Here is a 72,089-nt window from a genome sequence, read left to right on the forward strand (position 1 = left end):
TATTGTGCACATGTACTGAGTATATGTGGTGTACTGACTGTCAGACACCCCATCACAATTTAAAGGAAATGGAAATGGCAACAGCGTGCACAGACTGTGTTGCTAAAATTCAGAATTGTACACTGTGTCACAGAGGACAGTATAGTGACCTGATTGTCCCAGGGCCATGGACAGAGGCCAATAGGATGGCCATGGGCACACTGCGCAACACAGTAAGTCCACATATGGAGCACAACAGTTTGTCTGCATATAGCTACATCAGTGTTGCATATCACATAACATATACAGTTAGTGCCTCCCATATTGTGCCAGTCCTGGATCGGTTACCTAGCCACAAGGCAACCACACTAAAACCAAAATGCAAGGATGCAACTGTCACTTGCAGGAATGGAGTGAATGTTGTTCTTTCACACGTGGAAAGTAACAGTGCTTTGATTCCTACAGCTCAAAACATGTGGTCCAACTTGTCCAGGACACAAAACTAAGCTAATACACAAAAAGCAGCATAGGTCACACTAAATGTGATGTCACTCCTGGCAAAGTACCCTGCACTGAGTCATCACTGGTTACAGTGGTGTAACATGGCAATGACTGCACATACGTTTACGGCAACACTTTCCTGCCCAAAACATACATTATGCTGGGAAATGCTAAAGATATCCCTAATTGGAATACCTCACACTTGCCAGGCCTACTCAGCATGCCTCATGAAGAATAAAGTAATGGCTAATAGTCTTGAATGAACGATGCATGCAAGTGAAAATTGCATGTGGCATACATATAGTGCCAGACACCAAGAAAGACAGTAGATATCTGTGCACAACTACAACATATGGTGGTTGTTGGCCATGATAGTCTGCCAAATGATGTCATGCAATATGAGCATCTGACCTATTAAAATAGGAAAATACCCCAGACTCCTACACAGTCAATCTTTGAGTCAGATGCCACATACACTGTAGACAGGCTCAAGTAGCCAGTGTATGTCATTTTCTAAATGTGTTTTGCACAAGTAGCACATCCCTCTGGGCTTATTTACAAGACATGTGCATTGCTGGACCAATACTTTTCTTGATGGTCTGGTGGTGCACACTGCAGGGCCATATCTACTAAGCTACATAAAGCCACCCTGAGTGGCTTATCATGGGCTTGTAATATGAACTGAGGCAACGCAGCACAAGGCACTGTGTTGTCGCACACTGTGACAGAGAGGATTGCCATGGGCATTGTGGTAGGTGTAACACCCATGGCATTTCACACATTCCCAGATTTATAAGATTTTGTAAAGTTGGGAATGCGTCAAAAGCCTATGCCTCCCCACAGGAGGCATAAGGGAGGCGCAACAAGGAGAAAAACCTTTATTTCACCTCGTTTTTCTTTTTTCAATGTGTGCGACCTCTTGTGATTGTTTTTGTGTAGGAAGGTGTCAATCTTTCATGCAATGCAGACACCCTTGCACCATGATGCAAGGGTGCCTGCGTTAGTGCATGGCAGCCCAATATGCACCAGTGTGGGGGAGAAGGACAGAAATGTGCCGCATCTTATATATACAGCGCATTCCTGCCCTTTTCTTTTGATGCAGGGCAGCACAGGAAGAAGGCTTGCAGCACTACCCTGCGCCAAAAACTTGTAAATATGCCCCCATGAATCTATACAATATATTATCATGATATTTTAAGAAGAAAACAAATCTGGGTGTGTCACAGCAATATTTTGCCAGTCTGACTGTAGGAACCATGAGCGCAAGGAATCAACATACAACTGCAACATAGTCTGAGTCGAAAAGCATGTCAGTAAAGAGCTATTGAGCAAAAAACAAAAAGAAAAGTGTTACTAATCCACAGGCTAATTCACAAGCAATGAGTCATAAAAACAACACTCTAGTAGGAAAAGTGACGCATTCTGGTAGGAAGTGTTGCTTTTGATGCTTGACTAGGAAATGTGAGGTGTTATAATAAAACATAACTCCCTTGATGTTTGAGCGGGAAAAATGACGCTTTTTCCTAAAACGTGACATTTCCGATGCTTGTGTTAGAAAACATGACGCTTCTTTAAAAAAGTGACACTTCAGTAGGAAAAGTGACGCTTCCATAGAAACGTGACACATCCACCCAGGAAGTGAATTAAGGGCTTGGCCATGCTGCAAACCCGGAAGTGTGAAGTTTCTTTAATTTTTAGTTTAGACCCTTTGGGGGTCATTACGGGTGTGGCTGTCTTAAGACCGCCACACATGTGGTGGCAGCCAGGACCGCTGTGAATGCTGCATTACAACCTTGGAGGTTAGACCACCAGGGGACCACCTGGTGGTAGCAGATATTGTAATCCGCCAGAGCAGCACTGCAAGCAGCACTGCCATGTGGATTACAACCTTGTTCTCTGCCAGCCTTTTCATGGTGGTAACATTGCCATGAAAAGGCTGGTGGAGAACAGGTGCACAGGGCCACGGGGGGGTCCTGCACTGCCCATGCCCCCCCGACCTCCCAGCCCAGCACCAGCACAATGATCACTGTCTGCTGGTGCACCCTGCTGGAAACAGCATTGGAATCGAACCAGAGACAATGCTGTAGTCTGTTTCCAGCTAGGCAGACAGGCTGAAACTCAGGTTTCCGCCCGCTGACCTAGCAGGAAACTCATAATGACTCTGGTGGGGAGGTCGACCCGTAGGCGGCGGCCACCCTGTCAGGAGCTTGGCAGACAGGCTTTCCCATCTGCCAAAGTCAAAATGAGGCCTTTTATCTCTGTGCTGGTTGGTGGAGGTGTTTGGTGTGTGCTCTGTGTAAATGGTGTGCCAGCCTTTTCATGGCGGTAACATTGCCATGAAAAGGCTGGTGGAGGACAGGTGCTGGATGTTACGGGGGGGGCCTGTACTGCCCATGCCCCCCATGACCACCCAGCCCAGCACCATCACAATGATCACTGTCTGCTGGTGCACCCTGCTGGAAACAGCATTGGAATTGAACCAGAGACAATGCTGTAGCCTGTTTCCAGCTAGGCCGATGGTCTGAAACTCAAATTTCCGCCCACTGACCTAGCGGGAAACTCATAATGACTCTGCTGGTTGGTGGAGGTGTTTGGTGTGTGCTCTGTGGAAGTGGTGTGTCATTTGGACCTGTTGTGGTTTCTGCCATCCTTGTTGTCAATATTTACTGTCATGTGTGTTTTGTAACTGTATATTGTCCAGGATGTCCTTTGTATTATTGGGTGTCTGTCCATTTAGGGGTCTTGTAGTTTTTGGGGTAGAGTGAAGGGTTAGTTTGTTGTTTGTTGTGGGTTTAGGGTGGTGTTTTTCTTTTTGGATATGTTGGGTAGTCAGAACCAAAAACATGTCAGAGGAGGAGTTTGGGGGCCTGCTGTGGTTGCTGACCCACTACGTCCCTAAAATGATAGGTACTGGAGGCTGGGTCAGCAAAGGATACCCAACACAGTAGAGGCAACAGTGTTGTGCTACGATTCAGTTCCAGATGGCAAGGATTTTCAATGCACATCGGAGGGTTCAACAACTTAAACATCATTGGGCAGACATCGTCAGCCGAGAGGGGGATCTACTTGATCACTTGGGGATCAAAGTTGGTGAACCTACCGGTAAGTTCCTAATTCCCGAGTTTGTAGCTGTGTGTGTGTTGGAAAAATTTAAAGAATTATGAGTAAATGTACAGTCTTTAGTGTATGGCAGCCCTGCAAGCATTCATGCTGCACAGCCCTGTGTAAAAGAAAAGACCAAGAATGCTCCATATGTCTAGGATATAGCGCATCCATTTCATTTTCAACAGCGCTTGCGCACAAATGGCTGCCTTGTGCCAAGGCAGGTACCCTTGTACCATGTTGCAAAGGTGTCTGCATTGGAGGTATGATTGTATTTTGGTGCAGGAAGGAACACCTTCCTACACAAAAACAATCACTGGAGGTGAGTTCCACATTGAATGTGTGTTGCAGCCTGCAAAACACATAAAATTATGAACAAGGAGGAGAAACATATTATTTGGGCTAGTTGTGCCTCCCTCATGCCTCCCTTGCCTGGGGATGCTTAGGCTTCTGATGAATTCCCAGGTTTACATCATGTTGTAAATTGGGGAATGTCTCAAATGTCATCGGAACACCCATCGTAACGCCCGTGATATGGCTACCTATTGAAGTGTGAGGCAATGCCCCAACATGCACAGCATTGCCTTACTCCATATCTACAAGGCCATGAAAATCTATGCAGGGTGACTTGACATGGTGTTGTAGATATGGCTCTGCTGTGTGCTTCATCTGACTCTCATTTAAAGTGACATTCGTGTGCCACACAGGGGCTTGGAAATAAGCCCATAAATATTTGTCAGGAAGGTACAGGTGTTTATTTTGGTTATGAAGACATGATACGTTATAACTCATATACATAAACATATCATGCCTCAGTGGCCTGTTCACAGTGGCATTACAAATGCAAAAATGGACCATGCTGTGAAGGCTAGGCTCATAGTTGCTTTATGAGAGATCCAGCACTGTTTAGTGAGTATTGTCACCCAGTCTGGTAGGTCTATACTGACTCAAAATTATGGGGGTCAGCTTGTTTGCTTGTTACCAGGGTGCACACTCACAAGTCATCATGCCACAGGTTGGACAGTGTGTTTGGATGTCCTGCAATTTTCCAGAACATATGTGTATTTTGTGAGAAATGTTTATGATTCCTTCATGAGACTGTACAGGGCTGGAATGAAAATTGATAATTTACAGTGCGCTGTTCACATGTAAGGAGCTAAGTGAAGAAGACTAAAAATCACGGATATTTTCTGATTTGTGTATCACTGTGGAAATCACTCATTGACATTGAGAAGGCCCAAACATCATCATGCTATGCAGGGTGTCTTTGGTAAAATTGGTCTGTTCACATCACCATCAAATCAAGGCACCCTTGCACCATGTCGCAAGCTAGGCTGGTCTTGTACCCTGTCCGCACTCTGTGCACCTGATACATGAGGTAAATAGCCATTATTTGGACATTCAAACTTAGCCCTATGCTACATGTCCAATGTACTGGCAATACCAGGCAATGGTGATATTGATGTACTCTGCTACATCTATACACAGTGTAAATGTTCATTGTTCACAGAGCATTGTACCTTTGCTTTTCTTGTCTTTAAGGCGGACCTGACCCCTACATCTGTGCCGAGGTGGCCACCTTTCCCTGGATCCTAATGCTACCAGTGAGTGTCTCCTGATTGTTTATGTGCACTGTAAAGGATGTGTGTTCACGTATGTTGATTTTCATGTGCTGTGTAAGGTGTATCATAAGTCTGCTGAAACAAGCTTTTGCCGATATGTAGATACTCAACAGTAGTCGGACAAATTGGCATGCACAATAGAAAAGGTCACTTTGCATTGTAGTACAATTTCCAATCTAGACAGGCACATATAATGGATGTATAAGAGCCTGAAGTGCTAATGTTGTGCCAGCTATGTTGTTGATGCTTATGGCACATGTACCATCACCTGCCCTAGATATCAACAGATATGCATTAGTTCAAAAGTATTTCACACATAGTATGGACAGTAGATTGCAACATGTTACTCTGAATTTGTGGCATAAATGTTGTATGGAGCAGTAAGATTGATTGAAGGCTTGTCAGACATTCATGCAACTCAAAATGCTATTTGTTCTGAGATACTTACATGTACCAGTGGTTTAGTGTCCAACCAACGTTAGTACTACAGTGGTCCTGGCAGACCATGTGATTAGGCTCAGCATCCACAAACATGATTACTTACTAGCATAGATGTAGCTGCTGTATTTCTGATAAGGCACAGTAAGAATGTGTCATTCATGATTGCAAAAACAGAGTGCAAATCGCATATCCCAAGGACTAACTTGGCTTCATCCCTTAGCACACACATATCATTATATGTTGCAAATATCATCCCTGCATCATGAGTACCTCTGCATCCCTTTGAATACTGCATGTGAGATAGGGTGTTGGAGGATCAATAGCTAAAATTTTATTTTTGTGCAAAGGAAGTTGTTATTGAATTTGAGGTGACCTACAATTTTGAGGGATGACCTTCAATCTACTTGTCTGATTCACAATGCTAATGCTGTTGTCCAGATGGCAATGTAAGATCCATTTTGGGTGGCACCTCTACACAGGTTGTGTTTATTAAAAAATCACTGCAGACAGACTATGTATGAGCCAATGATTGACATGTCAGATGTCTACACATGTCAATGCAGTTACATGTCTAACGCATGCCCTAATATACACTATGCCCCATAACAGACACATCTTCTTACCTTTGTAGCGTTTTGAGGGGTATAAAGCTAATGTGTTTATTTCCACAGGCACGTATGCACACTGTTGTTTGCATGCAGGCCATTTCACATTCCACCTACTGCTGTTGTTACACATACTGGGCCAGATTAGGCACGTTGTGGAGGGAAATACTCAACAGCAAACATTATGGATATCCTGCCTTCTTTCTTACAAACCCATTAAATCTTCTTGAGATAGTATTATTGTGGATGTGATATCCATCATGTTTGTGACTGAATATTTCATACCAGCAAGCTCGAATTCAGGCCCCCCCTATCTCCCAATGGTTTTTAACATTTGAACCTTTTTAGGCTATTATGTTCAAGGTAGAGCAATGACTCCACAGGCACCTTAGGTCTAGATAATGCATAGACACACCCCTCACATGGATTAAGTATTAGTTGAGGTGCATCTAGGCAACTATGCTTACAGATATGTATTGACAGACACTTGGATATGTGAAATAACACATACTAATGTTTGAGTTTCATTATGTGTTCTATGTGAAAGTGTTCCAGGTATATCCATGAGCCAATATTGGAGAAGAGCCCAACAGGTCTGTTGATTTGGAGGTGGCTACCTGCACTCTGGCCCTCATTTGGACTTTGGCTTTCAATTTCCCTGACCGCCAAAGCCCAACCCGCCAGACGACCGCCAGTGCTGGTGGTCAGGAGACCGCCATATTACGAATGCTGGCTGCTTTCTGACATAATTGAGGTAGAAAGCAGCCAGCAGTTGTGCTGACGGTCGGCGCTGCAGATGCGGGTTCCTCACCGGCACTGCCATGCCAGCAGGACTCTGCCCGCCCTATTACAAGACATAATACAGCTTGGCGGAGTCCTGCTGGCGTGGTGGTGGCGAGGGTAGACCACCAGGATCCATACCCTCCCGGATGTCCCCCTCGACTGAGGAGGTAAGTGGGCGTCCGAAGGGGGGCGTGTGGGGGTCTGTGTGTTTGGGTGCATGTTTGCAGAGGGGCGAGGGGGGTGCTGAATGCGTGAGTGTATGTGTGCGTGAATGATGGTGTCTATGTTGATGAATGGGAGTGAGTGGGTGTGTCTGAGTGCATATATGCGTATGCTGAATGGGTGTGTGTGTATGCATGCATGCGTGAAGGGATGTTGGGGCTGTGTGAGTGTGTGGGCGGGTGGGGGGATGTGTGCGGACATGTGTGGAGTGACCGCCACAGAAGGCCTGGCTGTTTGCAGCCTCAAAATCCGGACGGTGGCTGCGGCCTGCTGCTGTAGTGGAGGTGCTAACTGCCGGCCACGTCAGTGCGACCGCACCGGCGAGTCAGGCGGAGTTGTGAAGGCTTGGCGTCTGCCATGGCGGGGCTGGTGGTCTCATGACCGCCAGCCTTGTAATGAGGACCTGAATCTTTGTTAGAACTACCTGGCACAGAGCCAGTCAATGCTGCAATGTGTGTGGGCTTGTGTCTTTCCCATTACCGTGACACTTTGCTGAGGCATGATGTATACTTGCCACACATTACTCATTTCACATAGGTGTTTGGCCCACATGAAATCCTCTTGCAGGGAGTAACTAGATGTATCATGGATACATTTTCACTTGTATAAAACATCATTACCCAGATAATGTGTTCAAAATGACATGTGTATACGTTTTTTAGGGCATGCACAGCTTTTTTATATTTGTACAAGGGCAAACCATTAGCACGTTAGCATTTAAACTTTAGGAGAATGACATCCTTCGTATGACAGTTGTTCATGGTTCGTTACATAGGTGTCTCTTTTTGCTCTGGATATGCCACCTGTGCTGCTAGTATGTGTTCATGCATGTAATTGATGACAACGGGGATTACTTAATCTTATTTTGATACATATGACCTTTTTCTTCAACAGACAACATGACCGAAGAGCAGCCAAAAGCATTTTTGATCAGATTGGAGAGGTACCTCCACATTTGTCATGTGAGCAAAGCCTATTGCAAAATGGGGAAAGATGTTTGAGGACAGCAAGACTGCAGGATCCTACATGTCACCACCATGGGGACAAAAAGAAGTCACAAATGTAGGGAGAGGTGGACCACTCTCCACAGATTTTGAAGTTACCCCTGAACCCTCAGCTGCCACACCATCCTTCCACCACAGGGAGTCCAAGCAACACCATGGCCAAAGTTTGGACCAGCAGGCCAACACTGCAAATGGGGACATTACGGAGAGGCTGGCAGGCCTAGAACTCCAGGTTGCCACAATCCTGCAAAGAATGGGCAAACTGCAAAAATCAGTGGACATGATTTTGGCCCAACTGTAGTGGACTCTGACCTGTTGCCCCTCCCCTGTTTTATTGTTATGTTTTTACATATATTGTTAGCATAGTTTAGTAGAGGGATTAGATTAGTGATAGGTTAGGTATTGTGTAATGATCTTTTTACATTTAATATTTTTTAGTTGTTAGTTTGGCATATGGGTGGTTGGGAGATTGTTTTTTGCTCTCTGTATAAAAAATATAAAAAGAAACACACAAAAAATATCTTTGTTTGGGTTTCAATATTTAGTTAGTTTGTGTATAGGTTATTTAGTGGTTGGGAGATTGATTTTTGTGCTCTGTATAAAAACAATATAAAAAGAAACACAAAAAATATCTTTGTTTGGGTTTCAATATTAAGTTAGTTTGGATATAGGTTTAGTGTATGTTTAATTGATGTCTTATTGTGTATTAAGAGGGGTGGAGGATTGATGTTTAATAGGTTTGATGTGATTTATGTGTAGATATTGATAAGTTGAGGATAGGTAGCTTAGGTTATTTGTAGGTTAAGGTAGGAAAGATTAGTTAGCATAGGTTGGCAAAGCATAGTTAGCTTAGGTTTGTAATGTAGTGTAGGCTTATGTTTTTTAAATATTTTCTTATGAAAGTATTGTCATTGATTAATAACTGCTAATAACTCACAAAACTGCCCCTTTATTCACAGTGTGGCAGTTAAAATATATGCTTTTGTTGGATGATGTGTGTTTCCATGACAGTACAGTATACATGGTTAGCTGGGTGAAGGACCAAAGAACTGTAGGCTGGTAAGTTTGCAATGGAATGACTTAAGGGATCGTCCAACATGATGCAATTATGAGTTACCAAGGATGTGTTGGCTCAGACACTGTTGCTGAAACTTACTCACTCTCCCATGCACCAATTTATTTTCATATTAGGGTCGATTGTGGGCTAGTTTCCATTAATATATTTGCCACCTAGGCAGTCACACAGTTTGGCCTGACCGGTGGCAGATTGTTCTTTGTAGAACCTCATACATGTGACCTTGGGTAACTACCTGCTAGTTCAAATGGACATATGGTTCACATATACCTTTGGCCTTGCCTTGTGTTAATTTTGTAATGGGTCTATTGCACACAATTTCATTTTGTTAATATGTAGAGGACTTTAGGCCAGCACATCCAACATAGTCTACTCCAAGTGATCATTAACAGACATACAACAAGCTTTATGAGGGAAGTGATTTTGTTTACAAGTGGACACCGAAGCAAGCTGCAAGTGGCAGTCCTCTGTTCAACAGCCCTAATATTGTATCAGAGCCATAGGATGTTCTGACAGAGTCCATGGTGGATACATTGCATTGTACATATGTGGGAGAGGAGTGTTTCAGTGGAAAATAAAATGATTAAATTGCCAATATGAAGGTCAGTCACATTGACCATCCAAAATTGGTAGAGGTCAACAGGTGAGTTAGCAAAATGAGAACAGTAGCAGTAGTCAGGTACACTGAAATGGATCAGCATGAGGCAAAGGAGAAACAGGCAATTTGGCACAGAGAGATGTTACCGGTTTGAAGGAGGTGAAGTCCACATCTTCCTCCTTAATGTGTGCGGTGCTTCCTGTGAGGGGGGTGTTGTAGGTGCCGAAGGCAACAGAGGCACACACACATCATGGGCTGAAGATGTGGACCCCATGTCCGCAGCAGCATTTCTCTGTGTCAACATGTGAGGCAGCACTGCACTGAGAAGGGCCTGCTGGTTTGCCAGCACAGCACCTATGTTGTGGTGGTAGGCACCACAGTGGCACATATGTGTCCTGTTTCCGCTCCATGAACTCAAGGATCTTGCAGATGTCCCCCAGCTGTTTGCAACCTTGCTAGTGCTACTTTGGTAGGGCAGTGGTTCATGCCTCTGCCTAATGACACCAGCGATATCAGTCAGGAACTGTTGGAGCGGAGTGTAGATGCCTCGTATAGGGGATGAGGTGTCCTTATTTGGACTGAGGCACCTATGGACTGCCTCTAGGTTGCCCGCCATGATTTCCGTACCCACTCAGACCACATCTAGCATCTTCCTACCGCACAATGCTGAAAATCTACTTGGGGGTCCTTGGAGTGCGGGGCTGGGGGTGGTGTGGCAGATGGTGTATGTTGTGTTCTGGGTGGATCCTATGGAGACCCCGCTATGCCTTTGGCCCTTCCTGCAGCTGTATATGGTGTGTTGAAGGAGACCAGGATTTCCCAGAAGATGTCTTGAACAATGGTTGGCAGGCTATTATCCTCATCCAGAACGTCATCCTGAATAGGTAGCTGCTCAAGATGTAGGTACATCCTTTGCAATATGAGAGAACAATGCTAACAGTGTTTTAAGTTAGGTATTGACATAAGTAATCTGTTTGTCATTCAGACATGCTAAAGTTTAACTTTCTATACAACATTGATGCATAGGATGGCTGTAACTCAGAGGAATGGAGCCCAATTTGGACTAAAGTTGCCTTTCAGATGAAAGTATCTCTACATTCTTAATACAACTGTGTGACTGACAAGGTAGACTTTTTTGTCATGACACATATTGCAACACAGTTACACAGGTCACTAGGCCTAAAATTCCTGCACATATGAGAAAGGATCATGTCCACATCTGCCAAAGTGAATTGGATTCTTTCCCATGATGCCTATAGCGATTGCACCTTAACATGTAGACACTACTACTGTTCAGATTGCACCTAATGCACCAGTATGACTGCATTACCTGTAGCCATTATTCTGCCCACTGTTCCTGAGCAGCTAATGTATTTTTGCTCAAAGATTTGCAATGATTCAGCCATCTGGGTTTCACACTGTACACTATGGCACTCTGTCTTGCTGTGCTGTCTTGCATGCACATTGTGCATTCTTGTGGGCAAGGGTTCATTTGGTAACACTTATCCAGCCCAACTCTACAAATAAAAATATACCTTGATTGACTGCAGGAATGTGTGGGGCCATGTACTTCCCATTGTTTCCTTTATCTGTGTCCTCAAATTAAATGATTGGATACACTTTTGGCTCCATCAATGAGGACAGTGGGCACTGTGTATCAGATTTCAGTCTATGGTCAATGTCACACTAGGTAAGCTGCTAGCACTGACACTCACCCCAGTTGATGATTACCAGATTTGGGTGTCACATCAATTCACTTAGGGCCGCTCACTTGTACATGTACATACCTCCTCTGCCACTCCTCATTTAGGGTCAAGGACTCAATTTACTGCCACACAGTGATGTAACCCAGATCAGACATTGACTCTCATGTGCCTACAACATCTACAATATGTGTGACCATGTCTAGAGTACTGACATGTCTGGCTGTTATTCATACCTATGGATCAGGCTGTGCCCCACATGGTAGTAGTGTTTTAGTTGGTGATACGTATCTACCCAGTTCTGAAACATGACTGGGCACATCCATCGCAGTTGCCACACATTGCTGACTGCTGCCCTTTGTGGTAGACTAGTTTTTTATGTCCCTTGATGGATCCCTATTTCATATCCTCCAACTGAGACATATGTACCATGGAAAGGCATTTTCCCTTCAGACTCCCTCCTGCCACATGCTACGCCTTCAGCCATGACCACATCACATGTAGGATGTGGTTCCCCAATGGGCCCTTTCTTGTCATCCCTGCCCAGCTGCAACACAAATGTGACACTGTCAGATACAGCAGTGCATTTGTACAGGTCTGGCCACCTTGCAGAACACGTCTCCTCATACAGACATGAGTGGAAGTTCAAACTACTCAGCCAACACTTACAATACACTACACAACCATGGGCCCACCAGGGCCACACATCAGCGTTGGTTTCAACACACATTGTCCTCTGATATGCGTCACGAGAATTGCCCCTAACCCAAACAGATTTAGTACATGACATGGGTTCAGGTGGTCCCTATCATGTCAGATTGCACCTGTGTGGTCTCACCATGCACTTCAGGGCAGCTGGGTGCTACATATTTGTATGACAATTAATGTACATGTGGCTCTTGGCAGGTTTCTATGTGTTGATACTTCACATTCCACACACCTGACAACCCCTCTCAGGTGAGCGATTTCTCCTTCGTCTGAACTGTTCCTGTGGGGGACATGGTCAAGACTGATTTGCATATGGCTGGGCCCAAACTGGGGTAGCGTGGTGGGCAAAAAAACAATGGATTAAACCCAGATCTTTGTGACTGTGGGTGAATGTTTGCACTGTTCATCATTCCCTCCATAATCTGATCTTTTTGCTTTTGTCGCCCTAAGTGGGAAGGGTATAGCCAGATGTGGGTCCCGTGCTCACTGTGCCACTGAATTCAAGCTAGTCTGGCTAATGAAGGGTGATACCCTGAAACTGGTCCCAGGATGCTTGTTTCCGGTCCATGGAGGCCCTGGCTTTGCAGTTCGGAGTGATTTGCATATGACTGGGTCCAAACTGAGGTGGTGTGGTGGGAAAAAAAAATATGGATTAAATACATATCTTTGTGATTGGGGGTGAATGTTTGCATTGTTTAGCATTGCGTCCATCATCTGTTCTTCTAGCATTTCTTATTTAACATGCAAATACCTTCGGCTTTGGTTACAATGCATTTTTATGGTTACAATGCATTTTTATGTTCATATAAGGCACGGTGGTCTCACGGTGCAAGTTGACCTACATGGTCCCATCAGGTTTTATAGTGTGCAGGTGTCCATGCCTGATGTGTTGTTGCAGTTCATGCAACTTCCTCCGCCAGTACATCACTATTTGTGATACACCAATGGTGCAAGCTGCAGGCCACAAAAGTCAACTTTGTATGTTTTTTTCTGGCCTTGTAGATATGAAGTGAGGCAAGGCTAGACAAGAAGCCATACCATGGACTTTGTTTCAAATGCCAAAGCCATGGTTTTTGTTGCATTTCCTGATTTACAAGGTTCTGTGAACCGGGGAATGCAACAATTTATTACACCTCCCCAGGGGAGCTGTAACAAGGAGTGTTGTCTTTTATTCTTCTTGTTTTTTCCTTTTCTTTGTGTGTTGCATTCTCTATCACACATAGGAAGAGAACAAAGCCAGACATGAGTGTTTTTGGGCACAAAGGTGTACCTTCTTGCACAGGGATAAATCTGTCTGCAATGTAGACATCCTTGCAACATGGTGCAAGGGTGCTGGCAATTTGGCACACTCCTGCCCAGTGTGCATAGTGGAGGGGCAGAGGACAGGAATGCACATTATCTAGTCAGTACAGGTAATTCCACCACTTTACATGTGATGCAAGGCAGCACAGCAAGGAGACTTGAATTTCTGCCCTGCTCCACTTAGCCTGTGATTGATCCTTCATGGTTTTGGCTTATGGTTCTGGTGACTCATGTTGTGTATTGCACTACATGTGCCAGTAGACACAGGTTGATCTGAACTGATGTTACACTTCACACATATAGTGGCTAAACATCTTGGAGACTGACTGAGCTGTGCAACATATTACTGGGCAGTGTGAATGACTTTTTTGTGTTATTCAATCAGACATTATCCCGATTCATGCCCTGTGCCCTGCAGACAGTGCAGTGGAGCACTGGGACATGACTATTGGCACTGGAAAACATGACATCGTTGCCCCCATTGGCCCTTTTGATATTTACCCTGGGACTGTGATTATTCCTCATGTCCTGCACTGTCTTGTCTGGGGACTCCAACCACCAACTAGTCTGGAATAACAGCTGCCACCTGCTCCTCCAAAGCATCCAGCTCCTTCTGGGGCACATTGTGCCCTCCTCCACTCTGCATTGCTGCCTTCAAGTTGCTGGCCTGTTTGTTCTTTGTCCGACGTCTGTTGCAGTCAGTGACAGTCCTTTTTGCTTGTGCCACACTGTTGACCTTTTCCACAATTGACTACCAAATGGCCTCTTTCCTCCCTAGTGCCAATTTCAAGGTGATAAAGAGCTGGTGTTGGTGCTCTGTCACCTCAGCAATCAAGATGTCATTCTTCTCCTCACTGCAATTGCACTTTGTCTTCCCCTGGGAGTCTGTCTAGATATCCTGGCTGGTGATGAGATTGTTGCCCTTGCATCTGCTGCCTGATCCATGACTGCCTTCTATGAAGTATGCCATTTTTTCCCCACTGGTGTGTCATTTTTGTAGTTTTTTTACGCATTGCACACTCAAGCGTGACACAGGATTGGTCTGCGCCACTTTGCGTGCCACAAGTCAGCAATGAATCAGTTTTGCATCAGAAGCATCAGATTTCCCTGTGACAAGACACACATGGATGTATCATTTTTTCTGGAGCAGCCAGAATCCTTATGCCATGGTGTGCTGTGTTATAAATATGGCGCTTCCATGGCATAGGGTGCTGTGATAACGTAGTGTAAGTATTTTTGACGCATTGTTGCCACAATGCAACAATGCATAATTTCTTGTAAATGAGGCCCTTGGTTACTATGGAAACAGAGCTTAAAGAATGTGAGGGGAAGGGAACAAAAGAGACTGCACTGTGAAACTGAAAAGCAGACTGATGTACAAAAATCGCGCAGTAGGGAGTATATGTCTTGTTATTGACAATACTTTACAAAATAAAATATAAATGAATAGCATTGACAGCAGATTGTTGAGTGCTTTTAAGAATTGCCATGCAGATCCACAAACCCACCGCGGACCACAAGAGGGCCCACGCTAAGCACCGCAGTAGATCCACGGATCTGCAATAAAAAACCTACTGAATTGGGCTTCTTTACAGGAAACATGAGAAAAGAAGAAAGGAAGTTTCTGATTTGCAAAGAACAGCAGTATGAGTGAGGGAACAGTGGTAAGGGTAGTCATTAATGGTACTTTTCTGTTGAGAGTGGGGGAGGATTTCCATACTTCTGACTTGAAATTTGCGCTGGAAAAAATATTAAGAAATGTTAACATAAAACTTGGACAAACAGCAAAGATACTTTCCAGGTATGTGAATTAGGTTGTACTATAAAAAGGTATATTAAAGAAAAACCTAGGAGGGAATATAAGCTGAAAGAAAATGTGTAGCTTCTAGACACTACAGTAAAAGGCAAAATATAAGGAAGGTTAGTTAGATAAAAACATTAAGTCAAAAATAGTGAGCAGCAAAGGAGGAAAGTAATTGCTATACTGAAAATAAAATTGATTTATTTATTATTATGTGAGCGTCTACTTGTAGTATGTAATTTAATGGTATTTAATTTGCACCCACTTACACAGTCAGGCACTTACACACCTAGTTACACTCCTGCAAAAGCACTTGTGTACTCACTCGTCATATACACAGATAATCACTGACACACTCAGTCACATACCCATAAGACCATTCACACACCCATTTATTTATTTATACATCCGCTTACATCAGTGATACTCAAAGTATGGCCCGGGAGCTGCATGTGGCCCTCTGACCTTCACATGCATCCCTCTGATCTATAGAAACACTGGGCTATTGTTAACTCAACTCAGCACTAACATTAAAAAGATGTTTAAGATGTTCAATAAACCTGCAAGCATGCATTTAAATGTTAATTGAAGTGAAAGAAAGGCAGCAACTAGGGAGTCCTGCACCACTTAACTTTAGATACACCTTAGTTTTCAAATACATCATGCAGCAAAATCGTAAAAATATGAAAATGTCTTTACAAAATTAAAAAAAAACAGTTTTCCTTGGTACATCAGATTATATCAGTGCATTGAGAAGTATATTTTTTAAAGTGCTGCTTTTCAGACATTACTTGACAAACATTAATTATTTCCTCCACCCTGACAACAAAACCAATAGTGAACTAAGAGGCAAGTCAGTTGTCATGTGCACTCTTAGGGTGGCCTGGTTTCCTATTATTCATGAACAACATTATCTTTTATTAAATTAAACACAGGAGAAACGTTTGTAGAGCACACACCCTGAAGTAATGTATTTCAAAGTTCTCTTATATGTGATAATGAAGAAAAAGGAAGAAAAGTGAAATAAACCAATTGCATTGGATCACACAATTTAAGTAGAGAAGCTGGGTTTAATCCCAAGTTTTTTAGCTTCAGGTTGTGCAATTCAGCCACTAGATGTATGTGCTTCTCCTTCCCTACACACACCTTACCGCCAATGCCTTGAGCCCGCCAAACCCTCTACTGACACACTGCTGGTATCAGTGTATCCCTTAGTCACATCACAGACCAAACGGGAATGGGAAAATGTTTGTGAGCACCCATGGGTCGTCACTCATACACCCATGCAGACACAATCACATCCACTCACACACCTTTTCAGGTATTCATGTATCCAGCAGTCAGACTGACAGTTACACATGCACTTGCATATCCAGTTATACACCCAGTCACTTATCCACACAGCTCACATAACTATTCACAAAAACATAGAGCTACCCACACATTGAGTCAGACAGTGACAGGGACACTTACACATCCACTAACGCCCCCACACAGCACTTATGTATCCACCACTGACAAAGCACCACTTATGTAGCTAATCATTTGCTAATAGTATTTAATGTAATATTATGTCATCTAAAGGTACAAGTATTCTATATTTGCTTTTGAGATAGCTACCTATGTTTAAAGAGGAAGGGAAGATGGAATGGTGAAGTGAATTTTTTTTTAAAAATTATGGCCCTCATTCTGACTTTGGCAAAATCAGGCCGCCGAAAGACCGCTCCGCGGTCAAAAGACCGCAGCGGCCATTCTGGCTTTCCCGCTGGGCCGGCGAAGTTGCAGGGGTGTAATGCAGACAGTGAAAATCTTTATGGGGCCCTGTTAGGGGGCCCCTGCACTGCCCATGCCAGTGGCATGGGCAGTGCAGGGGCCCCCAGGGGCCCCACGACACCCGTTCCCGCCATCCTGTTCCTGGCGGTAAAAACCGCCAGAAACAGGGTGGCGGGAAGGGGGTCGGAATCTTCATGGCGGCGCTGCTTGCAGCGCCACCATGGAGATTCAGCCCATGCAGGGGAAATCCGGCGGGAAACCGCCGGATTCCCTTTTCTGACCGCGGCTTTACCGCCGCGGTCAGAATGGGCTGGGAAGCACCCCCAGCCTGTTGGCAGTGCTTCCGTGGTCCCCAGCCCTGGAATGACCCCCTATGTTTGTTGACGGCATCCATAAACTGGCCAAAAGATTACATTTTGCAACTGGCATATCACATTTACTACAATAAGTAACCATGTATTCCAGTCTTGGTGAACAACGGGCATGGTAACCATCTGGTCAAGAGGTAAGGGTCTCACAGCTGGTCCAGCTGCAGATGATGATGATACATGACCTTCTCTCTTCATGTTGTGATATGTCCTTCTATGTATGGATTTCCTGAGTTTTTCAATAGAGGATGGGCCATGTGAATACTTCTTCACCACACCTCTTGACAGTTTTTTGCTGCATATATTGCACTGGACAAATTTTATAAGAAGGTATTTACTCCTGAAGGGATGGATAAATGTTTTTCAAACATTGGACAACTTCTTCGGGGATTTGTCAGTCTTCTTCTTCTTCGTCCTGCTCTCCCTCTTCTCTTCTGTCTCCATCAGAAGACATCCTAACATTGAAACTCTCTTCTTTTCAAGGAAAACCAGAAAAATGATGGAGCTGTGGTTTTGAGTCTCTCTCCAGAGAGATGTAAAACCCAGGTAACGGGTTTAGGGTAGGGTTTGCAATGTGGATGGGTGGAGACTTAGGGACTGATTGGACAAGTTACTCTGTCACAAATGTGACGGATATTCCAGCCGCCACATTACGATCTCCATAGGCTATTATAGGACCGTAATACGGCAGACTGGATATCTGTCACATTTGTGATGAGTAATCCCCTCTGCCAAACTCTAAATCAGGCCCTTAGTGTATCAAATGAGAAGTTCATGTTTGGGTCTGTTCCTGAAATTGCAACCAGTTTGAGGTGGCATCACAGCGGATTTGAGGATCCATAAAATGTGTACAAAAAAGAGAAAGACTTTCTGTATTGCATTTATATAAAGTGTACATAAGTTACCTTATGTTGTTTTCTTAATTATTACTTTTAAAATGTATAATAAGAACAAGTGTGTTAATAAAATGTATTTCTGAATTGAATGTATGGGTGTAATTGTAGTGCAACTTGTATTAAAGAAAATGGTGAAATTCATTGAAAAGGCCAAAGGCTACAGGGACGTTGCAGTTATGAAATAGAATTAAGTAAACCTTAAAAATTCACTGAAAAAAAACAAAAGTTACAGGGACTTTATAGTTCGGCTCAGTTTCTCCACAAAACCATAGAAATTCAGCAGTGATAGTTATCTGAGCTAAGTATAACGTATGCCCCCGTAATGCACTGCTTATGGCCTTACATATGGCATCACTCATTACATGGCCAGTGACATTACTGATGACATCACTGATGACATCTCAAATTACATTACTGATGACATTATCAAGCAAAGTAAACTTTAATATACTTCAGAAAATACCATTTATTTTTTTTAAAATAATAAGAAGAAGAAGACAAAGATGAGAGATGTACAGCACAGAACTCACTGCAAGCTTATCAACTACTACACTTATCAACACTACACTAAGAGACATTTCTCAGTGGATAGTCCTGTCTCTTTTGAACTACTACTCTAAACACTAATGACCAAAGCAATATGTCTAGCCATAGTCTATTGCATACCACCACACCATTTGTCAACCTGGAAAGAGGTTTTAGTGCAGATGTTAGTTTTACAGAAACCACTACAATACGCAGCCAGGAGAGAGGTTTTAGCTCTCTTAGGTACTTTACGTTGTCTCTGCTATCTTGCACAACTTCCTTAGTGCCTATCTTGGTGTGTGTTCAATTTCCTATTAGCAAATCTGGAGGACAGTGGAAGGACTTCTGAGGCTGGTCACCCTTATCACCCCTCTTCCAAAAAAGAACATAGAGAAAGTACAATGTCATTTAAAAAAAACATTACTTTGACCTGCTTAATGTATTTTGTTGTCTTAGGATGAAAGATGTTTTTCTTTTCATGTCTGTTCAGATTTTTCTTCTTCATGAACGGATATCTTAGCATTTTCTGTTGATGTATCTGAATTGTTTCCTTAGGCATCTGAAGGTTTTATGTCACTTGTTACATAACCCCCTCTGACGTGTTTGTGCATTATTTATGGGGTTTGCCCCAGGCCTGATTCTGCCTTGTTTTTATCTTTTGAGTGAGTTTTAAAGGGTGTTTCAAATACGAATGTGATCATTATAACCCAGTTTCACAGAGTACCTTGTATGACATAACACAGATTATTCAGAATGGTTTGCTCTTGTTTCCTGGAAGAAAGCCGTTCTTTTTAAGAGAAGTATTGGAGAGAGGAGATTGGCAGCAAAGTTGACCCTATCAGTAGTCCCTTAATGAGGACCATTCGTAGCTACCACTAACCCGGATGGCTTTCAGGTTTAGTCTAAAAGAGGTTGCATGCTCCTGGAATCGTGTTTTCAGTCAGGTAAGTTAGGGAGTAAGAGAGGGACTGCAATAACTTAGGGCACTGCTTTGATAGGCCCTCTAGTTGCTCCCTGAAGCCAGGATTCAGATAGGAGGTGTGAATGATGAATGAACGTTGAATGAATGCAGCTTGGTAAATTATATGATAGCCTAGTTCCAGCACATGGTTGGAATGTGAGGAGGTATTAGCTAAAAGTGAGATTCATTTATTTTTTCCAGGAAGCTCTTATAAGGAGATATCTGTCCTGTCCTCTTTTTCATGGAATCCAAGGGGGATAAATGGGCCAGGAAATAGGGAAGCAGTACAGGAGTACTTAGCTCCTAGTTAAGTGTAAACTACATACATTTACTGATAACGGAACCCTTCTGCGTCAGAGAAAGGACACAGGCTGTATTCATTGGGTTACAGAGAAAGGAGGTATATTGTTTACTTGGAGCCACCACACGGGGTGACAGAGTAACAGCCTAACTCATACTAGACCAACAGATAGGGAAATTGTCATAGTGGAAATGAACATGTTTCCTTATTACTCTGCACGAAATGGCAAGAACTTGTAGAAATTCGACCCGGGTAAAGTGGGTAAAGGATAAGCCCTGTCGCCAGAAGAGGGTGGATCTCTGAGGGACAGACTTACTGCCAGTGAACCGCGGCCAGAAACATGTCAATCTAGAATTGGGGATCACAAAGATGCAAAGAAAATCCTACTGCTGCATTCACTGTCATATGCAGGGACACCTGGTCTGCACAAGAGTAGAACGACATTTTAAGCCCTGGGCTCTGAATAACGTTCCTCTGTACCTGTTCGTTTAACCTTATGATTCTGCACTTGACTGCTTCTTTCATTGTTCCCTTTTAAAGTCCTTGTTTTACTAATGTTTTTTGAAAATTTTAAAGTAATATTCTCATGCATAGAACCAAAAAACAAACTATTTTTTGAGTGAACTAACAATTTATTTTAACGTCAAATGTATATTTTTGGGTTACACATGATTCTATTGGGGAAATCAGCAGTCTGGTAATGCAGGTTTTCATAAGGATCAGACATTCAGGAAGGTAGAAGCTAAGTTCACTTTCAAGAGGACGAGGTAAAAGGATTCCAACAGTAATGAGTAGAAGACGAGAAAAGAAAGTGTGTGTCCTGACGTGAGTCTCACCTTTGACGATCATGTTGATGTTTGTGCGCTCCCAAACATGCACAGGTAGCTAGCCATAATGCATGTTTGGGTGAATGGAATATAAGTGAAAAATTTATCCTGAGAAATATCAGTTTTTGTTAATACCCAGGAAAGCATTTGTTGCATTGAAGATGCTGCATCAGACATGGGTCGAAGGTAAGTAGAAGTTTACCAATAGAATATTCAAAAGAACAAGTGACACACTTGATCTATTTACCACTGATCATTAACAACATACATTCAAACAATCTACAACACACACAACAATACCACATCCACCGCAACCCACATTCTACATTTCAAATTTCATTCTTTTGCCCTGCCACATTCAATAACAACATAGCACAGGGTCTAACCCCCAGTTGGATGTTAGTTGTATTTATGAAGTTTGCAGGAGAATTAGGCCATCTTTATTGTTTTTCCCTTCTGTGATTGTAAAATTGCTTTCTACATGATTATTGCAACGCCGAGTGCAGAGAGTACTTTTGGCACGCTTATGAATATGAAACATTATATGAATATGAAGGCCTTTTTATGCCTCCATCTATTATCATAAAGACAACCTTACAGAGGCATTTCTTATAGCGTTATCACAGACAGGTTTCGTTTTATGAAAATCACGGTGCTATATCCTGGATTGCTCATTTTAGTGTTACATCTTATAATTCCCAAATTGTCCTATGTACAGATAGGTGTACTACCTTTTGTGTTAGCCACATGTTCCATGTGGTCAGACCACCACAGCCGCGGGGGTCCGACCACCACTGCCAGCCTCGTAATCGAGCCCTATGCTTGAAAAAAGGATAAATTGTTCAGAGGCAGTGCTTAATTTGTACCAGTGGATACCGTTGGGGCCAATCAGCACTAATTTTTGAAGACCGGCACTTATTTTTCCTCATCAGACATTGATCATGCGCAAGAGAAGGAAAACCCCAAAAAGGTAAAAAAAAGTAGGAAGAGACGGATGGAAAACATGTTGCAAAGGGAAAAAGCAGGAATGTGCATGAGGGGGATAAAGGGACAGGGGGTGTCTGACAGTGCATAAAAGAGGCAAGAGGTTGATTCAAGACTACTAGCCTTGGTATTTAGTGCGCCAATATTTAAAAGCACTGGCGGCAGAATTCTAAGCGTAGCTTTGGGCACTGACACTTATTCTATTACAAATGAAGCACTGTTGACAGGTAGTAGGGAAGAGTCAACAACTGCCTTTGCACCTTTTCCTTTATCTCCAATATGCATTTGTATAGACATTCCACTTAAAGGATTAAAGGACTTCAACCACACACATATATTCAATGCACATCAAATTTTTAATTAGTTACATCATCTCAGTCATTTTATGTATTAGATTTGGAAATAATATTCCATTTTACGGGTCCAAAAAAGAAGAAAAACATTTGCCTCCAATTTTTAACACAGCTGTTTATTGTTATTTTTTCGTATTTTTCCAACATAACAATTGCAAAGTAAACTTTGGTACAACATTAATGCAATTAGATATCACCCCATAAGAGAAAGTGCCACAAACCACATTGTCATCCTTAAGGCATATCAAATAATGTAGTAGATCAGGCAGTTCTGCTGCCAGGTTTTCTGAAAGTACAAGGACCTCATAGCCTTCCAAGTTTACTAGTGCACCCTTTCCAGGTGTAGATTTCTTTCTCCACGTTGCTGCAGTGGCCTATACCTTGGATCCATACTGAGGCTGACCAGGTTGTCATGTATTCTCTTCCACTAATCGTTAATGATGGGGCATGTACAGATTATAAGGCAGAATGTCCCTTCAGAATCACCACAATGTGTGCATTTCATGTTGGGATATCTTCTCATTCTCCACAGCCTGTGGGGCTGTAATACACCTGGTAGAAGTAGAACTAAATCATACATAAATTGGAGGCAATGGTAAGTGTCCGAGCGGCAATTGTGGCCTCCAGCCATTTACCATCCTCCATAACACTCATGTCTTACTCGCAGGCAGTCCTCACATCCTTAAGCGGATCTGTGATATTAAATATGAGGGCCCTGTAGAGCTTTGATATACCTGAAAGGTCAAATGGACCAAGCATCAGTTTGGCCTTGAGGAGATTGTAGTCTGGGATATCCCCTAAGTCATATATCTGCACATCTCTCCTGATCCATTCTGCCAAAGGTGTCATCACTAAGGCAAAAAAATAGGGTGAGAAGAGAACAACCCTGACGTCTGTATAGCATTATATAGGACGTCTAGCAAGAACAAGAAGCATAAATACAAAATGTATCTTGCATAATATATGAAATCAAAAGCTCCAATGAACTGTGTTGATCACTTTTTTATAATCTATTAATAGCAGAGCCTCCGGATCCTGCAAGTCATCCACCTTGGCGCATCACTTGTAGTCAATGCAGACCATGCCTAGTACTGGCCATAAAGCTGTTTTGGTCATCAAAGTCCAGCGTCCCTACTACCCTAGCCAACCTAGTGGCTAAAATCTTTGCTAAGAGTTTGATCTCCAAGTTAAAAATGTAGATAAGCCCATAGGAGGCGCAATGCTCAGGGCTTTAATTGGATTTAAGGATAGTGACGATAGTTGCACAACAGAGCTCATCCGGTAGTGAGCGAGAGTGTACGATCTCTTTGGACAGTGTCAAAAGAGGTAGTGTCAGGAGTGAGGAGACGTTTAAAAAAAAATTCAATGGTAATTCTATTGGGGCCAGGGGTCTTAACCGATGAGGAATTGCCTACAGCCAATTGGATGTCCTCTAAGGTCAAGTACTTTTTAAGTTCCGTCCGAGTTGACTTCAAATAAAATAATTTGTCCAGAGCCCTCCAAAATGGCAAACATTTTCTCACAATTATTATTTTAAATATGCTATTTTCATTATGTTCAGGGTAACATTTTGCTTTCTGACAAAATCACGTGTACCATTTCTAACATTTTATTAGTGTTCAGCTTTAAAACAAGTATTGGCATCCACAAGTGTGATGTTGGCTCACAGCCTTTTGGCTTTGTTAATGCTAAATGTTAAATTGTTTTGTTCTGTGATCTTTTGTGTTATTTTTTGCAAAACTTTGTTGTTTGGCTGTCCTCAATATAAAAAGAAATGGCTAAAAGCAAAAACTATTTTTGGTCCCACATTGACATTTCCTTCGAAGTCCTTGCCTTGAAGGGAAAAATCTTTGTGTATGGATGTGCTCCTTGTAAAAGAGCAGAATACAGTAACCCATATCAAAGTTAGCCAATGGCTAAAGTTGGGAGATCAAGTGCCCATTGCAGTATGCTAGAGTGGGCGGAAGGAAAATGTGAATGACACAATAGCAGACCAATGGATGAAGCGGGCTCACTCAAAGACCTTATACCCATTACAAATGAATGTAATAAACTCAAACAGTCTTGGCTGATACCAGACCTAAAAAATCAGCTTGCCAAGTGCATGCTCAAAACATGATTGTCAGCAGTATCTTTTCACAAGATACCAAAGCTTGATGTCTCATGCTGGCCAGAGCCTTGTGCCTCCCCTTGACAACCCAGTTTGAAAAACACTCCTTTCAATGCTGTTCATAAATCAGGACCTAGGTGTTAGTAAGAATAATACAAATATTTTCCGTGATGATACTTTGGGGTGTGCTTATGAGTTTCAGAGTGGCCTATAGGGCGAAATTTGAAGTCTCTTGAGATCTGGACAGGAATCTTAGGGGCAGCGGTTGGGTTACATTTACCGACCACTGCAAGTGTTCATAGATGATGATTTAGCCTGTTAATGACCTTCAAAGAAGCTCCAATATAAAGCGAGTTACCGGCTTGGAAAGAGTTGACTGCTTTAGCATTAAGGACCTCCATCTTGAACGATTCAGCAGCAGTAGAGACATACACGAGTTATATGCACCTACGCAAGCAATACTTGTCATACACAGATGAAGGCAAACATAATTTAAAGTAAGCACCAGCAAAACGGAAATATAAATGGCTACAGAAAAATAAGCATTCCTTTGGAGTACTACATGGTATGACTGGCTGGCTTCTTCACTTTTTGGTGCAGGCATAAGTGTAGGCGTAAATAGTTTTTTTTTTTAGAATGTTGTGAGTTACTATAAAGTCTTTAACTTCGGTCAGGGTTACAAAAACCTTTCCATCTACCTTTAATATTTTTGTAAATGTTTCTTACTTAAACTGCTTTCCACTTTCTGAACTGCCGTCAAAGTTTCCAGCACAAAAAGACGACACAGAGAGGCAGTACATACCGCGTGCAAATCAATTACACCAGGAAAGATACAAGTTTAAGGAGTATGTTTGTATAGTTCTTTCTACCAAGAAGAAAATGCAACCATTTGCTTGGCACATTTGCTGCTGCTTGCTGCAATTCTTGCCCTCCTCTTTTTTCACAGTTGAAGGCTATTCACAAAACTGAGGCCAGCCTAGGGAAAAAATACAAAAATAAATGTAAAATAAGATACCAGGATGGAGGTTTTAGTTGGCAAACCTGACAATGACTAAAATATATGCACTAGAGAACAACATTTGATATTTTGTTTCACTCCCCCTTTAAGGTTGTATCACTTTTGTGGTGCAGCCCTGGCGCAAAATCCTTTTTTGGTATTTATTAAGCATGGTTTAGTAATGACAAAATAAGCAACGCAGTACATATGTATGCCTTCCATTACTTTGTGTCAGATAGGCATTACATGGGTGGAGCGTGGGCATTCCTGTGCATCAACCCAGGTATATTGACGCAAACCCAGATTTGTGAAGACTTGTAAACATGGGTTTGTTGCAAAATGGTGTACCTACTTGACGGAGGCAAAACAAGGAGAAATATCTTTATTTCTCCTTGTTACTAACTCTTTCCAGGTGTGCTTCATTCTGCAGCACACATCGAAATAGAAATATACATTTAAGAATTGTTTTTGTGCAGGAACGTATCCATTCTTGCACAAAACAATCCTGCCCGTAAAGCTGGCACTCTTGCACCATGATGCAAGGGTATCTGCATTATCACTAGGCAGAACACAGTGCACCAGCAAAGGGGGACAGAGGTGTGCCATATCTTAGTAGGTATAGTACATTTCTATTGTCTCTGTTTCACGCAGTGCAGTGCTGCAGGTTCCCTTGCTGTGCTATGTTGCGTGAAATCAATCAATCAATCAAGTATCTGCGAAGTGCAACTTGTCGCCCACCAGGGTATCAAGGCGCTGAGGATGGTCTCAATTCAAAAGCCAGTTTTTGAGCCCTTTCTTGAAGTCTCTGGGTGAAGAGGTGGTGTGGGGGTGGAGGGTGTTCCACACCTTGGTGGCGAGATAGGAGAAGGAGCATCCTACGGTGCAGCAGCGACGGTGCGAGGGGTCTGAACGAGGGCTTGATGTGCAGAGAAGAGGCTCCTGCTTGGGTGGTAGAAGTGCCTGTCAGGAAGGCAGGTCCTTGGTCATGGAGGGCTTTGTAAGCGTGGGTGAGGAGCGTGAAGTGGCATCGCTTTTGGATCGAGAGCTAGTAAAGTTCCATCAGGCGCTGCAAGATGTGAGCTCTTTTGGGCAGGTCAGTCTGGTTGCAGCATTCTGTAATGATTGGAACCCACTGCATGAGTTTGGTGGAGGTGCAGGCATAGAGTGCATTACCGTTGTCCAGCCTGCTGTTGATGAGAGCCTGAGTATATGCCTTTCTTGTGTTGATGGGGAGCCATTTGAAAAATGTTCTGAGCATGTGAAGCATGTGGAACAGGCTGAGGCTACGGAGTTGACCTGACACCTCAAGGAGAGCTCACTGTCTAGGATGATGCTGAGGTTGTGGGCATCGTCCTTCAGCGTGGGGGTGGGGCTGAGATCTGCCAGCCACCAGGAATCATTTCAGAGGGCGGAGTGTTTGCCGAAGATGAGAACTTCAGTCTTCCCTGTGTTCAACTTTCGGCAGTTGCAGTTGTGGAAATTCCTCTTAGTTGAAGTTGGGACAGCGGAGAACGATAGGATGCGCTGGGTGTCATTGGTGTAGGAGATGATGTTGATGTCATGCGTCCTGACAATGTCAGCAAGGGGCGTCATATAGAGGTTGAAGAGTGTGGGGCTGAGAGATGAGCTCTAGGGCATGCCGCAGATGTTATGCTTGGTGTGAGATGTGAAGGGGGAAGGCAAACATTCTGGGTGTGTCATGTGATGAAGGATTCCATCCATCTGAGCGTATCGCTGGTTATTCCTATCTGGCGTAGCGATGAATGATTCACTGGTGGGAAAGCGTGTAGAAGGCAGCGGACAGATCAAGGATGATGAGGGCAGCAGGTTCTCTTCTGTTGAGCAGGGTGCGGATGTTGTCTGAAGCAGCGATCAGTGCTGTCTCGGTGCTGTGGTTGGTCCTGAGGCTAATTAGGAGGAGTCTAGTATGTTGTGTCTCTCAAGGTGCTCAGTAAGTTGGAGGTTGACAGTCTTCTCTAGGTCTTTGGCAGTGAACAGGAGCAAGGAGATGGGTCAGTAGTTTGTAGTTTGTTGGGGTCTTCCGAGGGTTTCTTGAGGAGTGGTCTGACCTCTGCATGTTTTCAGGTGTTGAGAAAGGTAGCCGTGGTTAGCGAGATCTTGATGATGGTGGAGAGTTGATGGCCAACTTTGTCTCTACTGAGGTTGGAGAGATTATGGTGGAAGGCGTCGGTGGGAGCTCCTGAGTGGATGGCGCTCATAAGGTCAGTTGTGTCTTTTTCTTTGAGTTGTTTCCAGGAGTGGAGAGGGTAGTAGTCGTGGTGATTCATTGGAGGCTGGATGTGCTGGAGGGTTGGGGTCAAAGTTCTTGTATATGATTGCTATTTTGTTGTGGAAATGGTCAGCGAGTGCGTCGCAGACCTTCTGTGAAGTGGGGATTGTGTTTTCGGTGGCTGCGGGGCAAGTGAACGGTTTGACAATTGTGAAGGGTTCCTTGGTTTGACTGGTGATGGTATCAAGTCACGGGGTCAGGACCTCCCTCTGCTGTTTTGATCAGTCAGTGGTAGTTGTTGAGGGCTGACTTAAATTCAGCTCTGTCGATTACGTTCCCGCTGGAGCGCCATCTTCTCTCCAGTTGTTTGCATTTGCATTTGTCCTGCAGAGTCCTGGGGTGTACCATTTGGCTTCTTTGGCTGGTCTGTACATTTTAGCCAGCTTAGTGGGAGCGACCAGGTCAGCGGCATAGGTGGCTCAGTTGTTGAAGTTCTGTATTGCTTGGTCCAGGTTGGGGGGTAACTGAGCTGAGTGATGTCGAAGGCTTCAGTCCATTGTTGCTGCATGTCCTTGCTCCAGCTATAGTAGGGTGTGCTGTGGTGGTTCGGGGTAGAGCAGGTATGCCCGGTGAAGGTGAAGTGTACGATGATGTGGCCCATCAGGTGAGGTCCAAGGAGTGGGTGTATATGATTCTGTTGCTGGATGAAAAAATGGGGTCCAGTGTGTCATCCGAGGAGTGGGTTCAGGTGAGGTCCAAGGAGTGGGTGTATCTGATTCTGTTGCTGGATGAAAAAATGGGGTCCAGTGCGTGGTCCAAGGAGTGGGGTCAGGTCAGGTCAGAGGTGTGGGTATATCTGATTCTGTTGCTGGATGATAAAATGGGGTCCAGCATGTAACCTGCTATGTGCGTGGGGTCAGTGACTAGCTGCTTGAGGTCGATGCCGTCCAGTCTTTCAAAAAGGTTGGTGGAGTTGGTGTCAGTGACGTCTTCCAGGTGGAAGTTGAGGTCTCACAGGAGGATGTAGTGTTCAGATTGTAAGGAGAGAGGATTGATGAAATCTGCGATAGCCTTGTTGAGTCCGGTCTGTGGACGTGGCAGTGTGTTGGCCATGGTGCCTTTGATGGTGGCAGTATTGTCTGTGTGGAGCTGGCAATTCATGTGTTTTATGATTGGCGTGGTCTGATCGTCGGTAATTGATTCCTTGTGCATGATGGTGATGCCACCTCCGTGTTTCATCTTGTACCCAGTGTTTCATCTTGTATCCGGAAGGTGTTGCAGTGGCAATGTCCGGCATAGACACTGGGGTGATCCAGGTTTCAGTGATAAAAGTTATGTCATGGGCAAAGGAGGAGATGGTATCCCAGATTTCAGTGGTGTGTTTGCAGAGGGCTCTGGTGGTGAGAAGGATGCAACTGAGTGTGCCCACTTTGGTCGGTGCTGACATAGAAGAGAAGGGTACTGCAGGGGTGTTCAGTGTTGCGTCTTGGTGAGGTAGCAGTGATGACAGCTGAAAGGTCCTGCTGTGTTGCAGGGCTATGCCTGGCACCAGTTGTTGTTGAGTCTGGGGTTCAGGGTGCGAAGATCGGCGGCGGCCTCCCTAAAGGGGTCCGGAGATCCAGGGTTCCTGGGGCTGGATGCTGTCCAGGGGCAGATGGGCGTGGATGGGCTTGCCTTTGGTGCACCTGTTGTGCGGGTCTTCTGTAGCTATGCTGCGGCTTCCAGTAAATAGGTCATGAGCGGGGTGCTGGGGGTGGGAGAAAAGAGCGGGCAAGGAGATCGCAGGGCGGGGGCCAGAGAGTGCAGGCCAGCAGTCAAGACTCTTGTACAGGATACCCTGGTGCTGTCTGAACAGAGTTGGGCAATAGGCATGGCAGAGGCCTAGCAGAGCTTGGCAGCAGGGGGGAGCAGGGGTAGACCTACTCACTGGAGCCACGCTACAGCCTCCATTACATAGGTCCTGGGAGGGGCGTTCGGGGTGGCAGAAAAAAGCAGGAAAGGGGAGCACAGGTGTGGGGGCGGGGAACCCGACAGTACAGGCTAGCAGTCAAGGCTCCTGTGCTGGCCTGGTTCAATAGTACAGTAACAGCAGTTCACATTTGCACTTTTATACTGATACTGTTATTAGATAATACATGAACTTCACAGCTGGAAGGAGCTATTTAGTGACAAAGGGCCTGATTTAGATTTCACATTTACTCGTTGAAATGGTGATAGATATCCCGTCTGCCAAAATCTAAGTACCTTTATTTTCTATGGTATTTAGATTTCGGTGGATGGGATACCCGTCACCTTTGTGGCTGTCTAAGCAGAGCTGGGTAAATGGCTTGGCAGAGGCCTGGTCAGAGCCTGGCAGCAGGGGGCAGCAGGGGTGGACCTACTCACTGGAGCCGGGCTGCGGCCTCCATTAAATAAGTCCTGGGAGGGGTGTTGGGAGGGTGGGAAAGGGGAGCATGAGTGCAGGGTGCAGGGGTGAGGGACCAGAGAGTGGAATTCAGCAGTCAGGGCTCCTGTGCAAGGGACCTTGGTGCTGTCTGAGCAGAGCTGGACAATAGGCCTGTCAGAGGCCTAGTCAGAGCCTGGCAGAAGGGGGAACAGGGGTGGACCTACTAACTGGAGCCACGCTGCAGCCTCCATTAAGTATGTCCCGGGAATACAGAGTGAGAAAGGGGAGAGTAGGAAAGGGGTGCAGTGGTGGGGGACCAAAGAGTGCAGGCCAGCAGTCAAGGCTCCTGTGCAGGAGACCTTGGAGCTGTCTGACCAGAGCTGGGCTATAGGCCTGGCAGAAGCCTAGTCAGAGCCTGTAAGCAGGGGGAGCAGGAAAGTAAATCTGACTCCAAACAGTTTAGCATGTGTGAACAATCTGCTACTGCTGCAATAGCAAATTAAAAAAATCTTATGCAAAGGAAAATAAAATACAGAAGTTGAGAAGGAAGGCGTTTCACACTGCATTTGCCAATGAAGTTCTGCAGATGAGATGAAATCAATAAATCTGTGTATTTCATCGATACCTATCTGACTGAGCTCATTAAGCGACATGTAGCAAAATGTATTACTAATTCTGTTCCTATGTTAACAATTGGCTGGCTTCAAGAACACAATCTGCTTCACTGTTTTGAATGCATTCCTAAACCACCTTGTGTCGAGTTCTCAGGATCCTTCCTGGGAGAACAGCTGCGTCCATCTGCCTAGCAGGCGCAAAACAGCCTTCTGCCTGAAACCGAAGCCAGATGAGTCCCATCCGAAATCGTAAAAGCAACTGGAGAACAGCTTGTTCTATGAGTGGTTATTTCTACACTCAGAAACAGAAAATACCACACCAATGATTTCCTGCAGTAAATGCAAAAATTGCTGCCACCCCAACATTTTTCCTCTAGGCAGGTGCACATGGCTGTGGCAATAGTCTTCCAGTCTTAAGCAACGATCTCCGCTTCCTTTAAGTGATGTGCCATTAAAAGAATGAGGACATAATATCATTGGTTGGAACCTGGATAAGTTTTATATATTTTGCATCTAGTTTTAATTGTGCTAGTATCTTTCGGTAAGTTCAAACCTTTATCAGGATGATGCAATTGACAATGTTTATGCTAAGCAGTATTTTCCTAACATTTACTTTTTTGGTATAAATTCTTTCAGAGCCTTTGTCTGGTACAGTGCTTTGTACACAAAAGCATTCAAACAATATTGTGTCCACTGTCCAAAGGTTAGTTTAACACCAAACCACTTTTAAGCCACAATATTTGGGGTCAGAACAGAAATGATATTCTTAGAAACAACAAACGCTGTATTAGTAACAGGGCTACAAACAAAAACAGTGCTTATTCACAAGACTTTCCATCACGGTGCTAAGGATGCCGCTCATAGGTTATGGAGACAAGCAGTGAAAGGCTACCCGTAAGAAATATACTTCAGGGAACTATTCCGCCACCATTATATAACGAACAGCACATCTCAACAGATTTGTCATACTTTTAACCGCATAAGCACTACCTCCCAGGTGCGGGTCACGACCAGTGGCCGACACCAGGCAGAGGATTTTTTTTTTTTTACCATTGGAGATGCGGAACAACTTCCGTGTCTCCCCCCTGCCCCCCTCCCACCCCTTTGTGACGTTGGTGCGCAGCGAGGTGCGCTGACGTCACATTTTTCCCCACCGGAGCAGCAGAGGAGCAGGTAAGTGTCCTCTTCCTACTCCATTGGGGGAAAAAAGGACAAAACGGCCTCCCCAGATGCACTGTTTCCTGGCCATGGGCATTTCCTGGCTGGGATCCATGGCCAGGAAACGCCCCTAGACACCAGGGATCTTCTTGGGGGGGGTCGGCCCCCTTTTAAAAGGGCCGCCCCATGGGGGCACTATTTTAAAAAAATAACTGTTTTGGGTCGTTTGGGGGGCGATCCCCCCAGATAAAAAAATCAGTTAAAAAAAATTAAACAAATAAAAAACAAAATGGCGGGGTCGGCCCTCCGAACACTGGCCGACCCTTGGGGGTGTAAAAAAAGAATCAAGTTTTCCCTGGGGGGGCCCGATCGCCCCCCCAGGGAAAACTAGATTCTATTTTTTTTTAAAATAGAAAATGTTGGGGGCCATTTTTTTTTTTATACATGAGTGCTTTGCCAAGGGAAAGCACACATGTATGAAAAAAGTTATGTAGAGACTTAGGCCCTCATTCCGACCCTGGCGGTCATAGTGTTGCGTATGACGGAAGCACCGCCAACAGGCTGGCGGTGCTTCATTTGTACCGCCGCGGTCGTCCAGCCGGGTCCGGCGGTTTCCCGCCGGATTTCCCCCGGCTGGGAGAATCCTCCGGGGCAGCGCTGCAAGCAGCACTGCCCAGGGGATTCTGACCCCCTTCCCACCAGCCTGTTTCTGGCGGTTTACACCGCCAGGAAGAGGCTGGCGGGAACGGGTGTCCTGGGGCCCATGCCACTGGCATGGGCAGTGCAGGGGCCCCCTAACATGGCCCCAGCCTGCTTTTCACTGTCTGCCTAGCAGACAGTGAAAAGCGTGACGGGTGCAACTGCACCCGTCGCACACCTGCAACCCCGCCGGCTCCATTCGGAGCCGGCTTCAGTGTTGCAGGCCCCCTTCCCGCTGGGCCGGCGGGCGCTAACATTGGTAGCGCCCGCCGGCCCAGCGGGAAGGTCGGAATTCCACCAGCGGTCTTTTGACCGTGGTGCGGCCAAATGGCGGTTCCCGCCAGGCGGGCGGCAACCGCCGCACGCCGGGGTCAGAATGACCCCCTTAGTGTCTTGCTTTCTCTCTCTCTCTCTCTCCCTCTATATATATATATATATATATATATTTTTTGTTTTTTTTGTGTGTGTTGTTTTCCGGGAGCCACAATTGGCCCTCCAGGGAAACCACACATATTTATAAAAGTCATATCTATATATATCTATATATATATATATATGTGCAACACAAATTGGTCAAAAGATTGTTGCACGGTGCACTCCACTGCCGGTGCTCAGTGAAAAATTAATGAAAAGAGGGACTCATTTACCATGATCAAGACTCCTTGAGAGTCGAAACGCCTAGGTGGCTGTTGCTTGCAATAAAACATGTCAATTTGAACTTCGTGGAGTGCGGTGAGATTCTTGTTCACAAAATATATATATATATGCATGCATGGATGTCTTTTCTTTAGTGGCAGTTGCCATAAAGTAGCGCAAATGGTTTATTGTCCTGCTGCAAAGGATATACATTTATATGTATTTAGCTGAGTGGATTAGTAAAGGTAAGTGTTACCTGCACTCTAAAACAAATGTTATGCTAGGGGGACTATGGAGATATAAGCAGCACTTTTGCTGGGTGGTACTGAGGGAATTAGAAGAAGAGGTAATGGGAGGCAGGGCACCAAAATGACTGTGGCACTGGGTGCCACCAGCGCTGAAGGCTGTGATTATGGGTATGTGGTAAGGTGAAGTAATACATTCTTTTTTGTTTTTTTCAGTGTTTTCAGAGAATCTGCCGAATTGGAGAAGAAGCGAAGGTAAGGTGACGACATTTCCTATTGTACACATCAAACATACCCATGAGCAATTTTGTGACTATCTGCCTTCTATGTAGGCTAGTAATTTAGAGGGACAGTTTAGGCAGTAGCAGAGATGGCATCTCATTGGATGACTGCTGATCAAGCCCTAACTCGGGTTATGGAGGACAGTTCTGATGTAGGCTCAGAGACTGAGACAGCAGATACTGAGACAGCATCTGAGGGAGAGGACAATGGGGCAGAATCTGGGAGTGATTTTTCAGTTGGCGGAGTCCCATCCGATGACACCTCTTCCAGTGAGTCTGAAAGAGACAATGACGACAGCCGTACTGTCCCTTCGCAAGCACATTCTGTGCAGCGGGACAACATTGGGTAGCTGAACCCAGAGAGCAGGTGCTTGCGGCCGCAAGCACAGAGAGAGTGCTCTCTTGACAGCCCCCCTGTTTAATTCAGCCCCAAATTCCACCTTTTACTGGTGACGCTGGATGTAAAGTCGATACAGCTAACTTTTTGCCAGTCGACTACATGCATCTATTTTTGGATGTTGACTTCCTTCAGAAAATTGTGCAGCAAACAAATTTGTGTGCCGACCAATTTCTGATGGAGCGTGGAGGCACTCTAGGGCCCCGTTCTAGGACACGCCAGTGGACTCCCACTTCGCTGGCAGAGTTGAAGATATTTTTGGGCCTTACACTCAAAATGGGGTTAGTGCAGAAACCCACCTTGCAGTCCTACTGGACGACTCGCACGGTTTGGGTAACTCCCATCTTCGCACCATACATGAGCAGAGAAAGTTTTTTGCTACTGCAGCGCATGCTGCATTTCAATTACATTTCTGCTGAATTGCCCCGGGTCCATCCAGACCATGACAGGTTGTTCAAAATTCGGCCTGTCATGGAGTACGTGCCTGCCAGGTTTCCAGAGATCTATACTCCTGGAAAGAATATAGCAGTCAATGAGTCCTTGATCCTGTACAAAAGACGGCTGCTTTTCAGACAGTACATTGCGAGCAAAAGAGCTCGCTATGGCATAAAGCTGTACATGCTGTGGGAGAGCTCTTCTGGCTATGTGTACAGCCTGAGAGTGCATACAGGGAAGGATTCTACCCTAAACCCTGTAGGTTGCCCTCCCGCGTTAGGGGTCACAGGTAAGATTGTATGGGAACTTGTCCAGCCACTTCTTTACAAAGGTTATAACCTTTATGTGGACAATTTCTATACAGGAGTAGAGCTGTTCAGTGAGCTCTACAAAGCTGGCACTGTGGCCTGCGGTATAGTTCATTGTAACCACAAAGGATTCCCGCAGGAGCTTGTTTGCAAGAAGCTCCACAAATCAGAGAGTGCTGCATTGCGTTCTAATGAACTACTCGCAGTCACGTTCTTAGATAGGCATGATGTATACGAGCTCACTACAATTCATGATGAGAGCACTTCCCCCATCACGGTTTGGGGTCAGATGGCCACAAGCCCATCTGTATACTTGATTACAATAAGTACATGGGCGAAGTGGACAAGAACGACCAGTTTCTTCAACCATACAATGCGTGTCGTAAAACTCGCACTTGGTACAAGAAACTGTTTACCTACCTGATTCAGATGGCAACATATAATGCGTATGTTGTTTACCGTCAGACAACCACAGGAAGATTCATGACTTTCCTTGACTTCCAGTTGTCTGTCATTGAAAGTCTCACTTCTGTTACAGAAGCAGCAGCAGCCTCCACCTCATATGTTCTGGAGGATGTGGCAAGGCTGCAGGAGCAGCACTGCTCATCGCATTCCTAAAACACCCAAAAAGGATTGTCCATGTCGTCGCTGTAAAGTGTGCTCGAAGCATGGAAAGCGTCAGGAGAGTCGGTATTACTGTCCCTAGTGTCCATCACAACCAGGCCTCTGTATCCCTACTTGCTTTACGTTGTATCATACTAAAGCAAAGTTCTGGGAAATCGACTGAGGTTGAGCTGCCGTTGGGTAATCCTTTCAGTGGCAGTGGATGGATTCCAAACGTCCATGGACCACTGCTTCGTTAGGCAAGGAGCCACAGAATTTTACTTCATCTACTTCATCATGGACTTCCTTTTGGACTGCTTGAGAGCTAAATCCACCGTCAGAATGTGGTTGGTGTTCTGTTCAATTAACATGCATTATATTCCCCCTACTGCATATACTAGTGGACAGAACATATGCCACATTGTCACGGAGTACCCTTTCTTCACCAGCATGTCTACCTTACTTTCAACAAAAGATATGCTCTCTCAGTTTGAGGAATCACTTTGTACGGCATACTTGGAAACCTCCAACTTGCATCCACAAACTAGTGTAGGTTCACTTGGCAATTATACAGGATTAGTCAGGACTCTGATGAGAACAGATACATGAATGGGTAAGGAAAGCTTATGGTAGGTGTGCCTCCACAGGGATATTCCACAGGTAGAAGGCAGATAGTAAAGGTAGTACAGTACAGTACATTGCAAAAAACCTCTGTTTTCTTTGAGAAAATGTGACATGTCCACTTTGTGTTTTGGGGCATTTCCTGTCGCGGGCACTAGGCCTACCCACGCAAGTGAGGTACCATTTTTATCGGGACACTTGGGGGAACGCTATGTGGAAGGAAATGTGTGCCTCCTTACGGATTCCAGAACCCTCTGTCACCGAAATGTGAGGAGAAAGTGTTTTTTTTGCCACGTTTTGAGGTTTGCAAAGGATTCTGGGTAACAGAACCTGGTGAGAGCCCCACAAGTCACCCCATCTTGGATTCCCCTAGGTCTCTAGTTTTCAAAAACGCACAGGTTTGGTAGGTTTCCCTAGGTGCCGGATGAGCTAGAGGCCAAAATCCACAGGTAGGCACTTTGCAAAAAACACCTTTGTTTTCTTTTGGAAAATGTGATGTGTCCACGTTGTGTTTTGGGGCATTTCCTGTTGCAGGAGCTAGGCCTACCCACACAAGTGAGGTATCAATTTTATCGGGAGACTTGGGGAACATAGAATAGCAAAACAAGTGTTATTGCCCCTTGTCTTTCTCTACATTTTTTCCTTCCAAATATAAGAGAGTGTGTAAAAAAGACGTCTATTTGAGAAATGCCCTGTAATTCACATGCTAGTATGGGCACCCCGGAATTCAGAGATGTGCAAATAACCACTGCTCCTAAACACCTTATCTTGTGCCCATTTTGGAAATACAAAGGTTTTCTTGATACCTATTTTTCACTCTTTATATTTCAGCAAATTAATTGCTGTATACCCGGTATTGAATGAAAACCTACTGCAGGGTGAAGCTCATTTATTGGCTCTGGATACCTAGGGTTCTTGATGAACCTACAAGCCCCATATATCCTGCAAACAGAAGAGTCCAGCAGACATAACGGTATATTGCTTTAAAAAATCTGACATTGCAGGAAAAAGTTACAGAGTAAGACATAAACAAAAGTGGCTGTTGTTTTCAGCTCAATTTCAATATTTTTTTATTTCAGCTGTTATTTTCTGTAGGAAAACCTTGTAGGATCTACACAAAGGAACCTTTGCTGAATTCAGAATTGCATTTGTTTTTCAAAAATATTTAGCTTTCTGGGATCCAGCATTAGTTTCACACCCGTTTCTGTCACTAACTGGAAGGAGGCTGAAAGCACAAAAAATAGTAAAAATGGGGTATGTCTCAGAAAAATGCCAAAATTGTGCTGAAAAATTTGGTTTTCTGATTCAAGTCTGCCTTTTCCTGACAGCTGCGAAGCTGGTGATTTTAGCACCTCAAACTCTTTGTTGATGCCATTTTCAGGGGAAAAAACACAAGCCTTCTTCGGCAGCCTTTTTTTCATTTTTTTTTTTAAAAAACGAAATTTTTGCTCTATTTTGGCTAATTTCTTGGTCTCCTCCAGGGGAAACCACAAACTCTGGGTACCTTTAAAATCCCTAGGATGTTGTAAAAAAAGGACGCAAATTTTGCATGGATAGCTTATGTGGAGAAAAAGTTATGAAGGCCTAAGCGCAAACTACCCCAAATAGCCAAAAAAGGGCTCAGCAAGGGGGGGGGGGGGGGGTGGCCCAGCAGCTAAGAGGTTAACGAAACACTTCCCAGGAGAGGCCTAATGTTTGTCTCTCAATGCAATCTCATATTTCTCCCAAGGAGTTACTAAGGGTTTGGGGTGGCATCCTTCCTCTGAAACTAGCTTCCTGTGCCTCTTTGTCTCAGAGGGAATCTCGGAATATTCTGGAAATACCTGAAAACCCTCCCTCGCCTTTCAAGCATGCAATCTAGAGTGACTCAATGGCTCTGTTGCTCTTCTTTCAACTGTCGTTTGCTCTTAAACATCTATGTTCAGATGTACAAACCACTTTTCTGGTCACCAACAGCTCATCAGCCCGTTTGCGACTAGAAAAATGTTTTCCCAATGTACAAAAGGCAAAATGCGACTCTGTAACTTGTTGCTGAAACGCATTTTGCTTTTGTGATTCGGTATTAGGAAGGGGCATGTTTAGGGTGTCATCTTCCTAATACGGAATCGCACTGGTATGTAAGAAAGTTTTGCGTCCAGAATGTGGCTGCAAAATATTCATGTTATAGAGACTCCATAGAGGAGGTGATAACCGTTCACAAACGGGAAAGGAGCCCCAAGGGACCCCTTCTCTTTTGTGAATATGGGTGCTAACATTTTTTAAGAGCAGGCAGTGGTCCTACAGACATCTGCCTGCTCTTAACAAATGAAAATAAAACTTTTCATTTTTGTTTTTGTAATGCATCCCATTTTCCTTAAAGGAAGGCAGGCTCCATTACAAAAAAAATTGCTTTATTTAAAAAGCAATCATAGACATGGTGATCTGCTGACCCCAGCAGGCCACCATCCCTGTGAGTGCAGGCCATTCCCAATAATACTGATAAGGCAGGTCCATTTGCGACCATTTGGGAAGCTCAAACAGTGTGAAACACACTTTGGTACATTGCAGTTTGTGATTTCCTAATAGCGAATCGCAAAAATTCACTATTAGTAAATTTGCATACAATGAAGTATGTACTTCTGGCCCCTAGTGCTTGCTACATCATTTTACAAAATACTAAAAAAAAAAAATAGAATATCAAATAAAACTTAAAAAATAAGGCTGCTTTACCATTTAGTTCAATATGGCTGCCAAAAATGTAATAGTACAGTAACATCAGTTCACATTTGCACTTTTATACTGATACTGTTATTAGATAATACATGAACTTCACTGCTGGAAGAAGCTACTCCATGACAGAGGGCCTGATTTAAATCTCGGCGGAAGGGTTACTCCGTCACGACGATGACAGAGATCCTGTCTGCCAAAATCTAAATACCATTGTTTACTGTGGTTTTTAGATTTCGGCGGACGGGATATCCGTCACCGTTGGGATGGAGCAACCCCTCTGCCAAGATCTAGATCAGGCCCGAGTGTTTGCATTTTTCCTGTATTTTGCCTCTTTGAGTGGTGAAACATCAACAGATATTACACATCCAAAAGTGGAATCTCCACCCCTTCAAAGGATGGGGTGGTACCTCCTACAACTGGATTTAAGATTATCGAGTTACCACAAGTAACCTTACAGTTGGACTTCTACATTCCTCCTTTTAGGGGAGATCTCTGCCAACTAAACTGCCATCTCTGAAAAGTAATAACAGTATACACCTGACTGAAATCAACACATAAATACAGCCTACACCCTAGGGTCTGCCTGCTTCTCCTTCGACTGCCTCACTACCAGGATGCCACCCACATACCAACCTGAGAATCCAGGAGGTACCTAGCCCCACTCGAGAAGAAGAGAAGCTTCTCTGAGGAGACAGGCCTTGTAGGTAAAACTGCTGTAGTGCACTAATGGGGACTAAATGGTCTGCCTCCCTGCAACCTTAGAGGAACAGATAAGACAGTCGTCCGGCAGGAGGTAACAGAGTGTTAATAACTACAATTCACGCCATTCCAAACATGCACTCCAAAGGGCTTCCCAGTTGGCCAAATATCATCAAAGCGCTTTACAGCCTCGGTAGAGATATTATGCGCTGTATAAATACCGGAACAGTACAAAAGGCATGCATTGGGGTGTTAGATTATCTGTGCCTAACACTACTGTTTCTGTCCGATACACTACACCGAGGTTTCCACTAAACAAACATGCCCTGACTATGGACCGCTCGTTGCAATAAGAAGAACTCATCTGAAAGTCACCACATTGGTTTGGAGCAGGTTTTGGGTCAAAAGTATATAATTGAATTTGAGAAAACAAAGTCTGACTCCAGCTTTGCCAGGAAAAACGGTGTTGTCGGTATGAAACGTGCTCACTCCGAAGGAGGGCTTCCAAGAGGAGAAAACAATGCGTGATTCTTAGCGCGCTGTTTCTAGAGATGGCGCCCTGTGAGGCAGGTGGCCTCCTCCGGTATTCATGCAGAATCATAACACACAGCTCTGCGGTCGCTATTTTGCTTCCACTGCCGGTAAATGAACACATAAAACCGAAATTCAACTTTTGCCAAGAGGTTCTGCGCGAGAATCAGACGGTGATGTTGGGCGCTAGAGGAAAAGGAATAGTGTAACTGCGAACTGAGAGAACATTGCAAGTTCACTTCCTTCAAATGTATTTTGGCATAAACCGCCCGTGGTTTGCAGAATAATATGGTGTTCTGTTACCTTTTATCTTTATAGAACCCTTCGCCTCAAATCGCAATGGAATTAGATGCTGGCCGGACATTCTCTTTATTGTTTTTCTACTAGAAATACGTACAGAGTTATTTATTATAGAGTGTACTCACTTGTGTTTATCCTGCAGAACGAAGGCGAGAAGCCCAATATGTAACTGACTTTGTCTACTGATTTCAAAGGGGTTCTGGAATGTGAGTTTCGCATTTATTTGAAATAGTTATTTTTCTCTTATGACCAAAAATAAGATAAAGAGAGAAAGAGAAAGAAGATTAATACTAGTCTATTATTTTTAGCAAAATAAATCATTTAGGGAACATTGTGTATTTGGTAATTGAATAAAGCCATCTTCTCTTTCACTGACAGCAGCTGAACTATTTCAGTGCCGGTATGGAACATTTCTGCTTTTAGCATTAAATTCTGAATGGGTGTGATGGAAATTGCCGTTGTTAGCGCATTAGTGGGTACTCTCTGGTGCCTAACACTCGGAGTTCCTACCCACCTCCAAGTCCTGTGGATAAGGCTTAATTTGAGCCGGTGATTGCCCGTGGGGGCCACAGCACTTGGGAATCAGCACTTGTCTTACCTCCTTACCTCCTTAGACACTTCCTGAGAGCAAGAGGGGAAAATAAACAAAGAGGAAAGCAGGAGGAAGAGAAAAATGGAAACAATGGAAGAATGCAGCCACCGGCGAGAGTGAGATAAAGGAGCAGGGAGCGTCTGGCATTGGTTAAAGAGGCCTGAGGTGGATTCCAGACTACGCAGCCGACGTAACAGTGCACCGACATTTAATAGCACCGGTCACGGGCTTCTCAGCAGAGCTTTGGACACTGGCACTTAAGCTTATACTAAAAAGAGCAGCCTGTGACACTTCAACTGCTATCAAAAGCTGTCGCTCCCATTACAAAAAATATGATGCTGGAGTGCTTGAATTAATTTTGAGCCACTGGTTAGTGTTCTGAGCTGTATTCCATGCGGCTGTATGTCAGAATATCGAGTACAAAATTTTGTGGAGCCAACATACTGTGGTTTGAATACCAAGAACCACAACTATGCACTATATATATATATATATATATATATATATATATATATATATATATATATATATATGTTACATATGTGAATTTAACTGTAGTAAATATATATATTATAGATGCCTATATACACTTACATTCATTATATTTCGGTTCTTGATATCTAGGTCTTAATATTTGGGCCCCACACTATTTTGAATTCCATATAGTGGTGTCATGCTTCCATTTTCTTACGATAATGGCATTACTCCTAGTCCTACTCCCTCGCCTTCCTTTTAACCAATGAGGCCTCCCGCCTCCCCCCTAGACCCTCCCTTCCCCTTTCAAAAACCCCCCCCACCCTTATCCCCTCCTGTACAAAAACCAAGCCCAAGCCGCAACTCGGACAGTCCGTACCGGGAGGGTGGGAGGGAACGGAAAAGGAAGGCGAGGGAGTAGGACTAGGAGTAATGCCATTATCGTAAGAAAATGGAAGCATTACCTCCCGTCCCTCCCTCGCCTTCCTTTTAACCAATGAGACATAGCAAGAAAAACACACAGGAGACGGACATCGAGTTGCAAGACCCTTATTTAATATCCTGCACCAAGAACATCCCAAACAGTATCTCATAGAGGATAAGACCCGGTGACCAAACACCGACTCCAAACCACCCAAGTCCGACAGCCTATAATGACGCACAAACGCCGAAGGAGAAGCCCAAGTGGCGGCCCTGCAAATATCCACCACTGAAGTCCCCTGAAGCTCTGCCACCGTCGCCGCCATGCCTCCGGAAGACCTCCCCTGAATCCCTAGAGGAGGAACCACCTCTTTCAAGGAATAGGCCAACAGAATCAAAGATCGAACCCACCGACTCAAGGAAGCCGTGGAAGGTTTCTCACCTTAGCGCGCCGGACCAAAAGTAACAAACAGAGAATCCCCTGTACGAAAAGGAGCCACCACCCGCAGATACTCCAACAAAACCCTACGTACATCCAACGAATGCAAACGGACCTCCTCCCCTGATGAGGGATCCGGACAAAACGAAGGAAGGATGACCGCCTGCCTGGAATGGAACGAAGAATTGACTTTTGGAATAAAGGAAGGCACCGGAACCAGAACCACCCTACCGGGAAAAACTTACAAAAAAGGAAAGGAACATGCCAATGCCCCCAATTCCCCCAACCGACGAGCCGAAGCAATGGTGACCAAAAAGAACGTCTTCAAAGATAGACGTCGCAAATCACAGTCCCCCAATGGGTTAAAAGGGGCCCCCGTCAACACATCCAACACCAAGGACAGATCCCATGAGGGAACAGAACGTACCGGGCGAGGAAATAAATTAATAAGCCCCTGAAAAAATCCAGGCATCAATCGCCCTTCAACTTGAAGATTACGCCACGGTCCCTAAATGCCCAAATAGCCGCCCACAGTACCCGAAGAGAAGCCACTGACAACCCTAAACGAGCACCGTCCTGCAGGAACTGCATCACCTCAAAGAGAGAAGCGCAGGAAGGATCCAACTCACAACTTAAGCACCAAGATGAAAACACCTTCCACTGTCCACCATAAGAAAGCAAAGTTGAACGTCTCCATGAAGCCAGCAAGGTAGAACTCAAAGCCACTGGCACCTAACAGAAACGCCCTGAATAGTTGAAACGGAGGGAACGCATATAAAAAGGCCCTGCGGCCAAGGACATGACATCCCGTCCACCTCCCATGCTTGGGGACACCGAAACCGGGAGCAGAAGCACCCCACTATCGCATTCTCTACTGACGCAAACACATCCAGCACTGGAAGACCCCAAAGCCGAACCAGATGCCGAAAACAGAGACCTCTGGAGAGAGAAAAGTTGAGAGGAAGGAAACACTCTGCTCAGTAGATCCGCCCGAACATTTACCACTCTCGCCGAACGACATAGGCCACGGCCACTAAGACGTCTGTGCGAACCAGAACCGCCAATCCCCTCAGGGAATCCTGGAAATGGACCAGAGCCAGGAATATAGCCCGCAATTCTCGCCAATTAGAAGACCGACTCGCCTCCTGAGGGGACCAAAACCCCCGAATCTGAGCTGACCCCATCCATGCCCCCCAACCGGAGAGGCTGGCATCCGTCGTCACCACCATGGGTCTCAGAGGTGACAAAGACACCCCTACCCTCAGGTGGTCTGCATCCAACCCCCACTGCAACTCTCTGTGAATCAATCCGAACCCTGGAACCCCGTCCCTCAGAGAACCGGACCCTGGAGCCCACCTACTCAAGAACCACGTCACCAAGCACAGGGGATGGAAACGTGCCCAAGAACCCCAAAATATCACTGACGCCAAATGTGCAGTCGCAACCATAGAAGAGCTCGGGGAGCAGACAGTAACCATACCTTCGTTACCAAAGCCTGGAGAGCATCCAACCTATTTTCGGACACAGTCACCAACCCTAGAATAGGCTGAAACCGAGCCCCTAGAAAAACCAGATCCTGGGACGGCACATGATTACCCCCAATTGATCAAAAACCCGTGTTTATTGCAGGACCCCCAGAACTTGGGCCACCTGCCTTTGCAAAAGGTCTCGTGAATGGGCATGAATCAAAATGTCGTCTATATAAGAGTGCAGAAACACCCCTTCAGAATGAAGCAAAGCCACTAGAGGAGCCAGCACCTTCGTGAAAATTCGGGGAGAAGATTTCAGACCGAAAGGCAGAACGCAAAACTGGAAATGATCCTGCCCCACAGCAAACCTCAGGAACTTTTGAGAGGACCATGCCCCCGGTACGTGTGGGCAAGCATCCTGCAGATCCAGTGACACCAGAAAATCCCCTTGCCTGACCAATGGAAAAATAGTCTGAATGGACAGCATGCGGAAATGCACTGTCCTGATCCAGGTATTCACCTCCTTCAGATTGAGCACCGGTGGAAATCCCCCTGAAACTTTCCGCACAAGAAACAAGACCGCATAAGTGCCCTGACCTCGGGCCTCTAGCGGAACGTGGGAAATGGCCCCCATGACCAGTAAGTCCCGCACTCCGTCCCATAATGCTCCACTCCAAGACCCCTCAGAAGGCAGAGGTGTGGGATGCACCCCGGAATCTGGAGGAACCGCCACAAAATCTATGACATAACCATTGGTCACCATGTCTAGTACCCAATGATCGGTTACACTGGCCTCCCAAGCTGAAAGAAAGTGACACAGTCATCCCCCAACCGGCCCTCTGCCAGGCCCACAGCGAATGCCAGGACCCCTTCTTGAAACCACCCCGGGTCCCAGGAGTAGACTTCATAGGTGAAAAACGCGGATGAAAACGCCGTTTCCCAAACGAAAAGGATTTAGCAACCCTAGTAGGAGAAGAACTGGAATGCTTCTTCCACCCTTTACCCGAAGAAGAAACCCCTTTATAAGGTAAGGCATGCTTCCGCTCCTTAAACGCCATGGAAAGTATGGATGGTAATAGTTCTCCAAACAAGTTACAACCCTCAAACGGCAGTCTCAACAAGGCCGCCTTTACCCCTGGATCAGCCTTCCATGAACGCAACCAGAGGGACCTACGAGCCCCAATCAAAGACCCAGATGCCAGAGCCGAAGTACGGACTATATCTGAAGACACATCCGCCAATAATCTGGCCTGCTGTTCCATACCAGCCAGGAGCTCCGAACATTCCGCCCCTTCCTGGACAGCCACCGCCAGTCTATCAAAGCCTTGAACCAATGATTGTGACGCATAAGCCGAATAAATCCCTTCCTTCAGCGCCAGATCCTCCGCAGCAAAAGCCCTCTTAAGACCTGAATCCACTTTACGGTCTGTGGCATCCGTAGGCACACAATCCTCCGGATTGACTGCCGTTTTGCCAATCAGAGTAGCCAGAATAGAGTCCAGGCGTATTGAAGGAGGAAAAACCCCCTCACCCTCAAGTAAGTAAAGTTTCTGAAGGAATCGCGGAACCGGAGCCTTCTCCACATCCTTCCACTCACAAAACACCATATCCTTCACAGGTCCCTGGAAAGGCATGGCAAGCATAAAAGGCGTCTGATATTTGAGGAAATAAATGAGACTCTGAGTTTGTAGGTTGAAACACAGGGAAACCTAAACTGTCCCGAACATGTGTCATCACTGCCCACATTACCTCTTCTGGAAACCTATTTCCCCCCAGATGACGTTGATGGGGCCTCATCCTCACTCTCCGATGAGGATTTCCTTGCCGCTACCGATGAGTGCGCACGCTTAGACTGAACAGTCCTGGCCACGCCAGCCTGCAGTGCCCTGGTGACCGCCAATTCAACCATATCCTGCACCTCCTCACCAGACATGAGGGGAGTACCCCTGTCAGGTACCTGTGGGTTCACAGGAAGAGCAATGCTACCCTCCCCTCCCACCTCCGAGGAGGAAGAAGAGACAACCACGTCTCTTTGCTGGAGCTTTAGGCATGGTAACCAAAACAACACTGTCTTACATTCCAAAACACTATCCTACATATAGGACCCTGGTCCTCCCCTAACAGGGCTCCACCAAACCCTAAAAAGGTTACAATCCTTGTAAAAATCCAAAAAACCACGGGCAGAACGCCCGTCCTACCTGACCAGCATCCAAAAATTGAAGTTCCTCAGTCCTCGCGGCTCCGCGGCGCGGAAACCCGGAAACTAACGCCCCAGCCACAGAGGGCCGGCTGACCCCGTCAGCCGGCCCCCAGTACACGCCTCTCGAGCAGCCATGCCGTTCGCTCAAGACGTGACCCAGCCGTAGCACTCCTCGCGGAGCACCGCGTCCCGAGGAGTGCCTCCATCGACGACCTCCAGGCCCCGCCCTGCAGGTAAGAAAGGGAAAGAAAACCGTCTAGCGTGGGCTAGACAAAAGAACAGGGGATAAGGGTGGGGGGGGTTTTTGAAAGGGGAAGGGAGGGTCTAGGGGGGAGGCGGGAGGCCTCATTGGTTAAAAGGAAGGCGAGGGAGGGACGGGAGGTAATGCATTATATTTTGCTCTCTGTGCCTCTGTGCCTCTACAGACAAGGACCAAACAAATGCAAAATAGTCATGGCCCTGTTCCAGCAAGTAACATAGCGGTCTTCAACATTTTTACTGTAGCGCCCCCATTGGAAAAAAAAGCATTGACTTCCCCCTCTGAATTTTTCACAATTATTCTATTAAATTGGCACTGTTTAAATATGTCTTCACTTATTTAAACATTGCAGTTACGTTCTGTTACTGTTTTAAAGATGCCATCAAATACATGATTGCGAACATACCGTTCTGGTCAGGCAGGTCTTACCTACATGTAAGAGTATCCACAGTGTGATTATTATAAGTGAGGGGTGTGGGGTTTGAAGAGTATTTGGCGTGTTTTCCCCTTTGACACATACTATCAGCTTGGATATAAATGACAATACATGTTAGTGATGGCCCATTACAGAGTGTTTACTGCTGCTCATTTTTTCAATTTAAAACAAAGCCCTGCTATTAGCATAATGCTTCAAATGGCCGGAACCTGGCCCCTCCCCTTTGGCCAGCCCCCCCCCAGTTTGAAGACCCCTAAAGTAACCTAACAACTTAGGCCATCTGGGGTAAGGCCTAGGCTGATTTGCATAAGGCTAGTCACTGTACGGGCACAGTGAGGAACCACAATTGCATAAAATGAGGCCCAGAATATTTATCAGTGACTAAAATTAATTCAATTATTTCATTCATTAGCTTTTTGTTTTTCTCATTATGATGCCTTAAGTGTGATGGGTATGCCTAGATGTGGGTCTTGTTTACTGGGCCTTGTGACTTCAGTTGCTGTACACCTAATAGGCCACAACAATGCCTCCTTCATGAGCCTTCTCCCAGATCGGATATGCCCTCAAAGGTAAGAAGTGAACACTCTGCAGCCACCTGGCAGCAGGGTTAAGAGGAAAAGGCAAGTTGGTTCTCAAATCCCTACTCACAATTAGTCATCTTACACTAGAGGAGCATAGTAAGAAAGAGGAAGCAGCATTACTATTAGAAAAATAAGTAGACCCACCATCTGGAATTGCCACAGAGGCCCCGCTTTTGCCTTAGTCCAGAGAACATAGCTGATGATGTGATCACTCCACAAAACCATGCTGAATAGGTGTTTGCTACACAATATCTGGAAAACTGGAATGCATAAATACATTATTCAAATGTGATGATTACACAATACTCCCCTGATAGTAAGATTCCTATGCAGCAGCAGGTGGAGGGGTAATTACTACGTGTCACCAATTTAATAAGGACTGATAACTTACTGCTTATTTGGGGCATGTTAATTATTGTCACAATTATCCATAATAAATTGGCTGCTGCATTTCTATTTATTAAAAAATCCTCAAAAAACAGAATAAACAGAATATCCTGGTAGCAAAAAATATATAGCTTTCTATATTTTCACTCCAGCTAGTCTCAATGATTTGCCATGTGTCCCTTCACACAGTCTGTGCAATAGAGACAATCATACCAGCAATCATGCTAAGTATGGTTTGCATGAAAAATGTTACCTATATTTAACAAGGAAATGTGTACCAATTTTTCACCAGGAAAAAACATTTTTGGATGTCTTGGATACCTAATGGTGTGAGCTGCATTTGGATTTTTTGGATAGCCAATCACTCTGCCTTTTTTTATTGAGATTTGAAATGAATCTTGATCTACTGCTCTGTATATACAACTGCTCTATGTCTCACACTCTTTTGCCACAAGCTTCATACAATACTGTATTGCAACAAGCCTCCTACCACACTCCAAATCCCTATGCATGACCTCAAGAAATATTGCCCATAGGCAAGGCTGCAAACAAACTGCGTAGATTCTTACTTGTCCACTCAGAATGTGGTTAAGCCCTTGCAAGAGGAAGGAAAGTGCTACGAATATACAAATACAATCTAATACAGTACCATTTATACCAGGTGGTCTAGTTGTGCTGCTATGCATCCTTTATGGAAATGAAGAGAGAGGCCATAGAAAGAATTCCTTTATCAAACTTCTAGTGGGCCCCATTGAGTGGTATCATGCCAGTGGCAAAGGATTTTATACAACCCTTCTACACTCCCACACGCAACCTCCGAACAGCTGACCCCGCACTAGCCACAGTCCAACGCACCACCACAGGAGGCAGGCCCTTCTCCTACCTCGCTCCCAAAACCTGGAACTCCCTCCCCACCAACCTTCGCAAAACCAAAAACCTCCTGCTCTTCAGAAAGAACCTCAAGACATGGTTGTTCGAACAGTGACCCTCCTTTCCCCCCCTTGACCTCCCCCCAAGCGCCTTGAGACCCTCACGGGTGAGTAGTGTGCTCTATAAAAAAAAATTTATTGATTGATTTGATTGATTGAACTCTTCATTGGGTATTAGCTCCATTCCTTTCTTTAAATTACTGTCTCTTCTAGTCAACATCACACAATCCATATTTGTGCTCTTTGAAAAACCACTTAAATGAATTTGTAAGCATTTAATTTTTGAGAGTTAATTTAGATGATGGGTAAAGGAAGCTTTAACGCTGTCCACTTCTTATCTGTATTCAGTGCATCATCCATGCTACTTTCTCCGAGGTTCATATATCTCACAATTATGCTTTCAGCAGTTTGCTTTCTCCTGCAATTGGCATGAGGCTGACAGCATACTTTTCAGCCTTTTACAGCAGCTTTGCCAGTTAGATTAAAGAGTTTCATATCATCACTCAATTTAGGTGAGAGTTTCACACATTGTTTCTTAACCCAGAAATTGCATTATTTTACCTTTTGTTTACAGTATCTCTTGTGGGTTGATATCATATTAATTTTCAAAGTACCCTTGGTTTGCTACATGGCCTCCATTGTGCTGCTCTTATCTTTGGGCTATAAAACTGCCTTCCAGCAGGCAGTCCAATTAGAGTGCTGCTGTTCAGTGTCAGAGATTTGGAACTGCTACCAAAGTGTCTAGCAAATTGCAGCAAGGTGAGTGAGGAGGGGAGGCTAGTGTGAGAACACCCAGATTGTCTATTCTCTGCCAAAAAAGGATAAGTTGGGCTCTATGAAACAGGGAGGACATAGAAGGATGGCACCACTAAACCTTCACATGCCTACTTTTGGTGAGCAGCCAATCCCATGCCATTCACAGCCTTTGGCCACATGCAGCGTGGGGTTGGCTGCAGGCTCTGAATCCAACCCACATGGACAGCCATGTTCAACATGTTCAAGTTTATTAAATGCATTTTTAAAAATACTACTCACTCCATGCAAATAAAACCATCCATTATAGTTTAAAAGTTCTTCTCAGATTTATAACATATAAGTTTAATATAACTAACCGTGATTTTCTTCAATTATACATTTCATAACAAATATACTATCATTAATAGTTATTACTAACAAAAACCTCCTAAATATGACTGAAAATGTTAAAATCATACCCACATAAAAATTGCTATAAAGTGCATCAATTTCCCACTCCCCTCATCTTGCACATGCAACTCCAAGTATGTTATAGAGGATCTTAAAAAAAAACTTTTACAAAATCGACATCATCCTATCATGAATTTTTTTTTAAATTAAATTGTAAATTTATTTACACTTAAATTAATACTCAAGAAAGCAAAAAGACTTGCATGGATACTGTACGGGGGAGCCTTAAAAAACGACAGTGATCCTCATAATTTCGCGACTCATAAGCGGGCAGAAACATGTATTATGTTTATACTAATTGATGAACTTTTAATAATTTTTTAGATGTCAAACATTTAAACTTTATAAATCTGGCATTCAAGTATAATCAAAAGGCTTAAAGCAAGCGATCACTGCTTCTCTACAGGACCGTATTCCCCTCTGCTTGAAGGCTACTTTTAATAGAGTCTCACATGGACAACCAATTCCATCCCCACTTGTTGTTGGGGTGGCAGCAGGGCCTGTGTCCAACCCCTCATGGGCAGCCAGTGCCATGATGCACAGGGCCTTTACCCATGCATGGCATGGGGTTTACCACAAGGCCTGCAGCCAGGTCCTGCACTCAGCCCCGCTGGCGCCCAGCAACCTCCTGCATGTGCAGCAGGGGAGTTGGGTATAGGGTGGGGTTGGGTGCCAGGTCCTCTGTTCAGGGGTTGGATGCAGGCTGATAGTTGGGGGTGGTTGCCGGGCCCTGCCCCGACCCACTATGGGTGAGGGGGGGTTGTGAACAGGATGAGGCACTCAAACCCCTGTTCCCATGGTTCCCAACAGGCCAAAGCACCAAAATATAAAATAGTGGGCAGATTGGCTTTATGAACAGTTCAGCATTTTACCATATACTAAGAACACCTATTTTCTTTGTCCAATGGTCATCAATAATTGCTATTAAATATATATTTCATGAATTTACTCAGAGCAGTCTTTAATAAAACATTAAACATAAAAGTCAATATATATTTGAGCCTTTTTTTTGTAGTTTTCAGACTCCAAAGTGCAGTCATAGAATCAACCACAAGAGAGCTCTGCACTCCAGCTGAAGAGCATACAGCTTTAGCTAGGAGTGCTTTAAAAAATGTAGTTAGCACTCCTGGTGTCATGGAATTAATGATGCACAAGAATTACAGTTTTTTAAAAAATTGGCTGGGGGCTGCTGCACCCACCGCAGCCCCCACAACATTACAAAAGGCTTGCTGGTGCCCCTTCTCCTTCTAGGAACATCACAGGGCTCCAAAAATATATTTTAAAAACCCTCACAGTGAGTTATGGGGCACTTCTTTGGGGAACAGGGAATAATAAATGAGTGGTCCCTGCCTGCTCCCCAGCTAACACGATACTGGGTGTTGGAAGGAGCCAGCACATTTCCTTTGCTTCCACCCATGTTGGAGCAGCATTTTTTATTGCTTTGACCAGGAGGGAGCAAAGTTCAGTTTTCTGCCAACACTTTGTCCACACTTTCCCGGGATGATACCAGCAGTGTACCAAAGGATAGGGTTCCTGGGACACCACAGCTTTATTGAGCCCCAAGGGATGGGGTCCCTGTGGTTGATCATCAGCTTGGGGAAAGGGGCCCATAGATATATATTACCCAGTGGTGGTCACCTCTAGGCATTTATAGCTAGGATCTTGTTTCCATAAGAAATTCCTGTTGTGTGTTGCCAATTTCTTTGGCACCATTTGATGAATCTTCACAAAATTGTCCAAAAAAGTTATCTTTTTTTGCCTAGTTTCTGCATGGAATATTTGAGGTGATTCATCAAGCTAGGGCAGAGAAAAAGGGGAGGTCCCATAACCCATTCATTTTTCCATAGGAACTGTAGACACAACTACAGCCCAAACAGATGAACAGATTTACACCAATTTTGTCAGAAAGCTAGATCCTGTTCCAGAAAGAGTGCTTTTTGTGATTTGGTGTACATCCATTCAGTAGTTTTTGAGCAAGTAAGGCTCAAAACTTGGTATATATCACACCGCAGGGGATCCGAGGGGCCCACAGACGACATGGTGAGATCTGATTGTCTGCCACGACATCAACAAGGATGTGGCGGCAGCCCTTTTAGGACTCTGGACTCAGTTCCAAGTCCTAAGAAAAGGGTTCAGAAAAATATAAAGAGCAGGGTAGGAATACCCTGACCCTCTATGCCTGGTGATGGGGTTCCTCCAGGGCCAATTTTTTATATATTTTTATTTTGCCATGAATTTTCATAGGGCCTGCAAATCAACTGGAGAATGACAATTCTTGTACTTCGGTCATTGGCTGAAAGGCTGAGAATGTAATAGGGCTTGTGCCCTATTTCCTCTAGTGAACAGCAGCCTCTAGCCCTATAGTAAGAGCTCATTTATTGTGGCTAGTATGTAGTAGAGGGACCCTGCCTGTGATAGAATGGTTACTGTTGCCAAGAATCTAAATCTACAAAATGAATCGCTAGAGTGATTATTCCCAAGGGGTATTTTAAAAGTTAATTACTGACCTTCATGAATTGTAAGTCATTCATTTATGATTTTATGTGTTGTAAATATGTTTTAGGATAATATGTATCTTTTGCTGTTTTAGTGAATGTATACTGCTTTTATTGCTTATAGCCGAAATAAAGCTTATTTATTTATACTGATAAAAAAAAAACTGCAGAATTAAAACAAAATGCAGCCTCCTGCGCTACTCTTCCTTGAGTTGGGCCAAGGCCTGGGGCTGGTGGATAACAGATTTAGGGGAGGGGGCATGTGCCCCCCTCCCCAAGCCTCTTGGAGGCCACAGGGATTCCATCACCTGGACTGACAATAATCTAAAGGGGGGAGGGGCGTGTAGCCCCCTCCCAGAGGCTTAAGAGGTCCTAGGGATCTCATCCACTTGGGCCATAAAGAATATAAAGGGAAAAGGGCATGTGGTCCCCTCCCCAAGCCTTAATATGCCAGAGGGATCCCATCCATTGGGAACGGATGCCACAGAAATAATAGGCCCAGAAAACCATATCCCCGGGCCAAACCAAGGCACATATTTATACTCCTTTTGCACCAAATTTGCGTCATTTTTTTTAACGCAAATTCAGCAAAAACGTAACTCCATATTTATATTTTAACGTTAGACACGTCTAACATCAAAATATAGAACCTTGCACCATTTTGTGGATGAGTGAATCTGCCTTGCGTCAAGGAGATGCAAGGTAGGTGCTCCTATCCAAAAAATGGTGCTATCCCCACAGCCCCATATTTATCCCCTCATGCTAAAATGACGCACGGGAGGGAGGAGGGGCTAAATAATGGTGCTAAGCTTGCTTAGCACCATAGCACCATTATTTAACGCCTGGGTCAGATCAGGCGTTAGGGGACCTGTGGACCTATTTCCATGGAATGGGTCCACAGGTGTCATCCACAAGCTCCAGGAACACCCCCACCTCCACCAGAGGGACACCGGAGGATGGGGAACCCCATCCCAGGTAAGTATTTTTTACATATTTTTTGCTATCTGGGGATCTAACTTGGGGCCCCCTGCATGGCACGGGGTGCAATGGCCATGCCCAGGGGACACAGTGCGGGCCACTGGGGTGCTGGGCATGACTCCTTTCTTTCATAAGACAGGAGTCATGTTTTTGATGGTTGTGCGGCAGGAAATGGTGGTAGTCTGGTTACTGGCATTTTTTGCCTCTAACCAGACTACCTTCATTTTTTGACGCACAACGCCCTCCTTCCCTACCACCACCCTGACCCAGATAGCATTTGTTTCAGATACTAGCCCAAGTTTAGCACCAGCTTGCGCCATTCTATTAATACGGTGCCCGGCTGGCTATACTTTTTGGTGCAAAACTGCATTCCTGCAGTTTTACACCAAAAAGTATAAATTTGGGCCTGAATTTTATTTGGGCCTGAAATGTAAAGAGGGGGCAAGCAGCCCCCCTACCTGACCATGTTAAGGCCCCAGGGACCCCATCCCCCAGGGCTGAATCAATTACTGTGTCTCGGGCAGCCCACCCCAGGGACACAGTAGTTTTGCTATCCAAATTAGCATGTGCCGGGTCAGGGAAATGTATGTCTGCTCCCATCCGGGTGGAGCATTTTTAAAGTTCCTGCTGGGTGGGAGCAGCCATACTTTCCGTGCTCGCAGGAATGTGGCCAGGCAAGGCATGTAATGCTCCCATTGGGAAGGAGCTTTTTGGAGTTCCCACAGAGTGGGAGCAGACATACCTTCCCTGCTCGCAAGAGCGTGGGAACAGAAGGCATGTCTGCTCCCACTTGACGGAAGCATTCAAAATGTTCTCACCAGTTGGGCGCAGACTTCTGTATCCCTGCCCGCACTCTTGCTTCTCTGCGCCGTTTTCTCATCTATAATATTATTGCAAATGTCATAGATCATGCAATGAGTAATGTAATATGTGGGGTAATTAACAGTATATGGCCAGGGTGAGAATTATAGTTACCTTAGGGGACAAGTGATTGTTACTTGAGAAAAACTATAACTGGTGAATTTCAGTGGTTTTGTACTTTGAAAACAGCTTGTTTTTGCTGGCACCCTGACCAATCAGCTCTGGTGCTGGAAGGTACCCCAAGAGCAAAAAAGCATTTTTTTTAAAAACGTCTCGGTGGGAGACGTTGTAGAGCCACAGATCTGCTGAAATTGTTTTGAAAACAAGCATGGGCTCCTGTGCTTGTTGAGTTGTAGCCTCCAGGCGGTCCAGGCCCTTGGGCATTGATACTTTGAATGTGGGGGAGATGCCTGCCCTACCCACCACAGCCCTGGGGACTGCCACCTCCACGGGGCTCATGTTTTTGGAAATGTGGGGGACCGCCCAGCCCCCGCAACAGCCCCAAGGACTGCCACCTCCCCAGGGCAGAATGTTTGAGCAAATGTGGAGGGGGCCACCTGGCCCCTCCGCAGCCTCGGGGACAGCCACCTCCCTGGAGCAGAAAGGTTGAGTAAATAAGGGGGGCCTGCCTGGCCCTCCCACAGCCCTGGGGGACTCCACCTCCCACGGGCACAATTTAAATAAGATAGGGAGTCCATTTCAGACCCCCAGCCCTGGGGACCACCACCTCCCTGGGGCTGTTTAAGTTGGAGGGGAGCCGCGTGACCCCCCTCAAGGAGTAAGAGATGGCCTTAGGGACCACCACCCACAAGGGCCGGCTCCTGCTATCTTCTTGGGGTGCCCGCCCCCGGGCTGAAGTTGTTTGCTCTGGCTTTGACAGCTCCTGCCAAATCAGTGCAAATACTTCAGTTCCAGCAAGTGAAAGCTGTCAAACAGCTGGAAGCAGCGGTTACCTCTGTTTCCCTGCCCACAGAGATGCAGGCAGGGGAACAGAGGAAACAATTACTCTCATAGAGAGGGAGCTGCATGTTTAGCAGCTCCCTTTCCGTGACAGGAATGCTGGCTCTGGCAGGAGGTGGGGAGACAGCTGGGACCATCAGGCTCCCCCCACGGTCCCCAACATTGTGACTGGGTGCTCTGGGGAGACCCAAGTGAAATGGCCAGGCCCCAGGGCTTGAGGTCCCCAGGGCTGAAATCAGCCAGGAGAGGGGGCACGTGACCCCCTCCCCCAAAACATTGTTTAAAAAGGCTGGGCCCTGGAGGATGGGGTCCCTGGGGCCAAAATCAGCCAGGGGAGGGGGCCACACAGACCTGCGACTAATAACTTGCGCCTTTGGCATGCACTGCTAATTACCCCACAAATTACAGCACTCATGACATATTAGATAAAATCATTGATAATATCAATGTAATATTTACAGTAAAAGTTTTGACGAAAAAACTGTGCATGGCAGAGCACGAGTTATAGTTACTTGAGAGAACTCTAACTACAACAAGTGAATTTCTATGGTTTTGTCTGTTTACAATGTGAGGCTAGCTATAAAATCTCTGTAACCTATGTTTTTTGAGTGAATTTTTCTGTTTTTTAAATTATATTTCCTAACTATACCGTCCCTGTAACCTTGGTGCCATGGGTCAGGTGTGTCCACTATTGTGCCACATATGCACAACTCCATCCTTCCTTCAAGAATGGACATGGCACTCCAGGCATGAAGGTGACCAAAATTGTTTATTTGGAAATGACAGTCAACACGTTTCGCTTGTGTCCATACAACTTTGTTCACAACTTTATACAACCATATTGGATACAATCCCATTTAAAGAGTATGCTATCACCCTATTTTCCTGACAATAGAAAGGGGACTAACCCTCTTGCATCCAACTAGAGGCCTTCTTATAACATAGCTTTTCAGGTAATCCCACTCTAATATTTTGAAACCATGATAATAGTGCAAAATAATAAACTGAATTAAACCGTGATGAATTTGCATATCAATGACTCATTGTCCTACTGAAATACAAAATAGTATCACATTGTTCAACACATATAAAATGTGTAATTACCAATCACAGGGGACATCAGAATCTCCCATTGTGTAATCCTTAACTTTTCTCCATAGCAATAAATTAATGATTCATTTCAGTCAGATCCTATATGGTGAAACAATACAATTGGGTCAACTCAGTTAATTCATAGCACCCCACCTTCCAGGAACTATACTATGAACATTTAGTCCAATAGTAGGCATTAATATTATATACACATCTTTCCAATTCACAGCATTGACATACTCGTCCCAGGGCCTATTTCATACACACTGATACAAAAGTATATTGAATCTAGTGAGATGCTACGACCATGTTGTCCAAATGTGCAAAACCAAATCAAACATTTTACTCTGTACAATTCATCCAGAGCTTTTCATAATGAGGATACTGCCTCAATTCAATACCCTAGTGACTATTTTCTATGTGTTAGGTTCTACTAATAGGTAACAAGCATCTATTCTAAACATGTATGCAGTTCCTCATCTGCGTTGAGGCCCTGCAGCTCTTTGCTGTCCATATTGAGGATTTATTTAGTGTTTAGCTTTTTAAGTTCCTTTTTTTTCTCTCCTCTTATATATTTGGGGATTTGATCTTGACAGCTGTGCCTGATGTGTCATTCCAGGGTATCTGTGATCTTTGTTAGTTACTGCCATGATGTGTTGGAGTATCTGTTTGTGGACTGGTAAGGTGGTGCATCCTGTATATAGTTTGAGGCATTTGAGTACATATACCATGAACTTGCTTTTACATGTGATCTTTCCCTTACTTTGATTTTGACATTCAATGGGGTCTTAATGTGTGTGACATTCTCTTCTTGCTTACCAGCTTTACACAACAAGCATTTATTAAAACCGATCTTATATGTTATGTCAGTCATGTGCTTTTTAGGCTTCTTGGAGTAAGGGTGCTTTTCACTAGGCGGCCCGAAGAGCTTTGGCTCTTTAAAATGTGATTTGCGGGCAGCTAGTCACAACCTTTTCTATGAGTGGGTCACTTTGAATGAGGTGCCAATGTTTTTGTAAGGCATGCCACAATTTAGGGTGCACCATACTGTATGTAATGATGAATCTATGTGTAGGATTCCCTGTCTTTGGTTTTCTACATGTTAAGAGTGGTTTCCCTATTGCTTTTTTTGCCTCTATTGGAGGCTGCCCTCAGGATGTTAAATGGGTACCGTCTTTCTTTAAAGCGAACTATGATTTGTTTTCCACCAGTGTATACTCATCCTCTGTACTGCACACCCTCCCTGCTCTATAGAATTCACCAAACGGAATACTTTTAATGAGAGACACAGGTGGAAGCTACTTGTGTGCAGAGTAGTGTTATCAGCAGTGAGTTTCCTAAAGAAAGTATTAACCAATTTAGCTCTGCTACCTTCACCAGTACATCTAGAAATTGTATTCCCATGTTGCTGATCTTACTAGTGAACTGTACGTTCAAGTAATTTCTATTGATTTCCCATTCAAACTGGCTAGCTTCACTGCTGGTGCTCTTCCATAACACAATAGACTATCTATGAATCTGATTCATAAAATAATATGGTCACTCCATTGTTCCATGTTGCTGCCACCGAGCACCTGCTCCTCCCACTAGCCTATATGCAAATTTGCACAACTGAGGGTGAACCAGGTGCCCATAGCTGTCCCTCTAAGCTGTTGGAAAATTTCCTCTTCAAACATGAAAAAGTTTTTAGACAAACACCATTCCATCATGGTAAGTATCATTAAATTGTTTTGTACATAATTTATGGTTCTCGTTCTCAGAAAGTGTGGTGTTGCTGCCAACCCATCTGAGTGCCTAATGCTAGTATACAATGCAGACACATCTAAGGTCATCATATACATTCTATCCTTCCATTTCATGTCATAAATCCTGTGCAGGAAGTCGGCCTTGTCCTTTATTTATGATGGTAGGGTTGTGTCTATGTACTTGGAAACATTTTCAAAAAGGCCCTCTTAAGCTGCAATAATGGGTCATCCAGGGTTGATTTGCTATTTTTATAAACCATAGGGAGCAAACAGAATGTAGGCAATCTCGGATGGTTCTGTTTGAGGAAACTGTATTAGTCCCAGCTCAATGATCTTTGTTCCCCTTGGGTTACACATTATCTTGAAGATTATTTTCTTTATAGGCCCCTCCAATTCATCTTTGTGAACAGAAGCACATCATGCGTTTATGAAAATGCTGAGTAATTTTGGAGTCCCTTTAGCGGGTGAAAAAAGTGTGGCTCTGTCACAAATACCACCTTCCTAAGAATCAAGCTTGACTCAGTGACAGGTGTTTGCAGGTTGCCTAGAGACAAGGTGGTTCTTTTCAGGGAGTCATTGAGAGCCTGTTTAGAGACCTGGAAGGTCACACTCCACCAACTGCAAGCCATGGTAGGTCAATTGAACTTTGAATTCTGCATTATTTGAATGGGTTTCCCATTCTCCAGATCTAAAACACAGGCAATGTTAGGTTTGATCATCACATCACATTGAGAGAAAGGAAGGATTTAGATACCGCACTTCCTCTTGAGACACATCATAAATCACGAGTGAGGTGAATCTATTGACAGAACAGGTAGTTCCTAGTCCTAATCTATGTCCCCAGGTTATTGGACCCCTTGATGTTGGTTATGGTGGCCCCACTCTCATAGTGTGGCATGCTTTATCATTGACCTCCTCATCCCATTGTAAGATGATGGTGCCAGGGTGGATTTGACCCCAATTATGGGGGAGTTCTTAAGATCTAGCCTTTCCCTGGGTAGTACATGATCCAGCTCATATTAAAATTTCGATAATAACAAATTCCTTGTTAACAGCAATAATGATGAGAACAAGAGATTTCGCATTAGTATGGTGAAACAGCTAAAGTTCATTTAAGATTGACCATCCTTGCATACCTCTATTATGGGCTGGGCTGAGGTAAATGAAACAAAAAAAGTAAAATGGGGTTTCTAATAACTAACAAATAGGCAAATTATTTGCAGTGAAATTCTTAGTAAATTCACTGCACACATATTAATTGCGAACAGCCTGAAAACTAGACTGACTTTTATTAGTCAAGGCCGTTTCTCAACCAATCCCAGAGCTAGACATTGTCCTATATCCTAACATCTCAAAGGATTTGGCATAATGAAGATCACAAGCAGGATTCATTATGCCAGGCCTGAAAAGGACACAACTGTTTACTGTCTGGCTTGACAGTGTAGTTGTCACCAATTAAATGAGCATCCCTAGAGAGGGGCTTTGGCTCCACCTACGTGTTCGGAGCCAGGAGTACATGTTCTGATTGTGCAGAGGTTGTGTGGTTCCACAAAAAAAGGTGTTGCCCTTCACAAGCTGTGCTCATTTTGTTTAATTATTCAGCTGCCTGAACTTGAACTTTCGAGGGCACACACATAACATTTTAGTTCAATTAACGTGCTTGGGGTAACTAGATAATTCTTTTAGCAACACAGATGGGTGGAGGGCAGTCAATGGATATGGAGGTTAAGTCTGGCTTGACAGTATAACTTTCACCAGACCTTTTAACTTGCACCACGTTTATTCTACAGTTCTTTGCTTCCACACAAATACATATTTATTTCCATGCCATTTAGGGCCAGATGTAGCAAAATAAAAAATTGCGACTCGCATTTTGCGAGTTGATGCGAGTCGCAAGATGTAATGCAAGGAAAAAAAAGTTCCGAAATTGCGACTCGCACCCGGACTCGCAACGCAGTGTGCGAGTCCGCAGATTGCGAGATCGCTTTTTGCGAGTGTGCAAAAAACGAACTCGCAATTAGCAAGTAGGTGTCGCAAATTGCGATTACCTTGAAAATTGCTTACAGGTGCAGCAGAACACTCCAGAAACCACAGCAGAACACTCTGGAAACACTTCCTGGCACATGATGATGACATCACAGCCAGGAAGTTTACAAATACACCTGGGAGGAGAGAGGACCACACCCTTTTATAACTGCTGAATTTCACACAGGACAAACAGCAGCTGCCATGGAGGGAACCCCAAGAAAGAGGAAGCTCAAAGTTTCAGAGAGGGAGCTGGAGGTGCTGACAGAGGAATGCTGTCAGCACTATGATGACTTGTTTGGGAGAGCAGCCCAGAATGTCCCTGAGGCCACAAAAAAACAACTCTGGCAGGCCATTCAGGACAAGATCAATTCCCTGGGGGTGAGCCATAGGACCATCGAGGACATCAAGAAGAGGTGGTATGACCTCCGCTCCCGGACCAAGGAGAGGGTGGCTGAAAGGCTCCGGGAGATGAGAGGCACAGGAGGGGGACCATCGTCTATGCCACCACCCACACCCCTGGAAGAAAGGGTGGAAGAAACATTGGAGCAGGAGGCAGTGTCTGGATTTGGGGACCTGGACACCTCAGAGCCCAGCACATCAACCGGTGAGTACCATGTGATATGCCTGTACCCCTATCAATGCCATACCCCCACCCACTATGTACACAGGGGCATGCACAACCAAAATAGCTCCATTTCAGAGTAGCAAATGCCAGAATGATGCATTATGGGAAATGTAGTCAAGTAGGCAGTTCATAGGCAAATGTTTATAAGGAAGTGTGCAATAGATAGTATACAATGACAGTCTGTTCCCCATGTCCCACAGGTCTCCAGCAAGACACCACCAACACCCCAAGCACCCAGGCCCATGAGGACACCCCAGGACCAGCCAGCACCCCCACCTGCACGGTCAGCAGCATCCCTGCAGTAGCCACACCTGCTGCAACAATTCCGCAAGAGGCTGCCCCAGCAACAGGCAGGGAGGAGACAGGTGGAAGCACAGGGCAGCCACCGCTGCGCAGGCGTCGCAGGTCAATACCATCTGGGCTGCAGTCTGCATCCGGGCTACTTCCTCCAACCACCAGTGAGGCACATCTGCTGCGTGGTCAGCGCCTGCAGAATAGAATTTTGGGCAGAATTAGTGGTGTGCTGCACCGCTTTGTGCGAAACAACCATGCCAGCATGCAGCACCTCAACACACGGATGGACATGATCTGCAGGAACACTGGGGACCTTGCCCTTGCCATGAGGGAACTGGCGGGAGGACTACTGGCCCAGGCAGAGGGTGGGCGGCGCAGAGATCGGCAGATTATGCACAGACTGGACAGGATGGCCACATCCATCGGCAGGCTCGCCATGAATACCACAGGCCTGTCGAGGAGGACAGTTGGGCTGCAAGTGGAGATGGGCCATTTCGCTGGGGATGTGGCCAGGGGCCTGGGACGTCTCACCCACATTATCGAACTGATGGAGACACGGGAAATGTCGAGGGCCACCGGGGAAACACCCCAAGACAGTGAGGAGGGCTCAACAGTGAGCAGTGTCTCTGCCACTGACAGCAGGGTGCTCAGGAGTGGTAGGCAGAGCACCACGGAAGCAGCAGGGACCAGCCAGGCTGGCAGGAGGGGCAGAAGATCTTAGAGATCACCCAGGACCATTAAATGTGGCACATGGCGTTAATGTGCAACATGACTGGTTGGCATTTTCCTGCCCATGGACAATCTATACTTGTAAATAGTTTCTTTAATACACTGATTAAATAGTTATTTTTGTTCCACTTAACAAATGGAGTATTTGGTTAATAGGTGAGTATGGTGGGAGTTGACACGTACCGTCCAAAATATTGTGTTGCAATGTGGTCCCGTCTCAGTCTGCCTTGATTAGCTATACTCCGATCCCCATGATGGCGATGTGGTTGTTCTTGCTCTTCATCATCAGGATCTGGGTCTGCAGGGGTGAGAGGTAGCCCACGTCGGGTGGCTATGTTGTGGAGGATGGCGCATGCGACCACAACTTTGAATGCGGTAATGGGGGTGTATTGGAGGGCACCTCCACTGCGGTGGAGGCATCTGAATCTTGCCTTCAGGAGTCCGAAGGTGCGCTCTATCAGGTTCCTGGTCCTCTTATGTGCACTGTTGTATTGCCTCTCTGAATCATTGCTGGGTGTTAAAAACGGAGTCATGATCCAAGGCCTGAGAGCATATGCACTGTCACCTGTTGGGCACAAAAGTACACGGTTAGGAAGTCCAGATTGTCGTGCACAGTGACCTGTGTGTATGTCTGCAAGTGTCTGTGGCTCTACCTAGGAGGTAACCGTCTCCGAATTCCCCACGTTCCAGGCGTTGATGTATCCCACTATGCCTAAAAATGTATGAGTCATGGGTACTGCCTGGAAACTTAGCTACAATGTCGGTGATGACATAATGGGCGTCACAAACAACCTGTATATTGAGTGAGTGGGTACACTTTCTGTTGTGGAAAATGTGTTCCAGATTTGCAGGGGGGCATGTTTGAATGTGTGTCCCATCTACACACCCTATGACATGGGGAAAGTGGGCAATGCGGTAAAAGTCCAGCTTGGTGCTGTTCATTTCTGCCTCATTCCTTGGTAAGTATATGAAGTGAGACATGTGCGTGACTAAGGCATCTAGGAAGGCCCTGAGGAACCTTGACACTGCACTTTGGGATATCTCACCTGCCACAGCAATGACCCCCTGATAGCTCCCTGAGGCCAAGAGGTGCAGTGAGCATAGCACTTGCACATGCGTAGGGATGGCGCAGCCACGCAGAGTCTGGTGTTCTAGCTGTGGTTTGAGTAAATTGATTCATTCTAGTATGGCTGCGCTGCTGAGGCGGTATTTGTCATAGATCTCCTCTTCAGTTTGCTGAAAAAGAGTCTGCCTTGTTCTATATATCTTCTCCTGTCTGTGGCCCCTCCTCCTCCTCTGCTGGGCTGCGTGGACTCTCCTCCTCACTGCTATCAGGTATATCTCCGCCATCTTGAGTAACCCAGATGCCTTCTGGGTCTCCTTTTATACTTTGGTAATGGTTACCACCTGCTCTGAGTTAGTGGTAAATGGGACATGCAAACTGGGCTTTTTGCGACTAGTCGCAATTTGCGAGTTGCAATTGCATAAGGTTTGCGACTCGCAAATTGCGACTTGGTATTTGCGGGTCGCAAAATGGGGTCGCAACGGATGCGACTCGCAAACGGGTCCCATCGCTTTTTGCGAGTCGGAAATGGGCTTTTTGCATCCCATTACTGATTTTGCACTGTCGCAAGTAGCGAATCGGCCCGTTTGCGACTCGCAAACGTTTGCTACATCTGGCCCTTACTTCCCAATGCTTCACATTACCATACGACATTCCTTTAAAGCCACACCAATTGGCATTGCCAATGCTTTTATTTTTATTTTGTAAATTGTCACATTCTAGTTATGTGTTTTACAAACTAGACAACGTGCCACCACAAAACGTTTTTTTTTTATCGCTGTAATCATCTTGGGTGTTTGAATGCAAATAAGGCTAAGTGCAGGTGTATGAAAAACTCCTAACGCTAAAAGGTATAGAGAACCCTTTCCCTCCCTCAAGTGAAAGTAGTAATAGCGGTGCAAGGGTCATGACTTGAAGCCTTCCCTGGTTTCCTGTTTTATCATTTACCGTATCATAAATCACTCTCTCTAAAATTGTCACAGCGCCTTGTGTCGTGCTGGATGACCCTACAGGAAGTGCCTGCTGTAATATATCTGGCAACAACCTGCTCAGGGGAAAGGTGAAGTGTATCGCATTCCTCTTGGCACTTGAAATAATGTTGCTTATCTTGTTCAGAGGGTGAAAGGTCAGTCCGTGGACTCCTGCACTTCAGCTGTCACGTCCCTAAGGAATTCTTTGGATAAACAGTAGCGATGAGATGGACTTTCCTCAATTCAGCACACCGATAAGAAACTTTTTTCTCTTCTTTCATTCGACAAAATAAAAAGGCACTACTCTTACCAGGGCATTGCCTTAATTCGGGTCCTTCATTCAGTTTACCTCTTTCCGCAATGGTTTCTTGAATGTGTAGAGTTCATACAACTTTTAACCAGTGTGGAATTATAAAAAGAGAACACGTGGAGCTCTAACGATGGATTGCATGTTCACTCCTTGTGTCTTTCTCCATTCACCCTCTGCATATCCGCTTTTCATCTCTTTCTTCTTCGCTCTTGTTTCTGTAGCATAAAGAAGCACAGACACACTTTCTCTCTCCCGCCTGCCTCTTTCTCTCTCCCTGTCTCCCTCACTCTCGCTCTATTTCTCTCTCTCTGTCTCCTTCCCAGTCTCTCTCTTTTCGCTCATTGTTACCCCCGTTGTCTTTTTTATTTAACCTCCCTTTTTTCTCTCCCTTTCCCACTCATTCTCTTTCTGTCTCTCTCGTTGTATCTCCGTCTGCCTCTGCCTCTGTCTCTCTCACTCATTCTCTCTATCAAACTGACTTTTCCACTCTGCCTCCCTCTCTGTCACGTTGTCTCTCACTTGGCCTGCCTCTCTGTCACTCACACTCTCCTCCCTCTCTGTTTCTTACTCCCTCTCTCTTTCTCTCATATATACGTGTGCCCACTAGTACAAGCTTAATTTGCCACAATGCCGAAATATTTCTTTATTGATTGTTACTTGGATAACTCTCTCACCTAGTGGTATCCGTGTGGCTGAGAAAGAATAAGGAAGAAAAGGGGGACATGTGAACGATTATTTATTTATTTATTCATTTATATTCTAACATTGTGCGAATCACATCTGAAGGGCACCAGAGCGCTTTGCAAATAGGTACAGGTAACAACGTGTATACTTACAGTGTATAGCGGGGATAAGTATTAAATAACAACCAGAAAAGGCAGGGCACAAGGAAGGATCCAAGGTCTCTGTGGGTGGTTTGAGGACCTTATGAAATACAAATCGTCATACTTTCATTAAAACGTTTGCGGACGGACACTAAAAAGGATTTGAAAATGTTGTTGGCGGCCTGAAAGCCAAACAATGCTATTTCAACTCTTCTGAGTACTTCCAGAGAATTGCTTTGGTGTGTCTGAGTTTTTGGGGATAAGGGGTTCAAGTGGGAGCCAATCGTAACTCCTCGTTCCGCAGGATCTTGCATAAGAAGTTACGATTGCCATCTAATTGAAGGAGATTAGTTTGCATGACAAGTAGATGGATTTTTCGTCATGCAGAATTTTATGGGGATACAGGTAAGCATGAATATGTTTTTGATCTCTCTAGGAAGGGGTTCAGCTAAATCAAGATTAGAGAGATATTGTTAGATCTGACACATCTGTGCAACAACGTTCATGGAATCTTTTTGGGGAGTGAGGTCGATTTTAGGTACACTCAGGGAGTTGTTGTAGTCAAGCCTCGAGGACTTAGGACTTAGGACTGAACTAAAGTCTTAAAGTCATAATCATGTATCAGACCATAGATTCCTGAGGAGTTTTATCTGATAATGTACATCTTTGCCTTAGGCATTAATGTGAGAGAGCAGATTCAGGTACTTGTTCATGATAAACCACCATTATTTGGCATTTCCAACAACAGAAGTCTTGCAGGCTCAGATCTTTGAGGTCTGAAACCAGACTTGTACTCGGGTGTTACAGTTAGGAGGAGAAAGCAGGATAAATTCAATGTTTGGGGGGTCTCCTTAAGATGATACTGAGGCATCCAGGGCTGAATGTCAATTAATGTTTAGCGGAAATAGATATGACTTTCAAATACAACTTGATGTGCCCCTCCTAGAGGTGAAAGGAGATGTTAGACTGCCTCAAGGGAAGCAGAGAGGCTATATGTAAAGTGTTAGCAGCATAAGGCATTTGATTGATCTTTTGGGTACTCTTTGTATAAGAGAGGAAAGGCTAGAGAGAAAGTTAGATAGTTTTACCTGCTGAGATGACTTGATGAGATATTATTCATCCAATCACAGCACTGTGCCATTGATGCCAACAGGTATGGCAGAACAAGAAGGCAACATCTACCATTCTTTAGAATGTGTAGCACTTTATTTACTATTTTGTAGCATAGCAACCCCAGTGCTGTAGCCAGACCTGAAGTCTAATTTGAAGTATTCCAGGAGGTTGCTTGAGTCAATGTGGTTAATTGGCTGCTTCGTGGCCAACTTTCAAGAATATTAACGAGAAATTAGTTGGAAGTTATTGATGTCACCTGGTCAGCATCTCATTTGTTTGATGAGGGGGTTAGCGGACCACCTTTCATGCAGCCAGGCACAAATCTCTTAGTCAATGAGGATTTGATTACACTGGCCAGTTTTACAGTTTTCGTAGACTTTGGGCACACAAAATCCTAGGAAGGTTTAATATTTTTGCATGTAGTGACCAAGTAAATTTGAGTAATATCTTTCAAAGAGGAGCATTCTTCGAAAGATTTGAAAGAAAGTGTCCCTCAAGTAGTGGAGGGAGTTCACAGATGGTGGGAAAGCTCAATCTTTGCTATATTCTCTCCAAAGAATTGAGAGAAATTTTCACAGTGTCTATGTTATATAATATGTCAGGTGTGGTTTGTGTATTATATTTTTTTGACACCGTCGAAGAGCTCCACAACCCCTTTTTTTGTTGCAAAGATGTCCTCTGTGTAGCAGGTGGCTTATGCTTCAAATAAGAGTTTTTTTGTTCCTTCCATTTGGGTTGGAAAGATTCAAGATCCCAGTATGAGGAGTTGTGATGCCAGATCCAATTAATGATTCTAAGGGATTTCCATTACTCTAGTAGTTCTTAAAATAGCAACTGATTTGACTTATTGTTGTGTCTTTTAAGTTTCAACAGTGCAAGTTCTTTGGCAGCTCAGTTTCAAACATGACAATATTATAGTTTTCTAAACTCCAACTATAATCCAGCTCCGTAGGGATGGTGGAGATTTTGGGGGAGATCACAAATTTAAGGACATTAAAGTTAACATCTTTGTAGATCATGTTCCTAATCTTTGCTTTTTTGTTTGAGCTCTAATTTAAGTTGTAAAGCAGAGAACAGAAAAAGGGAGCAAAACTGTGGTCTGACCAGTATACTGGGATGGAGGTTGGCATTTAATAATGCTTTGTGGGACATAAGTAGTTCAAGGATGGATCCTTTCACAAGAATGATGGGTACGCAGAAGTGTTTGAGGCCATTATCCCACAAAAAGAGGGGCAGTTAAGACACAGCAAGGTTAGAGGAGGTCCCCCAGTGGAAGCTGGAGTCTACTAAGATGTTGTTAATTGTGGAAATGTTTCTTTCTGCAATTAATTCCCGAAGGTGTTGACTAAACGAAAGGTTATTGTTTAAAGTGTGATATATAATATGGGATAGAGTGGACTTTGGTTCAGAAGAACAGACCTCAACCAAGTGGCACTGAAAGGTGGGAAATTGGTAGATTTTCAGGCATTGGCAGTTGATGGATGATCTATTGATTAACACAGCATTAACATAACACCCTTGCCTATTTACCTCTCACAGTCTAGGTGAACAAATATTCAGGAACAATTAAAAGATCGAGCACTGGCAGTGGGGAGGCTATTAGCCAAGGCTCAGTGAAAAAACAGAAAGCCAGGCTCAAGATTCAGAATCACTACTTCCTGCACTTGTAGAGCAGGCAAGTAAAAGTGCATTATTACTTTTTCATCTTTTCATTGAAGGCAGTAAGAACCTGACTTGCTTTGATGTTGTTTACATTCGGTCGAGGATCTGCTTTTCTGTTACAAGTGATGATAGGGATGATAGACAAGATACTGGCTGGGACTATAGGTTTGGTAGGATTGTGGAATATAAAAAAGCTCATTAATGGCATCTTCAGAGAATGCATTGGGGAGTTTGTGTGGGGTTCGTTGTTATTATGTGGGATGGTTCTTTGCAGGCACCGTTTTGTGTAAGGCTGAAGATAAGGTGAGGGTAAAAGATGTAGAAATAGATTACAACTCTAGAAGAAGAAAGTCATATTAATTTCAGCAAGAGCATTAGTCTCAATGATTTAGGAAGGAGAAGGATTATTGATGCAGGAAGATTGTTCTGGTCCTTGGGTCGGTTACAAGTATTTTGTGTGCTCCTCAGCGATTTGTTATAGGTTTGAATGTGCAAAGATATTCATCTCAATTTTTATGCGCATTGGTTGCACCATTCTGTGCATTAAATCTTGCAATTTCCCATCATTTTTTACTTCCACTGTAGGTCTTGCAAAAGAGTAGGTTACACCTGTGTTATCTCGAGCCACAGGCAGTGCAGAAGAAATGTGCAATGTAAGCCGGTTAGTTCTCAGCCCTGTATGCGCTCTCTCTCGCTCCTACCTCCACCCACTCCATGGCCAGAATGGGAACCAAAACTAGTCCTGGAAAAAATGTACAGCCCCTTCCCACATTACACAGTGCAAGGGAATGTAGCAATTGAGCCAGTCTTTCGACAGTGGGTTTGGGCCGGCTGCCCCACAAAGAACATTTTGGAAATATACTGCAGTACAGGTTTTTGCACAGTACCCAAAAGAAATATTATTCCTAACTAAAATATTGCATATGTGCCTGTTTGGAAATTGTGTGCAAGACGCACAAAAAGACCGTAAAGCAAACAAACATTTGTGCCATGAAATATGCAGTGACTATATGATACACAGTGTAACATTGAGTAAATATCCATATAGGATCCTGTGCTAAGAACAATATTATTGGTTTTACATTCTGTATCAAGATATAAAGCCTCTGAAAACAAAAAGTGAGGGGGGGATTCCTAAGTAAATCCCAGCCACCAGTAATTATTCCAGTTAATTTTCAGTGTATCATATTTCCCCCACTGTGCTACTACAGCCAGGGAACAATCATAGGAAAACCAGCCTTCTTCCCGCTGTCATAGAGACAGTCCAGCCCAAACTCCTAGGCCATGTTTCCTCTGGCCAAGAACATAAGCAATCAGGCCTGGCTCCTCTGCTATAGCAGAGGAGCGTCACCCCGCCCCGGGCCAGCAACAGGAGCTGCAAAACGAAAAATAAAAATGATAATAACCAGTGTTTATCATCGTTTTTATTTTTCAGGGTTACAGGGCCACGGGCCATGACAGGGATGGAGGGGGAGTGCACAGTACTCTCTTCATTGTGCATGTATGTTTGGCCGGACGTCTTGGGCCGGCCGACCACACATGCCCACTGGGCTCTGTCTGAACCGGCACTGTGTTGCAGGGTTGGAGAAAGCAGGCAGAGGCTCCCACTCCACCAATCCAGGGCACCTTGGCCAATCCTAATGCTGCTCTCATTTGAGAGCAGCATTAGGATTGGTCTCAGGGCAGGCTGGGAGCCTGTGCCTGCAGCTACTGGAGCAGGAGCCAGAAGAGATGCAAGGCAGCAGGCCGGGGGTAAGGTTCTTTCTTAAAAATTTCTTTATGTGGTTGTGCCCCCATCCTGCCGCTTTGCCCCTACAGGAGCCGCCCCTGTAAGCAACCCTAAAATGGTTGGGCTCTGTTGAGTATAATCAGTGCTGTGCAGCTTGACTCATACACCGCAGTAAGCTACAAACAGTACAGGTAGCAGTCAAGAGTCAGTCACATTTTTTTTGCTGCTAACTTTATATAATGCTAAATATTCAAGCCTACGTCGGATGCCGATAGCAAACTATTGTTCAACATGTAGATGGGATCAATATTCTCAAAAACATCAGAATTACTCATTTGGAAAGGATATTGTTGTCTGTGCAAATGCGTTGACAAAAGTCCTAGGGATGCTTCCCAGAGTACTGAACACCCACGCAGGTTACTCATTATACAAGCTCAGGTCTCACACATTAATGGCAACTGCTAATATAGCTAGCAAACATGATCATGGCAGTGTCTACTATGTGTGCTTACATGAAATAGCGTTGTCTTGGCAAAAATTACATTGAGGGGGCAGCAATATCATGCTAGAATACAACCACATTACCTGATTTCTAAAGCATTATTGTTGGGCGAGAGCTACATTCTATTGTTCGTAAAGCATTATTGTCAAGTCACAATCCATATTGCTCATTCAGTATAACAGTGCTGTGTAAATTGCCATTTCACTATCCAAATACGTCCAATATCGCAATACAACAAATATCTTTATAAATTTCAGTGTTGCATTAATATGCCATCAGGATCAATACCAAAGAGGTGATGGAACAAAAGCAAACAAACATTGGCAAAGTCAATAGGTCTCGCCTATGAAATTGTGTTTTAGCCATGTTGTAAACTAATGTGGCTGTTGCTCAGCATGGCTAAAAGTTAGTGGCATGGCATGGGGTGGGATACACTGCGGGAGGATTGACTAGGGCAGATTGGGAATGGAGTGGGTAGATTGGCCTAGAGGTGATTGGTGGTAGAGTGGGATAGAATGGAATGGGGTGGGTTGGGGTAGATTGGAGTGCGGGAGTTAGGTAGATTAGTATGGTGTATTGAAGTGGGGAAGAATTAATTGGGAGAGGTTGGGGTAGAGTGTGGTAGATTGGGTTGGAGCGGGGTAGATTGGAGTGGAATTGGGTAGATTGAACTGAGATATATTAGGGTAGATTGGAATGGAGTGGTGAAGAGTCTAGCTCAGTGGATTGGGGTAGATTGGAGCGGGGTAGATCAGTGTGGGATAGATTAGAGTGGGGTGGGGTGGGGTAGATTAGAGTGAAGTGCGTAGATTGTAGTGGGGTATATTGGAGTGGTGTGAGGCCAATTGGAGTGAAATAGATAGAGGTGGGGTAAATTGCAGTAGATTGGAGTGGAGTGGGCTTGATTGGAGTGGGGTAGATTGAGTTAGGGTTGGGTAGACTGTAATGGAGTGAAGTAGACTGGAGTGGAGTAGATTGGACTAGATTGGAATCAGGCAGTAGATTGGAGGAGGGTAGTTTGAGTGGAGTGGGGTAAGGTAGACTAGAGTGGGGTGGAGTTAGGTAAATGTGGGGGAAGTGGGTTAGAGTGGACTGGAGAGGTGCAGATTGGAGTCACATGTGGTAGTGTGGAGTGAAGTGGAGTGGAATAGATTGGGATGAATAGAAAGAGTATAGTAGATTGGGGTAGAGTGGAGTGGGGTAGTTTAAGTGGATTGGAGTGGGGTAGATTGGGTAGAGTGGATTGGGGTATACTGCAGAGGAGTGGGGTGGAGCGGAGTTGGATAGATTGCAGTGGAGTCAAGATTGGAGTGGAGTGACATAGATTGGGGAAGGGTGGATTGTAGTGGGGTAGAATATAGTGGAGTGCTGTAGTTTGGGCAAATTAGAGTAGGGTAGATTTGAATGGAGTGAGGTAGAGTTAAGAGGGATGATTGGAGTGGTATAGTTTGGAGTGGGGTACATTGGAGTGTGGTAGAGTGGGATGGGGTAGAGTGGGGTAGTATAGATTGCAGTGGAATGGGATGAAGTGGGGTAGAATGGTGTAGAGTAGATTGGAGTGGAGTAGATTGGAATGGGGTATATTGAGGTGGGGTATAATAGGATGGGGTAGATTGGAGTGGGGTAGATTGGAGTAGGGTGGATTCGGGTGAAGTGAGGTGGGGTAGATTGGATTGGGGTGGAGAGGGATGGACTCTGGTGGAATGGGTCAGATTGGAGTAGTGCGGGGTAGACTGAAGTGGTGTGGGGTAGATTGGAGTGGGTTAGAGTGGGATAGATTGGAGAAGATTGGAGTGGAGTAGACTGGAGTGGGGTAGATTGAATTGTGGTAGATTGGGGTGAAGTGGAGTAGATTGGGGTGGAGTGGGGTAGACTGGCATGGAGTTGGGTAGATTGGAGTGGGGTATATCAGAGTGCGGTAGATAGGTGTAGAGTGGAGTGAGATATATTTGGATAGATTAAAGTGGGGAAGATTGGGGAACAGTGATGTGCAGTTGATTGGGATAGATTGAGTAGACTGGGGTAGACTGGAGTGGAGTAGGGCAGATTGGAGTGGAATGGGGTAGATTTGAGTGGAGTGGGGTAGATTGGAGGGGGGAGTACACTGGAGTAGAGTGGGGCAAACTGGGGTGGAGTGGGGTAGACTGGAATGGAGAGGAGTAGATTGGAGTAGAGAGTAGTAGATTGGAGTGGAGTGGGGCAGATTAGGGTGGGGTAGATTAGGGTGGAGTGATGTAGATTTGAGTGGGATAGATTTGGTAGATTATAGTGGGGTAGATTGGGGTGGAGTAGACTTGAGTGAAGTGGGGTGGATTGGAGTGAG

The sequence above is a fragment of the Pleurodeles waltl genome, chromosome 1_2 (genome assembly GCF_031143425.1).
Source record: "Pleurodeles waltl isolate 20211129_DDA chromosome 1_2, aPleWal1.hap1.20221129, whole genome shotgun sequence".
NCBI classification, from domain to species: Eukaryota; Metazoa; Chordata; class Amphibia; order Caudata; family Salamandridae; genus Pleurodeles; species Pleurodeles waltl.